The sequence below is a fragment of the Dunckerocampus dactyliophorus genome, chromosome 1 (genome assembly GCF_027744805.1).
Source record: "Dunckerocampus dactyliophorus isolate RoL2022-P2 chromosome 1, RoL_Ddac_1.1, whole genome shotgun sequence".
Taxonomy (NCBI): domain Eukaryota; kingdom Metazoa; phylum Chordata; class Actinopteri; order Syngnathiformes; family Syngnathidae; genus Dunckerocampus; species Dunckerocampus dactyliophorus.
In genome coordinates, this window is record NC_072819.1 from 6,332,860 (window position 1) to 6,404,948 (window position 72,089).

The following is a 72,089-nucleotide window of genomic DNA, read 5'->3' on the forward strand; positions in this document are numbered from 1 at the left end:
CCAGCGCTATTTATGCTGACTCAGCAGTTTGCCCCTATTCTTAGCACTATTACAACATTGGTTGTGTTGCTGCTGTGTTGTACAATACACTTGCCCATAAATGGCCATGTGGTTCAACAGAGCCACTTTCTCGTGCACGCCAAATTATTATTAAAGTTTTAAAAAATTAACTTGATAACACCCCAGCTATAACTAGAGCTTTAGCTAGCTCTACATGCACTTTAAAATGTTGCGACTCAGCCGTCGGTGTGGAAATCATGCATGTCACGCTCACTAACTCGAACTGTTGTTTATCATCAACTCATCGGCGCTGTTAATGCTGACTCAGCAGTTTGCTGCTATTATCGGCGCTATTACAACATTGGTTATGTTACCGCTGTGTTGTACAATACTTTTGGACATAAACAGAGCTAATTTTATCCCACTTTCTCATGCACTACAAAATCATTATTCAAGTAAAAAATTAACTTCATAACACCCCAGCTATAACTAGAGCTGTATGTAGCTCTGCATGCGCTTTAAAATGTTGCAACACAGCCGCCGGTGTGGCAGTCGTGTGTGTTACACTTACTAACTCGTACTGTGGTTTACTATCAACTCATCAGTGCTATTCATGCTGACTCAGCAGTTTGCTCTTATTATTGGCGCTATTACAACATTGGTTGTGTTGCTGCTGTGTTGTACAATACAATTGTGGCCACTTTCTTATGCACTCCAAATCATTATTAAAGTTTAAAAAATGAACTTGTTAACACCCCAGCTATAACTAGAGCTTTATCTAGCACTGCATGCGCTTTAAAATGTTGCAACTCAGCCATCGATGTGGAGGTTGTGCGTCTTCCACTTACTACCTTGTACTGTTGTCAATTCAGCAACGCTATTAATGCTGACTCAGCAGTTTGCTCCTATTATTGGCGCTATTACAACATTGGCTGTGTTTCTGCTGACTTGTACAGCACTGCATGCGCTGTACACTGCTGCTGCCATGCATGCCGGTTGAGCGGGTTAGGGCGAGAGCTCAGGCGTCTGAATCCCCAGCGAAGCGTCATGCACACGACCAGCGCAGACGCCGGCGCTCTTATCGAATCACAACTTTATTGCTCGGCGCCGACGACCACGACGGGACGGCCGTGTCCTGCCGTGAGCTGGCTTCACAGGATCGTCGCATTAAAAATAAGCAAACCCCGGCGGACTCTGAAGCGGGGGAGAGAGTCGGCGGACGGATGTCAGAAGTTGTTGTGGGCCCGCACTGCGCAAGTGGGGAAGGGGGGCGGGGTTACATGAGACTGATGCTAAGTGAAATGCTCATTTTGCGTTGGTGATTACTGAGGCCCATGGGCAATATGCACTAATGTGAGATAATGCAATAGATTACACAGTGCTGGCCCAGGGGAGCAGACAGCAAACAGATGTGCTCCACTACTGCAAGCAAGGGGAGGTGGGGGCGGAGGGAGTGCATGAGGGAGGGGGTCGAAAGGAAAAAGGCCCAAAGTTGTTCCGTGTGCTCAAGATCGTCCACAGTCTGATGTTGTTTTAGCAGCTCAACGTATTTCACATCACTCGGCTCCATGTTCAGAATAGCATGAAAATATGTCAAATAAAGTAAGTCACACTGTATGCAAGTCATCAGCAATGTTGTCTGTACAATGGACACGTCATTGTGTGTGTTCATGCTTCCAACAAACGACAGGCCGCTTGGAAAAACAAACACGTTTGCTTGGTTTGACTTGGAGAAAAGAATGAAAAATATTTAAAAAAATAAATAAATAAATGAAGAACAAATAAATAAATAAATATAACAAATAAAAATGACGTAAATAAGTGTCATAAAATAAAAATGAGAACCAAAAGAAAGAAAACTAATGTTTTTAAATGAAGGAATAAATAAATATAAAAATAAAAATGACTTGAATGAAAGTGTAAAAAAAAATAACAAAAATACATAACAATTAAAATGATTTCAACATGTAAAAAAACATACATCTATAAAATAAAAATGAATTAAATAAAAGTGTAAAAAGGAAAAATACATTAAAATGAAAAATGACTTAAATAAAAGTAAGAAAATAGTATCAATTAAACAAAATATAAATATAAAAATGAAATATAACAAAAGGGTAAAAAAAAATAAAAGTAAACATAAATTAAAATGACAAAAGTGTAAAAAGAAAAATCAATTAAAATAAAAATGACTTTAACATGTAAAAAATAATAAAAACTAAACAAAAATGTAAAAAAAATAAATTGAAATAAAAAAATAACATAAATAAAAGTGTAAAAATACATTAAAATAAGAATGACTTCAACATGTAAAAAAAAAAGATTAAAGTAGTGTAAAAATAAATAAAAACGAGAAATAACTAAAATAAAAATGTAAAAATTAATTAAAATATAAATGACTTCAACATGTAAAAAAATAAAAATAATCAAAATGAGTTAAATAAAAGCGTAAAAAATTTATTTCAATGAAAAATGACATTGACAAAATAATATACATTTGTAAAACATTTCAAATGACACAATTACTAAAAAAAAAAAAGAAAAACTTAAGTAAAAGTGAGTCTCGCCTTAATGACGACTGGAAAATGTAGGTCCCAGGTTGAGACCATTTGAGAACCCCTGCTCTACTGTATTTCATATTTCATATTCTGCCTGTACGCGGCTTGCATAAACAGATGGAGAAAATCAACTTTGGACCAATGAAGTCATGTGTCACAGCAAGGGACGCCTTAATCGAGGGGAATTCATTCGTCAATTATGTCTTATGTTGGATTCATCACCATACATATTATATTGCACATATGAATATATTTGACACAGCAAACATCAGTTGCATACAAGTATGGCTTATACTAATATTGCATTTCCTCTTTCTTTTTGGGATGTTTATGTGGATTTATTACCACATTTGCTCTTATTGTCATATATATATATATATACATATATATATATATATATATATATATATTGATTTAAACATTTTATGTATTTAATTTTACTCTTTTGTTTATGTGTGTATATTTGGTAATGTCACTCTTTAAAAATTTGACGCAGGAAACATCAAGTTGGGTTTATAGTATTTTTTTATTTTATTTATATTTGCTTTCTGTAGATTTATAACAAATGTATTTGTTTTTTTAAAAATTGCTTAAAAACATCTTAGTGTGGTATATATTCATATTTTATATTTTCTAATTTACATCACATTAAAGGGGACATTTATGTGTATTTTATCATTTGATTTCTTAAACATTGTATGTTGTTTGTTTGTATTTATTAAATTATTAAATATTACATTTATTAAATATTTACATAATTATATTTTATCTGACTGTGTTTTTATTTCATTGTACTACTATATATATATATATATATATATATATATATATATATATATATAATTTATATACAAGATGATGGTAAATGTATGTTTTTTTAAATTAATCTTTATGTTTTAATCATCAAATCATATTTTAATACTAAAGATAAAAAATGTATATTCATAACATTTTTATATAAAAAAATATGTATACATAAATAAAAAAAATTATTAATTGATAATTAAAAAAATATTATTATTGGAATTATTTTATTTTACTAATTTTTAAAAATATATATTTTTTTTTTACACCTTTTGCCTTTTGGTCAATATGCTCTAAAGGACTAAAATGAGAGTTGTCTGTATGTACGATATTGTAGATATACAGTATATAGACATGGTCATTTACTACAACATTTAAATGCATTTTACTTACATTCCTCTAAGCTGAAAGTGTGAAGTTTCCCACTTCCCAGGAGCCTTGAATGCAGCATTAGGTTGAACGTCATATCGAGTCAAGTACAGTAATGTAACGGACAGGGGAGGCGGCTGCACACTTTTTAGTGGAGCAAAGAGACACTTTTTTAACACTCCGGGCAAGTGTATTAATGAATTGACACAAAAAGAAGATATAAATACGAGTGACATTTGGCTTAGTTTCAAGCTAGCAAGCACAATTAGCCCTGCACGGACGACTCAACTCTTTTAGACTTTGGCAATCTTGCCCTCTAATGGCCGATCTCAGTTATTACACCTGCAAACTACAACGAAGACGCTAATTAGGAAATAGGGGTAAAATGGGGGTAAAATGATAATAGATTTAAATGTAAACTCTCATATTCGTCGGCAGAGCTACGGCCACGGCCACCTGTGGTCACTCTCCGGCCACCCCACTGGCCATCCAGACCTTTCAGGGATCAATTTATGCGAGTAATGGCCTCACCTTGGCCACCCCAATGAAACATTTCTGGCTCCGCCACTGCTCAGAAAATGACTTTTTAAAACAAGCACATTTTTTCTTTAATACTTCAACTGAATGCTACTAAAATGACATTATTTCTCCTCATAATATGTGTTTCTTGTCAAATTGCAACATTTTAAGTCTCATAAAATGACAGCAGTTTCCTTCCAGTGTTTTTTTCCAACTATTTCTGCTTGTAAATTTTCTTCTCGTAATAATGACCTTTTTCCCATATTTTGATTTTATTCTCATAATATTACTTCTAGTATTATATTATCAACTTTATTATTTTTCTCCAAACTAATTTCCCAAAAATGACAACTTTATTTTGTGTTGTTTCTCATATTCCTACTTTAGTTACTTTTTTCTTTTAATTTTTTTCTTCAAAATTTCAACTCTAAACTACACTTCAGTAGCTTGGAGTTGAAATTTTGAAGAAAGGAAATATTTTTCCTCAAAATATTGCAGGTTTATTCTCATTAAATTGTGACTTTTTTCTCATTAGAATACAAAATACAATATTTTCACTTTGTTGTCGTAAAATTACTTTTTTCCATTTCTACCGGGGGGTTTTTTTGTGTGTAATTTTCCAAAAATGTCTACTTTTTTCTTGTAATTATGACCTTATGTCCTTATTTTCACTTTATTTTTGACAATTTACAGGACCTAATTTTCTAAAAAAATTACAACTTTATTTGTTGTGTGTTGTTTTTCATATTATGGCTTTAAAAAAAAAATAAACTTCATACAACTAAAATAACATTTTTCTTCATGTTACTCTTGTAAAATTAAAACTTTTTGTGAGATTAAAACTTTTTTCTCTTTATATTTAGACTTTAATTTCATTTTTTTTATCATTTCTGATGGGTTTTTTTTTTACATTTCCCAATTATTTCAGCTGTATTCTTGTCAATTTTCTTCTAATATTATTACTTTATTCCCTTGATATAAGTTTTTCAACCTAATTTTGGTTAGAGTACAACTTTTTTCTCTTAATATTTTGACCTGAATAATAAAATGGTAGGTGTTTGTTTTTTTTATACTTCCTAATTATTTCAAATGGATTCTCTTCTTGTAATTTTCTGACTTTATTCCCAAAATATTTTGACTTTTTAACCTTTTTGTGAAAAAAAAAGTGTTTTTTCTTTAATAGTTCAACTTAAATGATATTTTTCCTTATATTCTCGGAAATTAACAACTTTTTCTTGTTAGATTACAACTTCTGACTTTTTTTCCTTGTAAAATGAATGCCCTTTTTTCAATTGCTGCTGTTGCTGGTTCTTATAATTGTATTTTTCGAATGTCCCAAGGGCCAATAAAAAAACAGCCACGTGCTGCAAACGGCCCCCAGGCTGCACTTTGGGCACTGCTGATTTATCTTAAACGATAAATATCATTTTCATAACAATCATCGCACACCTCTTTGCCTCTCTTTATTGAAATGTGTCATATACAAATCTCAAACCATATTTTCCATTTTACATAAGTGAAAGAATGAAAACACTAAAAAAAAACAAAAAAAAAACAATAACTTAATCCAAACTCTTCAAAAGGTGGCACAACATCTTGGAAACAGCCTGAGACGTTTTCTTCACAGTGTACAATCACGTCCTGAACAAGTCACCTTGAAAGATGAGCAAAATTCACTGAAAAGTCAGCAATGCGATGTGCCGTGGGCAGAAAAACGCTCCAAATATAAGATAGCAGCGTTCGAAACACAACTTCACAGTTTGAGATGATGATGAGAAAAAACAAAAAGAGTCCCTTTTTAGGTGGCGCTGTCAGAGGTGGCGTGTTGTTGCTTGGAGGCGGGGTCCGGGGCCTCCCTCCTCTGCGGGTTGGGTCGAGGTTGGGTCAAGTGTTGGAAGAGGACGCTCCTGCCGCCTGAGGAAGACACGGGCCATGTTTAATCTGAGATGCGCCACACACTAGCACGCTTTTACCTGGTGTCAACAAGATATCGCTCCATTTCGTAACCACCGGGTCTCCTATAGTCGCCAAGCATGAGGTCTAGAAAGGCAGGTACCCTCCAGTTAGCGCCCGGTCAAAAAACATTGGCATTTAACACTATGATTTCTTTTTTTAACTCCACAAGATGGCAGTGGCTGCATTTAAAGTATCACTAGCTCTGCATGCACTTGAAAAACAATTACGTTTTATATAGCCTGCAATATATTTGGGTACTTTTGGAATTGGACAAATGGGCATCCATACACATATCTAGCGCTGCATGCGCTTTAAAGCAGCGGTTCCCGTAGGTCATTTGGTACCGGGCCGCACAGAAAGAAAAAATAATTTCCATTATTTCATTTTTTTCATTTTATTTTGAAAAGTGGCCGCACAGATAGACTACTACTGTATTTTTACCATTTTTCTTTCACCTCCTATTCGGTCTCAAATGCTGATACTATGTGGGAATGCATAAAGGTGAGTTTTGATGACTTATTGAGTGCTAATGTGCGCATTTGTCTCAAGTTAATTCATGCTAGCACACTGCCTTGTACCACACACGTCAAGCAGCCATGTAATCATCTCTCTGGTAAAACTTCAACTGGTGGATGGTGGGTCAGCATTCATTTTGTGCTTTTAATTTGATCTTATTCATGTCTTAGCTTTACACAATTCATCATAAATAAGATCAATTAGATCGCTATAATGCACGAACACCCCCCCCCCCCCCCCCCCCCCCCCCGGTCCGCGGGAGATTTGTGGGAACAAATTGTGGGTCCGTGGGTCAAAAAAGGTTGGGGTCCACCGCTTTAAAGTATTTAATTGATTATTTAATCAACAAGTCTCCTGTTTTTTTTTTTTTAAACTAATTTAATTCTACTACATTTTTTGCATCTTTAAAATAATAATAATAATAATTAATCTATCGCTCCCATTAAGGCCAACTAATTAACTGTTTTTAAAACGAATTAATTTAACTTGTTAATTTAATTTTTTGCATCTTTAAGCAAAAATAAAAGAAATCTACCACTACAACTCAGGTCAAATAACAAGTCTGTTTGTTTGTTTTTTTTAAACTAATTTAATGGATTTTAATGGAAATTAACAACTCTCTAATAATAATAATAATTATAATAATAATCTACTGCCCCAATTAATAAGTCTCCAATAGTTTTTTTTTTTAAACTAATACTTAATTTTTGCATATTTAAAAAAAAAAAGTCCAGGACTCCAATTCATGCCAATTAACAGCTCCTTTATAGTTTTTAATTTTAATTAACCACAAATTTAAATAAAAGTCATTTAATTAAATAAATAATAACATTCTTTAAATAAATAATCTACTGCTCCAATTAACACGTGTTAGTATTTTAAATCTAATTTAAGTTCAAATTCTTACATATTTCAAAATAATAATAATTAATCGACTGATCCAATTAACACCATTAACAAGTCTCCTTTAGTCTTTTGTAACTAAATATCATTTAATTTTCAATACAAAATAATAATAACCGCTGCAATTAACAAGTCTTCTGTAGTTTTTTTCAACTAATGTAATGTAACATCTTTAAACATTAATAATGATAATTAATTTACTGCTCTAATTAACTGCAAGTAAGTTTTTTTTAACTAATTTAATTCACATCACTTCATCTTTAAATAAATAATCTACTGCTCCACTAAACACCAATTAATAGTAATTGTTTTTTAACAAATTTAATTTTTTTTTAAGTCTTTAAAAATAAATCTCCCATCCAATTAACACAATTAACAAGTCTCCTACATTTTAAAAAAACTGATTTAATTAATTTTAAAAAAATTTTTTTGGTTCATCTCCCAATCCAATTAACGCCAACTAACAAGTCTCTTTTTGTATTGAAGTATTTTAATAAAAATGTTTAAATATTTGAAAATATAAAAATATCTTAAATTTAACAAGTCTCCTAAAGTCTTTTTAACACTAATATAAATTTAACAAGTCTCCTATAGTCTTTTTAACACTAATGTAAATTTAACAAGTCTCCTAGTCTTTTTAACACTAATGTAATACAATTTTAAAAAACAAACTACACATGTCTTTATCAAGCCCCATAGTTTAATCTAGTTCTATTTTTTTTTATTTAATACAATTTTAAAAAGCAATTACATTTTTTAAAATGTAATCTAGCTATAGTTTGAATCTAGTCCTATTGTTAAATCTAGTTCTAAAGTTGTTGTTTTTTTATTTATTAAAATGTAAAAAATAAATTACATACCTTTAAATTAATGTATCGCTGTAGTTTGAATATAGTCTATAGTGGCCGTTTTATTTTAGTCAATTTAATAAAATACATCATTTTGAATTTAACCAAGAGCTCCAATTAAAACAAACTACTAAGGTTGGTTCACTTGGATTTTCTTAGTGTGTGAAAAGGAACTGAACCAGAAGCAAAAACCACCTAGTTTGCAAACCATCAACTGATTCCAAGCAGACAAAGACACGGGGGTGTGACAGCACCCCCTGGTGGGTAACCGACATACCTGCTCTCGTGTTAGCCAGCCTCCCATGGCTGGGATTCCCCGGGACGGCGTGATAGAGAGACGCCAGGTTGTTGGGCGCGCAAGAGCGCAGGAGGTTCATCATGTCCCAGTCGGTGCCCAAACCGCCTTCGATGGTGGTGATGGACGGACTCTTGATTGGAGCCCTCCCTTGAGGTGGCCTGATGACTCCCTCGCCCGGGGGCGTTCCCCGGAAGCCGGGCCTGGCGTCCCCAGCAGGCAGGGTAAGCTTTAGCCGCTTGCCGGACGGCTCGCTAATCTGCGTGAGGCTCCCGAACGGGTCAGACAGGAAGAGGCGAGCGGCGTCCGACTGCCACGCGGCGCCGCCGCTTCGCCCGGGGAAACTCCTCTCGGCGGCCGCCACCCTGGCCAAGATGGGTGGTTGCTCCGTCTGGTACTTGCCGCCACTGGACGGGTTGTTGAAGCGGGTCGGCTCTGGAACGCGACTCCGGGGAACATCGCAAAGACGTCCGTCGTGGGTCTGCTTGGGTGTGGGTTCTTTGGGTCTTGCAGTTTGAGGGGGCGGGGACTTGGTTCGGCGAGGGTGGCGCCTGTCAAGGGTGGCTAGCGGGGGGACGTCTTGACCTTGAAGGGCGGGTGGGCATCCCGTGAGGCGTCTCTGCTTGCTGTAAAGATTCTTTCTGCAAACGTCCGACTTCTCCTTGTGGGTCAGCCGCTTGTGCATAATCAGAACCTCCGGGTAGATGGTTTTATACGTGCAGAAGGAACACGCAGACGGAATTAACGCATTCCTGGGAGGGACTGAGAGAGAGACTTTTAAGGACAGGTTTAACGGCACGTCGCAGTCCTCGTCTTCCTCCTTTTCCACCTTCAGATGCGCAGCCACGGGGAACGTGACGGGCGCATTTTCAGCCATCACTTTCTCAGGGTCCGCTTTGTCCCGCTCGCTCTCGCAGCTTTCCCTCGGCGCTCCGTCCTCGGAAAGCCACGGTTGGGGTCTCTTGGCGGCCTCGTTTGCGAGTTTCCCGTCGCTTGGGGAGGGCACAGGTTTGCTGGGGATCTCCACGCATGGTTTGTCCTTGTGCCGGCGCTCCAGGTGGTATTTCAGGGACGTCCTCTGGGCGGCGGCGTAGTCGCAGTAGACGCACTTGTAGGGTTTCTCACCTGGGACGCAGCAAAGGGTACAAAAGCGTGAGCACCGAGCCAATGTTTGACTTTTTTTCATTTTCCACATTTTTCAACTTTCTTCAAAAATAATGGTCAAATTCTTATTCCCGCCCTGCGAGTGGCTGGCGACCAGTCCAGGGTGTACCCCGCCGGTCACCCGAAGTCAGCTGGGATAGGCTCCAGCATGCCCCCGCGACCCTCAAGAGGAGAAGCGGTATAGAAAATGGATGGATGGAAATTCTTATTCCTATAATATTCTAACTTATTCCACAACCTCATTTTCCAAAAACTGGATTTTGTTTAGTTTCTCCTAATATTCTGACTTTAACGACTAAGTAACTTTTTTCTTTTTCTCTAATATTTCAACTCTGCTACTAAAATGACATTTTTCCCCCCCATAATTTGTCATGAAATTGAAACTTTTTTCTGGTTAGAATCTTTCATATTTTGGACTTCATTCTCATTTTAAAAAATTACGTTTTTTTCCATTTCTGCTGTTTTCTTCTTCGAAATTTATTTTGACTTTATTCCATAATATTATGATTTTTTTTTCCTGCAATCAAATTTTCCAAAAATTACAACTTCATTCATTGTTTTGTTTAAAAAACGCCATAATTTTTTTCTTGAATATTCGAACTTTATGCTCCTAAAACCTTATTTTTCCTCATACTACATTCTCATAAAATTGTGCCTTTTTCTCATTAGAGTACAATTTTTTCTCGTAAAATTTTGACTTTATTCATGTAAAATTTCTGCTGTTTTTTTATATTTCATATTTCAACTTTATTTTTGTACATTCCTTCTTGTAATTTTAACTTTATTCCCTTAATATTTTGACTTTATTCTTGTAACGGTATAGCTTTTTCCAAAAACCTAATTTTCCAAAAGCTGGGCTCTCCCTTAGAGATAAGGTGAGAAGCACTGCCATCCGAGTGAAACTCTGAGGAGAACCGCTGCTCCTCCGCATTGACAGGAGCCAGATGAGGTGGCTTTAGGGCATCTGGTCAGGATGCCTTCTGGACGCCTCCCTTTCAGGGCACGTCTGACCGATAGGAGGCCTCGGGGAACACCCAAGACACGTTGGAGAGACTATGTCTCTCAACTGGCCTGGGAACACCTCGGGATCCGCCGGGAAGAGTGGAGGAGTAGCTGAGGAGAGGGAAGTCCAGGCTTCCTTGCTTAGGCTGCTGCCCCCATGACCCGACCTCAGATAAGCAGTAGAGGATGGGTGGATGTTTCTCATGATATAATGAAAATTATGCCTTTTTCTCATTAGATGACAACTTTTTCTCTTAATATTTTGTCTTTTTATTACATTTTTTGGAAGATATTAATTAATAAATCACATCGTTTTGTGGTTGAATATTATTAGTCACTATGATTATTGTTAGTCAAGAAATATGCAGATTTAAGCAAATTTTGTGCAAAGTGGGGTACGCGTACCCCCAGGGCTACGCCAATTTTCATTGGGGGTGCCTGAATAAAAATGACAATTAGCGCCTAACACTCACAATTACGGGCGCACCTCAACGCCTCATAGCACAGAGCGCATGGCCATAGCAGAAAGAAGGAAGTTGACACGGCATGAACTCTGTGTGAGTTATATGAGTGAAAACCTTCAAGTACCTTGGCACACACATCAGCGAGGACCTCACCTGGTCTCACAACACCCAACAAATTATCAAGAAGTCCCAAAGGAGACTGTACTTCCTGAGAAGACTGAGGAAATTTGGCATGTCCACCACAATCCTGAGTTGCTTCTACAGATGCACTATGGAAAGTGTCCTTACCGCCTCCATCACTGTTTGGTACGGTAACTGTACAACACGTGATAGGAAGGCACTCCAGCGGGTGATCAAGACCTCACAGAACATTGTTGGGGCAGCCCTCCCCTCACTGCAAGACATTTATAAAACTAGAGTCCTACGCAGAACACACAACCTCATCAAGGACAGCACACATCCACAACACTCATTATTCACACTCCTACCGTCAGGCAGACGCTACAGGAGTTTGAAGTCCAGGACCACAAGGCTGGCAAACAGCTTTTACCCACAGGCCATCAGGCTTCTCAACGAAGCACTCACACACGCAACACACGCACACACTCATAGCACTTTATTTATTTATTTGTATTATTTATCTGTATTAATGTCTCTTCTGTTGTTGTTACTTAATTTATTGGTATTTATGTTTCTTATGTTCTTATTCTTTTTCTTGTGTTTTTTTTCTTTTCTTGGGAGAATGAACAGAATAAGAATTTCATTGCATAGTATAACTGCTGTTTTACTATGCATATGACAATAAAACTCTTGAATCTATATGAATAAGTATGCAAGTAAGTACGTACGTTAGTGATGATTATGTTGTGTATTAAGAGTGTTTAACCTTGAAGGTTTAACATATTGGTTGGTGTTCCAATCCCTGCACTGTGAAAACCGCTCAATGTACAGTCATGGAAAAAAAGTATTAGACCACCCTTTTTTCTTCAGTTTATTGATTCATTTTAATGCCTGGTACATTGTTATATTTGTCCAAACAAATAGGTACCTTTAGTTGTATCAGGCATTAAAATGAACAAGAAACTGAAGAAACAAGGGTGGTCTAAACCGGTTTTTCAACCTTTTTTGAGCGAAGGCACATTTTTTTTTATTGAAAAAACTACAAGGCACACTTTTGTACTTTGGATACTGCTTTATCATGTTTGTTCAACTTTCCCTTTCAATTTGGTATCAAATTAATATGAAGATTTAAATCACAGCGATTGCAAGTGGACGAAAGTGAAGCTCAAGTTCAACCAATTCAAAAAGGTAAGGATTCCAACATCTGGCTGAAATAAAAGATATGTTTTAATTGTAGATATGTATTTATCACAGCTCAAGTAAAACTTTAATCAAAATTTCACCATGTACAGTACACATTTTTCTACCAGAATAACTCACTATAAAATTATTTAACCAATTAATCATGTTTAATATTCCAATTTTATGAAATGTAAAAATGGTTTCTGTTTTTTTAAGTGTGCAGCAGTAGGGGGCTCATGGCTTCATGAAAAATGTCTAAAGGGGTACGCGCCTGTAAACAGTTTGGGAATCACTGTCCTAAATGAAGCATTTGCAAGCATAAAGATGGCTAAATGACATAAAACACAAATACAGAGGCATTCAGAAGACACGTTCAATGTGATATGTAGTATTCTACAGTGGTCAGTAGGTGTCAGCAATGTTACATTAATGAGACAATAGCCACCACAGGTGCAGTAATCTCACCTTTATGGCAGTTAATTGGTTCCAGACCCGACCGCGATAAGTGAATTTTGGATGCACTTATTACTTGGAGCATAGAAAACCCTTTTACGACCTTCTACTGAACATGAAATGACACCCATATAGTCACTTTTACACACCTATTACCCAATATAGTAGACATAAGAGAAAATAAGACGACCTTCTAAATATAGTTTAACATTATTAAAGCCCTCCAAAGCAGACATAACACCCCTACAGTCACCTTTACACTCCTTTTACCCAATACAGTAGAAATAATAAGAGAAAATAGGACAGAGAAAACCTGTTTACCAGCTTCTAAATGTGTTTTTTAACATTATTAGAGCCCTCTAGACAATAAATAACACTGCTATAGTCACCTTTACACTTCTATTACCTAATATAGTAGAATCAAAAACTCTCTTAATGCTAATACAGGTGAGTCTATATCAGGGTGCCCGTAGGCCGGTTTTTGGCCCTCGGCACGTTCGAAAAATATAAAATTAATCTTTAAAAAAAAAGCAGCAAAAATGGGGGGAAAAAACGCAATCACTTTCATCAAATAAATATGAAATATTAAGTCATACCAGTAATAGAAAAAATTGCATAAACTTAAATTAAAAAGGGAGAAGAGTCAATATGAGAAACAAAACAAACAGAAAATTCATTTGGTAAAAATGTGTAATATTATGATAATAATGTAAAAATATAATAATAAAAGTCAGAATTTTACAAGAAAAAAAATGCACAAGAAGAAAGTTGAAATAATTGTAAAAAAATGTAAAAAAGCAAGTTCATACTGGTGACTCTAAATTGTCCATAGGTATGAATGTGAGTGTGAATTGTTGTTTGTCTACTGTATATGTGCCCTGCGACTGGCTGGCGACCAGTCCAGAGTGTACCCCGCCTGTCACCCGAAGTCAGCTGGGATAGGCTCCAGTATGCCCCCGCGACCCTAATGAGGAGAAGCGGTATAGAAGATGGATGGATAGCAATGACATACTTTGTTATTGATAACGCAAAGCTGAGATGCAGGTTGTTGCTATAAAAAAATGTCTCAGCATATTTACATGGGTTGGTTTAGAAAATAGCCATAATTTTAAAGTGGCCCCCGCATCCTTTGATGGTGGTTGGTGCCATAGTAAACATTGCGGGTGAGTTTACATTAATTTACATGGACATTTTTGGAAGCTTATCTTCAATACTAGCTCCGGTATGAGCAAGACAGCCAATCAAAACCGTGGGAGACTCATACAATTCTGGATGTGAACACGTCGCTCACCCGTGTCGCTGGTCACAGCCGCTCATTGCCTCCCATGTGTATGGTTTGCTATGCATTGGCAATGAGCTTCGCCAATGGCAGTCGTTTCTCGCCTCCCGAGTGTGGCAGCCATAAGACGCTACCAAAATGACTGATCATAAACTCCGACCCGCACCCGCTGGATTTAAATAAGAGCGTGTGAAAGCACTTTGGCTTTTCACGTAGTTGAAGGTGAAAATGAGCTGGACAACGGCCAGACAATATGCAAGCTTTGTCATGCAAGCTTGAAATATTTTGGGTACACGACAAATATGAGAAACCATATAGCACGTTTCCACCCGAACCAGGAGGAAAAACAGCCAGCTCAAGTTGCTGCCAACCAGAGAACCATGGAGCAGGTGGTAACTACAGTCATTTTCCACCCAACTCAGAAAAAAGTGTTTCTGTTTGAAACACTTTTATTGCGAAGGATTTGTGGCCGTATTCGGTTGTTGAGAAGCAGGGCTTTCGTGCTGTGTTTCGTACTTTGGAACCCAGGTACAATGTCCCATCGCAACGTTATTTCACTGACACTGCAACTGTGAATAAGGGCAGCCTAGTTTTTTTGGTTATTCATAATATACTGACGTCTGCAAGCATTATTCTTGTATGAGAGCCGCTGGAACAGAAAAAAGTATTATTTTGTGAGAGATTCTATGCTCAGGATTTTTGCTTGAATTGGTAAACAGGTTTTCTATGTCTTATTTTATCTTATTATTTCTACTATATTGGTTAATATTGCTTTAACTATGAAGCTATTCCATTCGCGGAAATTTACTTAAACAGCAATAGACGAGGGATTACTGTATTCTTTTATCTGCTTACTTGCATGATTTAAGAATATTAGGTACGGTTTGACCCTGGAACTGAATAATTCAATTGCCATGACGTCAAAGTTTGATTGTACAGATTGTGTATTTGATGTGAGAGATTACCTGTGTGAGTCCTCAGGTGCACTGTGAGGTAATAGCTGGATCGGAAGGACTTGCCGCAGTAGCTGCAGTGCTTTGATCGTACTTTGGCTCTGTAGAAGCCGTCCTCTCCTTGAACAAACGGGAACAGAAACAGTCATCAAAAGATGCCTACTGCCCAAGGTCCTTGGGGTGGGAAGCACTCTTACAAATTACATGGAGCCCAATTAGCCTGTTAATAAGTACAGCTCACATTTCAGCAGGCACTTTATTTTTTATGTTGTCACAGGACAATGCTGTAGAAAGTCAACTTGGACATACTGTAGAGTAGTCAGTGTACAGCTTATATAGCTTCTTTTTTTTCTTTTTTTTCTGAAAATTTACTGAAAGCAGGTCAACACACAACCATCACTGTGTAAACATCTGGCAACACAAGTGAGTAGCAAGATAATGTCTTGTCTACAGGAAAGCATGGTGGTGGTTGCATGCACGAGTGCTGTCACCTCAGGGGAGACGTGGTTCAGTGAGGGAAAGATTAATTTCGACATACAGTACATACGACATTCTAAAGATCCGCCCCGTGATGATGGTGTCATACCAGAACTGGGGGAGCTGCGGTTCATTGAGGAAAAGATGATGTTGCTGCACTGTTACATTCTAAAGATCCACTCCCTTTGTGGCGGTTGCTTCATAATCTGCGTCTGCCCAATTGCTGCCGGCTCTGCGAGAGCTGCGGTTCATTAAGGAGAAACATGAAATCCAACATGTAAAGAAAGTTGGGTTGAGTAGGGAGTTGGGTTCACTTGTGTTGGCCCCAGTGGTGGCAGCACTCGTGCAGCCCAAAACTGTGACGTGCATCTTCAGAATGTTACAGTGCATGTCAAAATTAATCTTTCAGTCAATGATCAGCAGTGCCGTAGTGACAGAAGCACTCATGCAGCCCCAGATTGTGACACTACTAACACAAAGGGAGCGGATCATACCAGAATTCATCTTTCCCCTCAATGAACCGCAACTCCCCCAGTTCTGGCAGCAGTCACGTAGACCCAGACCATAACCACCACCGGAGTGAATCTTCAGAATGTCGCAGTACATGTTGGAATTCATCTTTCTCCTCAATGAACCGCCACTCCCCCAGGTCTGGCAGCACTCATGCACTCCCACACCATGAGATAACCACCACCAACGAAGAGGATCTTAGGAATGCAACAATATATATGTCAAAATTTATCTTTCCCTTGAGGAACCACAACTTCCCAGTACCGGCAGCACTCGTGCAGTCCAAGACTGTGCTGTCACAAAAGTGAGCGCATCATAAGAATGTCACAGTACATGTCGAAATTAATCTCTCTTTAATAAACCACAGCTTCCCAGTTCTGGCAGCACTCATGCATTCCCAGACCATGACACAGCCACGACCAACAAAGCGCATCCTTAGGACATCACAGTATGGAATTCACCTCTCTCTCTCACTCTCTCTCAATGAACCGCAACTTCCCAGTGCCGGCAGCACTCATGCAGCCTAAGACTGTTGCCACCACAAAGGGAGTGCATCTTCAGAATGTCACAGTGCATGTCAGAATACAGCTTTCCTTTAATAAACCGCAGCTCCCCAGTGACTGAAGCCCTCATGCAGCCCTAGAATGTGACGCTTCCACAAAGGGAGCGGATCTTAGGGTTGTCACTGTTCTTCCCTAACCGCAACTCTACAGTACTGGCAGCACTCGTGCAGCACCAGACCGCGACACTGCTACGACCACCAGATGATATTCAGAATGTCAAAGTACATGTTGGTATTCATCTTTGCCCTCACCAAACTGCAGCTCCCCAGTGCGGGCAGCACTCATGCACCATGCTTGACAGTAGGCAAGACAATTATTATTAGGCTATTCTTTGTGTTGCCAGATATTCAGACATTTGTGTGTTAACTCATTTTCAGCGGACAGTAAATCTATACTGCTACTGAAGTTCTACACTGACTACTCATTGGTATTGTTAGTATTTCGTTTTGGGAGCTACTGTGTAAACACTTCCACTGCAGTCCTGTAGGTGGAGCTGAGGTGCATGACAAAAGTCATGTGATTAATTTTTTTACATCATGTCGCACACAAACAAAGAAAGATGTTTAATCATTTTGAAATACCTGCAGCAAAGTGTTCCGCCATGGCTGCGTCCTCAGCGCCGTCCTCTGCGCCATCATCCCCGTGGTCCGCTGAGCCAGCCCTGGACAGCGTCCCTTCAGTGGATGAGGTGGGGCTGTCCCCCCCTGCATCCCTCTTGTGCACTCTCGAGTGCAGCACCAGCTGGTGGTAGGTCTTGAAGGTCCGCCGACATTCCTCGCACGTGGTGGGCCTCTCCGTGTCTTTGCTTTTTTGCATCAAGGACTGCCGCTGCAGCAGTCGCGGCTCCCGGCGATCCACCGCCTGCACCTGATGCTGGGACCGGAGCTCTCTGCTAGGAACATCCTTGACAGTTTTGTCTACTTGAGCGTCGGGCCAGGTGGTGTTCGTCTGCTCCTTGTCAGAGCTGCAATCCTCATTGTCTGTGCTGGCCTCCTGGCTCATGTCTTTAGTCGAGATGGGACCGACAGCGACTTTGCCCTTGGTGGCGAGCTGCCAGGCCTGAAATGTGTTGTAAGGATCCAGCTGGGGGATCCATTTGGATGTTCTTTCGGGTTGCAAAGACTTTCCTGGGGGATGAGGCTTGAGATTAAGACTGTGGAGAAAACTGTTCTGGTTCACAAATTCTTTGTCTGAGTCTTCATCTTTGCCGGGCTCCAGCTCTCGATTGTGGACTTGACTGTGTTCCACAAGGCTCTCATGGTCCGGGAAGAAAAACCCGCAAACCATGCACATCTTGTAGGCGGTGACCACGGGCTCTGACGCGGCCTCTTGGACTACGCCGTTGACCGTGACCGGGTTCTCCTGGTCCTGCAGGGCCTTGTTCTTGGTTCCGGTCTTGCCATGCATCTTCATGTGGTTCTTGAGGAACCAGGGCTCCTTGAAGCGCCGCCCGCACACATTGCAGCAGTACGTGAAGTAGTCCTTGTGTTTCCTCAGGTGGTTCTCCAGCTCACCAGCGTCCTGCCACACCTGGCCGCACACCACGCAGCTGTGCACCTCCTCTTTTTCCGGCGCTGTGCTGCCCGCTTTGGGCCGCGCCCTCTGACCCGGGATCCTAAATTCTGCTTCAATCCTGAGCACGGCCGGCTCGAAGAAGGTGGTGGGGTGCTGTGTCAGGACGTGGGGGCCCACCTCATCCTGGTGAGTGAAGGTCTTGTCGCAGAACATACAAGATGGCGGCTCGTTGGCTTTGAGGAGGTAGTTGCCGTGAGGAGTCATGCTGGAGCCGGGTCCCGGGATGTTGGCGCTGTTGCTAGTCAAGCTGTCTTGGGCCAGTCCGTCGGGACTCTCCAGGAATGGCAGAAGAGAGTCAGTCGGCATGCTGGGATGCTCGTGAAGGTGATGCCAACCTGAGAATAAAAACACAAGACAGTCTCAGGAGGCTTTTCTTAAGCTCCTAAGTGACTCCAAATTTGATACCACTTAATTGATTGACTGAGATCACTTCGATGCTTGCTTGATATCACTTCACTTGTGTCACAAAAACAGTGACCATTCAATGTAGTGAAACAGGAAATGGGACTTTTTAGCAATAGAGTGTAGACTCAACCGATTTCCTCTAAGCTGAGACTGCTGGTAAAACCTGCTTTTGTATTAAGACATTAGTCAAAGATCCTCTATGTGACAGGAGTGTTCTACAGTTAAAAAAACTAGACAAGATCCTCTTATATGACAGGACCACTCTGCTGTTTTTAAGCACCTACTGCAAAAACGCAAGTCAAAGATCTTCTATATGATAGGAGCGTTCCCCTGTCTTTCAGGACCTACTGCAAAAATGCTAGTCAAAGATCCTCGCTTTGCTGTTAAAAAAAACAACAAAAAAAACGCTTGTCAAAGATCCTCTATATGACAGGAGCGATCTGCTGTTTTTCAGGACCCACAATAAAACTGCTGGTCAAAGATTGTCTAAATGGCAAGAGTGCTCTGCTGTTTTGAAGGACCTACTGCAAAAAAAAACCCTAGACAAAGATCCTCTATATGACAGGAGCGCTCTTCTGTTTTTCAGGACCCACTACAGAACTGCTAGTCAAAGATCCTCTATATGACAGGACAGCTCTGCTGTTTAAAAAAAAAAAAAAGAAAAAAGAAAAACCCTAGTCAAAGATCGTAGTCAAAGTTGAACTTTGTTCAAGTTATGAGTGCATGATGTCGGCAGGTGTGACTGTTAACCACACGGGCGTTAGCCTACGTTAGCTCGTACGCTTTCGACCGGAGTGCCATGTTTGTTTGTTTGTTTGTTTGTTAGCTAGCAGGCTACTTCCTGATGACGCGCCTGAGGACAGGCGGAGCCATTTATGATCCCATGGATGCCATCAGACTTGATACTTCCTGTATGGGCAAGTTTATCCAGACCCTCACCAAAAGGGCACCTACAAAGCTAAAAAGCTGTGTTGTGTATTTTATTGTGTAATCCTATTCGTTTTACAACTATTTAAACATGTCAAAGCGCTAATGCTAACCCCCGTGCGCTACTACATGTAATAATACAGTACTGTCGTTACTTTGATTGCAGCTCAGGTGCACTATGTTCGAGATGCGAGTGCGTGACGTCATCAATTCACGACAATACGTTGTGTTATTTGTGTTTCTTGTGCGGATCCAGGTGTGCAACAAGTGTGTGATTGTAAATCAGCCTTTCTTTGTTCACACCCAGGAAGCTGCTGGGGGAACCGTTGCACTGTTTTTTAACTCGGCGCTCGAACACCGTTCTGACTTAAGACACGTCCTATTGCTCCTCTTTTAGCATGGGGTGGGAAAAGAAAACAAAACACTACACTTACACAAACGGGAGACAAACTTTTTCACAGTACTCACTTGAAGGCGTCCTGGTGGTGCGTTCAGGGTCCAAACGACAACGACTTAACCGTTAACATGTTTTGTGTGTTGTTTGTTTTAAAGCAGAAGACTTTTTGACGTTTCCGGTTTTGTCTTTCTTGTGGGTTTTGCTAGGGTTGACGCTGCTGTCGCACGTCAGCCATGTTAGTAGTCTTGGTTAGTGGCTATCTAGTCGTGTGTGGTTAGTTAGTTTTGTTAGTTAGCGTGCTGCCGGTGCAGCTGTTGAGCAAAGAAGATGAGGAGGCGCGTTCACGGCAAGACCTCCCTCACCTCACATGAGCGCGCGTCGCGTCCTCCCCCCCCCCGACGAAAGATGAAAGAAAAACAAAGTGCAATCGTTATTCTTTTTGTAAAGAGGGGAGGGGAGGGGGAGTGCTTTTTCTACTTTCTTGTGACTAAATGCGTTGTTGTCGCCATGGTGACATCACATACTAATCAGCCGCACGTGTGCGTTTTTCATTAACTAGACTAAACACGTTGAAACAAGTCTTTGTGTTAATAAAGGTTCATTTCTGCTCTTCTTCTTCTTCTGCAGGCACCACCATGTGGAGGTGGGGGGAGGGGAGGAGGCCCCTCCAACTTTTTCACAGTTACATGAGGAGGAGGAGGAGGAGGCTTTTCTTTTTTTTTTTTTTTTTGCAGAAGCAGGTTGGTTGAGTCAGCTTCCTCCTCTTTCACGACATGCAAACGTGGAAGTAGAGAACATGATGAAAGTAAAGGGATGATGTTCAGGTTATTCACGTGATGATTGCCAAGGCACTGACTTGTGTTGATGAGATAAAGACTCTTGTCTCTACAGTCAGGCAGTCACAGCAGCAGCCCCTCCTCCACCATTGATAGCAGCTTAAAGCCACATTACTTCCATGCATGCATGGCACCAACAATGAGTGCATTCACACACGCTTTGAATGTCTCCAAAGAAAAGCTAACTATTATGTGTACAACAACAACAAAGAACATTTATGTGACTTTTATAGTGACTGTGGTGTTTTTTTCTCACAAAAACCCACTCAGTAATTATACATAAAATATTTCTTACATATCTTATTTATTCATTGGCTTGCTTTTTTGCATTTATTGACTTTTTTATGTCTAAAGGGTATATTATAATAATACAGTAATAGTAAAACTACAGGTGTATCGCATTACGTGGAGTTCTTTATTATTATCATTTTAGTCCCTAAGGAAATACAGATTGTGGTCAAATGTTTCTAAAGTATTTAATTGAACTTGAATAAAAAAATAAAAAAAAACAACACACCATGACATAGCCATCTTCCCAAAGACTAAAGAAAGAAATGATAGTGTTTACACAAAAAGTAATAATACACGAAAACAAATGTGAGCAAACATTTTGCCCAAATCGCTTATTTATTAATTTCTTGGCTTGTTTTGGGGGTTTTATTTGCATTTTTGTTTTAAAGTATATAATAATAAAAATAGATAATACTATGTGGAGAGCTTTTCACTACTATAATTATAGTCCCTCAGTAAATTACTTTTATTTTGCAATGTTTGTCTACATTTTCCAAAAAATGTATTTAATAGAATGTATATATACTATATATGTATGTATAATATGTTGTCGTCATTTTAGTCCCAGCATTTGTCTACACTTTCTTTTATTGTATTGTATTGTTTTTTTATTTTTATTGTATTTTATGGTATTTTATTGTGTTGTATTTTATTTTATTGTATATTATTTTATTGTTTTTTATTTTATTATTGTATTTTATTGTATTGTATACTATTGTATTTTTTATTTTATTATTTTATATTTTATTGTATATTGTAGATTTTATTGTTATTTTATTTTATTATTGATTTTATTGAATTTTATGGTATTTTATGGTATTGTATTTTATTGTATTTATTTTATTATTGGTTTGGATAGGCTCCAGCATACCCCCGCGACCCTAATGAGGACAAGCGGCATAGAAAATGGATGGATCGATGGCGATTCTGCAGCGGAAGTAAGCAAGCCTTTTTTTGTTTTTGTTGACATTTTTTTAATGTTTAAAGCATGAGTGTCCAAGGTGTGGCCTGGGGGCCATTTGCAGCCCGCACCTGTTTTTTTATTGGCCCGCAGCACATTCTAAAAATGTAATTAAATAACACATTTTACTTAAATTGCTTGCGTATATATTAATTGTTTGAATTGTTTTTAGTTTGTATTGATTTGATTGTTTTGTTTTATGTTTAAAAGTTATAAGTATATAGTGTACATGAAAATATATAATTTTTTTTTTTTTTTTTATTTGTCATAATAAAGTGTTCGACCACTGTAGAATTAAATATCCTAGAATTTTTTTTTTAACGGTACGTTCCCATCATCTTAGCAGGAACCAGGAAGTAGTCTGCATGGTATGGTCTTGTCATCTCACGTCAACAGGAAGTAGCCTGCTAGCTTACATCAGGACAAACACAAATGTATGTAAAATAAATACAATTTTCCGTTATGAGTTGCTACGACAGTAAACGGTACGGTCGATTATCATCCTCCATGAAACAGTAAGTAGCTAGCTAGCAACAAACAAGCATGGCCTCCGGTTGATTTGCGTTTTTTTTTTTTTTTAGCACAAAGGTGGAGAATGAGCACAGTGTGAGGCCTGATGAACACAACCATCCCGTCGACCTGTGTTGACGTCGTTTGCGTAAGTTTAGATGCTAGTATTCACCTCCTGTGACGCTAATCCAATCGCTTGTTGTTTACTTGAAGCTGATTGAATTCTTCTCAAACTCACGTGACATCTGCTTAAAAATGGAAGGTTTTGTCGCTCAAATAAGAAGTAGACGGACGCAAAGTGGGCGGGCCTTCTGTGGTGCTGACTTGTCAGGAGCAGCTGACGGCATTGTTCTCCCGGTTTCACCAGCCACCTCCGCCCCCACCCCTCCTTCCTCTTTCCTAAGCGAGTGATGGTGCCCTCACAGTCTCCATTATGCTCTGCAGCGAAGCCATCGAGGCAAATATTCCCCGAAAAGCACTCTGACAGACTTTGGCAGCACCCATGTGGGACATAATATATTTGTCGTCTTTGCTTAAGGGGGAAAAAAAACTAAGAATGACCTAACTTGTATGCTTTTTACACATGTATTAATACAAATAAAAATATTGTTTATTTAAAAGCAAATTTAATATATAAACATATATGTCAACATTTTAATAATCATTTTTATTCTAATTCAAATTAATTACATCTAATTAATTTAAGTATTTTTAATTTAATTTTTGAAAATAAGAATTCAATTTAATTTATGTACATGATTTTTACACATTACATTTTTTATTTTAATTTGAATTAAATATACAGATTTTAACTGTTTATTTTTTAATTTTATGTTTTTTCTGAAAATGAACTTAAACAATATAATTATTTTATAATATATTTTATTTAACTTAGAAATCTTTATTATTTCCTATCATTTAGAAAATTATAATTGTTGTAAAAATAATGATTTCGTAATATATATATTTTAATTGTCATTTTATACATTTAAATTTTAAAAATATACATATTAAAAATTAATACAATAAGCACTCAGACTGACTTTGGCAGCACACACGGGAGATATTTACCATCTCTGCTGAAGGGGGTAAAAGACAAAGAAAGACCGAACTTCATGCGCTCACATTTATTCCTAAAAATTCCAGTTTGATCAGTCAAAAACAGTGGACGGGAAGTCAAACAAATGCACAAATAAATTGATAATTTTTTTTTAATTGTCTGACAGCATATTGTATATGCAATTATTACAGTATTAAATAAAAAATATACTAAAATCAATGAATGTAATGCTAAATTAAAGTCATATTTATTTAAAATAATAAAATAAAATACTGTATATGGGTTTATGTTAATAAAATATAATTGCATTTATTATAGATTTTGCTTTAAACTTTGACTACTATTTGTATTTATTCATATATTTTTTTAAAGGTAAAATGTTTTTATTTATTTTTTGTTATTTCGTTAAAAGTTTTTGTTTAAAACTGAATTGATTTTAAAATTTATTTCAAATTAGTTTTTAATTAAAAGTAAAATTTCAATTGAACTCACTGAACTCCTCCCACACCCGAGATTTTGTAACTGTAGCAAATTATACACGTTTTAACTCAAATCCATTGTAAACATTTTAATAATGAGTAATTTTGTATTTGTATTACATTTAATTGATTTTAAAATACATTTAAAAAAAAAGATTTTTAAACAAATATATTAAAATTGTACTATTAATTTTACACGTTTTAATTATTTAATATTTTTTTTATTCATTTATTTTAGTCAGTCATATATTTTTATTCCAACTTTACAAATTCCAATTAATATAGAATATGCTTTAAGTAAATGCTAATTTAATATATAAACATATATGTAATTTTTTATAATTAATAATTTTATTGTAATTCAAATAATTACATTTAATTAAATAAAAATATATTATTTTAATTATTCTGAAATATAATAAGATTTCAATTTACACATTTTAATATTTTTTTTATTTTATTCATTTATTTTATTTGTACTTTTAATCAGAATTAATTTGACACATTTTATTGATATTTATTATTTGAATTCTAATTAAATACAGAGGTGTGAAAAAGTGCTTGCCCCCTTCCTGATTTCTTATTTTTTTGCATGTTTGTCACACTTAAATGTTTCAGATCATCAAATAAAACGGTGTGAAAAAGTGATTGCCCCCTAAACCTAACAACTGGTTGGGCCACCCTTAGCAGCAACAACTGCAATCAAGTGTTTGTGATAACTTGCAATGAGTTTCTTAGCTTTGTGGAGGTATTTTGGCCCACTCATTTTTGCAGAATTGTTGTCATTCAGCCACATTGGAGGGTTTTCCAGCATGAAGCGCCTTTTTAAGGTCATGCCACAGCATCTCAATAGGATTCAGGTCAGGACTTTGACTAGACCACTCCAAAGTCTTCATTTAGTTTTTTTTTCAATCATTCAGAGGTGGACTTTTTGGTGTTGTTTTGGATCATTGTCCTGCTGCAGAACCCAAGTTGGTTGCAGCTTGAGGTCACAAACAGAATGTCCGGCCATCTGTTGGTGACCTCAAGCTGAAACCAACTTTGGTTCTGGGAGCAAGACAATGATCCAAAACAGACCAGCAACATTCTCCTTCAGGATTTGTTGGTAGACAGCAGAATTCATGGTTCCATTTATCACAGCAAGTCTTCCAGGTCCTGAAGCAGCAAAACAGCCCCACACCATCACACTACCACCACCACATTTTGCTGTTGGTCTGATGTTCTTTTTCTGAAATGCGGTGTTATTTTTACACCAGATGTAATGGGACATACACCTTCCAAAATGTTCTACCTTTGTCTCGTCACACCACAGAGTATTTTCCCAAAGGTCTTGGGGCTCATCAAGGTGTTTTCTGGCAAAATTTTCACGTTTTCACACAGGGCCATGTAGGTTTGTATTTTTTTTTCTCGCTTAGTACTAAAAAGTTTCATTTAAAAACTGCATTTTGTGTTCAGTTGTGTTGTCATTGACTAATATTTACATTTGTTTGATGATCTGAAACATTTAAGTGTGACAAACATGCAAAAAAATAAGAAATCAGTAAGGGGTCAAACACTTTCACACCATTGTACATAAACATATATATATTTAATTTGCTGTTTTTTTTAAATTACACAATTTAATTATTTTATAATATATTTTAATGTAGTTGTAATCGATTTATAAATCTTATTTATTTCCTAGCATTTTAAATATAATTACTATAAAAATTGTAATTACTTCCTAATACTGTATATCTTTTTTCATGGTAATTTCATAAATGTTTTTGAATGTAATAATATTGACTTATTTGTGTACTGTTCAATTGAAGCAATGTTCTATGATGAACATTGTCTTGCAAAGAAACGGCTGTAAAGATGAGAACATGAGCTGCAGGATAAAAAGGAGTCAGCGTATAAAAGCGTACAGCACGGTTTAAAGACAGGCTTGTTTGGTGGAACATGTCAGTCGGTTTGAAAGGCACCAGAAGAGATGTGTGAAGGTGTCAACTTGACTTGTCTTTTGTCAGAACATCTACATGACAAAACCTCCCAAAAGTCAGCCTGCAGGCAACTGCGGCTGCTTGCGGAGCATCTCGCTCATCTGTGAGCATACTCCGTCTTCTTTTTGTTCCCCAGGAATCATGTCGACGCCAGCGGGCTGCTTTGATGCACATTCGTGACGACATGAAGCCTCCAGCCGGGCCTCCCTGTCCGTTGAGCCTTGTGATGAACCTCGATGGCACTGCGGTCCACGCGGTGGATGCCACGGTTTGCATGATTCATTCTTTGCACACAACCATTCCACTCAAATGTCACATGTCCACATACTGTACTACAGTAATACTACTACTACTACAGTAGTACTGTATGGATGGTTTGCACTGACTGGAAGTCGGGCAATGACACTACTGCCATCCCAAAAAGCCAAAAAGCCATGTCAACCAACACACACGCACCATCATGTGCACCATCACCTTCCCAATGGCTGAAGTAAAGTTTTACAACAAAAGCTAATAATTATACATTCATACAAATACTTCCTAAATTGCTTACTTATGTAGTAAGATTTTGTCTTATTTTTTGGGTTATATTAACATATTTTTAATATTTAAAGGTTATATAATAATATAAGTATGTAATATAATGTAATAATAATAATAATAATAGTAATAATAATAGTAATAATGTAATAATATGCTATAAAACAATGTTATATAATACTATATATAATATATCGAGGAAAAGGCTTCTTGAGACGTCATCTGTACTTCTGTGTAGAAGGTGTCGGACGTTTCGCTCCTCATCCGAAGAGCTTCGTCAGCAAACGTCACACCTTCTACACAGAAGTACAGATGACGTCTCAAGAAGCCTTTTCCTCGATGGACAACTCCTGTACGACTGAGAGCCTACACAGACATATATATAATATACATAATACATGATATTATTACCATTTTAGTCCTTCAGGAATTTGTTTTTGTATTTAAACTTTGTGAAAAATTAAATTAAATTTAAGTTAATAAAAAAAACTCTCAGCAAACACATGATACTGTTATAAATTTAATTATAATTTTAGTCCCTCTGGAAATTTTTTGTTTTTCAATAAAATAAAATAAAATAAAAATTGTCCTGTTTTTTGTTTTATTTATATTTTGTATGTTTAAAGGATATATAATAATGAGGATAAGTAATAATAATAAGTAGTAAGTATATAATAATGTACTATAATATGTTATTATAATATGATATAATACAATATTTATAGTACATATTATACGATATTATTCATTCATTAACTTTCTATGCTGCTTGTCCTCATTAAGGTCTAGGGGGTATGCTGGAGCCGAGCCCAGCCAACGACAGGTAAGAGGAGGGGTACACCATGGATTGGTCACCAGCCAATCGCAGGGCATATATAAATTAAATTAAATGTCATTTCATTTTAAATTCAATTAAATTAAATTTCATGCAGACCTGGCTACACATCATAACCCAACCAAACCCGATGACTTGTTGTGTATGAAGTGAAAAAACTCCACAAAGAGCCAGGAACATGTTTATTGGCTTCCGGACAGTTACATACAGTATATAAATATGAGTGGGCAACATTGTCATTAATTGCATTAAAAAAACGGCACAGGACAACACACATACACGTGGACGACGCCACATGAAACACGCTGACACGGCACAGTTTACTCCCACATGGATTTGTTATTGAAGCTTCCCAGTCGAGCAGATTGTGATTTAGCAGAAGAAGACGCAGTCCAAGTCTGCAAACATAAATGGAACATACAGTAGCATCTTGAAGTGCCATCCATTCCCGTAAGCGCGTGTGAAGCTCACATCCAACAAAGTCAAGCTAAGCGTAATAAGAGCTCGTTTATTAGTACATTAAACTTCTCCCACTGCTAGTTTCACCCAAACTCCTCCAATTCATCATCTTCCATTTTCACTTTCCTTTTCCACTTTCTTTCTCCTTCAAAACAATTATTGTTATTATGACCATGGCTCCGCCCGAGGGAGGGCTAGAAGGGAGTCTACACAGGAACTTCTTTGTCGGTTTTGCTCTCATTTGGACTTCTCGGCCGCCGCAGCCACGATCACCGGCTCGGTCTGGACCCCGGCGTCTGTCGAGTGACGCTTCTGACCCTGAAGAAGAACATCAGAACATCACAACACGGGTCAGATGTGTAGGACATGTGGGCAGGTTGGTTCATTAAAGTCTTTAATGAGCAATAAGAAAAAAAAGCTCACACATTTTACTCATTATTTAATTTTATCCTAACTCATTTTACACGTTTTAATTCCTTAATGCATTTATTTTTATCAGTCATATCTTTTACTTTACACGCTTACATTATTTACAGATATTTTTTTATTTGAATTTAAATGTATTTTACACATTAAAATTATTTAATATTTTTACATTTTAATTGTAATTCGTTGTACACATTTTAGCTAATATTTGTTTTAATTCTGAGTAAATTTACACATTTCACATATTTAATATTACTTTATTCATATATGTTTTATCTTCTACACATTTACAATATTTATTAAATTTAAAGTTTATTTGATGCATTTAAATATTTTTTTATTGTAATTGTAATTAATCAGTCATTTAATAATATTTTTTTGAATGATAATACATTTTACATATTTTAATTATTCCGTATTTTTCATTGGATTTGATTCATTATACACATTTGAATTAATATTTTGCTATTTTAATTTTAAATAAATTTACACATTTTAGTTATTTATTGTTTTTGTTTTAGTCATTTATTTTAGTCAGTTAAAGCTTGTACTTTACACTTTTACATTATCTACAAATATTTATTTGAATAACATTTTATTTTACACATTTAAATATGTTTGCATTTTAATTCTAATTAATGTTATACATTTCAATCATTTCATGATATTTTATTTAAATTATCATACATTTTCCACATTTTAATTATTCAGTATTTTTCATTTTAATTCTAATTTATTATACACAGTTTAATAAAAATAATAAAAAAAAATAATTAAAATAAAATAAATTCTAACTAAATTGACACATTTTAGATATTTCATTTTTTTTTGTCATTTATTTAGTCAGTCATATCTGGGTCTTTACACATATACATTAATACAAATATTTATTTGAATTCTAATTAATTTTACACCTTTTAATTAATATTTTTTTCATTTGAATTGTAATTCTAAATACTATTCTAACACTAAATACATATACATTTAAATTTTATTTGATTTATTTAATAATATTTAAATTTTGGTCAGATCTTTTACTTTACACATTTACATTAACTACAAATATGTTTTTATTTTAATTGTAATTTTTTTTACACAATTAAATAATTAATTAAATTGAGTTATTATTTAATATTTTTAAATTTTAACTCAAATTTTCCACATCTCATTTATTTAATAATATTTGTCAATTGAATTATAATACATTTTACACATTTAATTCAATATTTTTCATATGAATCCTAATTAAATTTACAGATTTTAATTATTTAATATTTTTATTTTAGTCATTTATTTTAGTCAGTCATCCTTTACACGTTTGCATTATTTACAAATATGTTTTTATTTGAATTGAAATTTATTTTACACATTAAATTTTTGTTTTTATATTTTACCATTTTAATTCTGACTAATTTTATACATTTTATAATATTTTAAAATTTGAATTATTGTTAATGTTACAAATTTTAATTATTCTGAATTTTTTATTTGAATTCTAATTAATTATACTTACACATTGTAATTAATACTTAGTTTTTACTTTGTTTCTAATTAAATTGACACATTTTAATTATTAATTGAAATATTTTATTTTAATAAATTCAGTACAACATTTGACTGGTACTGTGTGTGTGTGTTTTTAGGACGCTCTTTGGAATTATATAAATTCATTACAAATAAAAATGAAAAACGATCATATTGGAAACGAGCAATCAAAGCCAGGCTGATGAAAACAAGCGCCCTGATGCAGGTAATTGATAATCTGTTGCTGCTGCTAACTAGTGGAGACTTTGCTAACAACATTTTGCAAAGTGCAGGGCCCTTCACAATAAGGCATGTCAGTTGTTTGAAACGTGCTTTTGTTACCAGGTGTTTCAAGAACAGCTGGATGGAGTTTCTCTTCTCCGTCTTGCGGGCCTGGTTGGCGCCGCCATCCCCAGATTTGGAGGGTGCCGATGCCGCCTTGTCATCCACCACCGGCTCCGGTGACTTGGCGGCCGCCTTGGGTTCCTCTTTGGCCTTTGCTGTGGGCGGAGCTGCTGTGGCGGGGGCGGGGCTGGCCTTCTTGGGGTCACCTGCCTGGAAGCAGTGGTACGTACAGTACATACTTAAGATGCTCTCATGTGTACCGCATGCTAAACTATCTGAACAAAACATCCACATAAGAGAATAAATAAAGAAGACGTAGCACGAGGGATCAGTGTTGCCAAATTTATTTGCTTTATTTAGCAAGTACTCAGACACCAGGGGTGTTCAATGTGTGGCCCAGGAGCAACCCACGGTTGTTTTTTATTGGCCCGCAGCACAATCTAAAAATAGAATTCAACAAGCAAAATAAAAAAAACAACAGCAAACATGGAAAAATCAGCAGTAAATTTACAACAATTATGTCCAAATATATATTACAAAAATGTTGTACTCTAACGAGAAAAAGTCATGATTTACGAGAATAATGTTGTAATATTATGAGGAAAATATTAAATTTTTGTAGCATAAATTGGAAATATAAAAAACAAACTATTATGAGTAATAAAACTATGATTAAAGTTGTAAAAATGTTTTAATTAGGCTGCGGAAAAAGTTATAACGTTCCGAGAAAAAAGTCAAATTATTATGGTAATAAAGATGGAAGTTAAAATAGTTGGGGAAAAAAAACAGCAAAAATGGAAAAAACAGCTGTAATTTCATGAGAGTAAAGTCAAAATATAAACAGAAAAAAGTAGTATTCTGACAAGGAAAAATTTGCAATTTTACAAGCATAAACTCACAATATTATGAGTTGAAATATATAAAAAAAAAAATGTTTTTTTAACAAAAAAGTTAAAATATGCAAAAAAAGTTATAATTTTGGGGAAGTTAGGTTGGGGAAAAGTGATATTATGGGAATAAAGACAAAATATTCTGGCAATAAAGTCACAATTATGAGAAGAAAATCTACGAGAAAAAAGTTTAAATAGTTGGAAAAAAAACTACATCAGAAATAAAAAAAAAAAAACAGCTGTAATTTCTTGAGAATAAAGTCAAAATATTAACAGAAAAAAAGTCATATTCTAACAAAAACTCTTTATTATGAGGGAAAGCATGATGTTGATAATATTAAAGAAAAATATAATATAATATAATATAATATAATATAATATAATATAATATAATATAATATATAAAAATGTTTTTAACATTATAATATGGGAAACAAAACAAAAACAAGTCATAATATTATGGGAATAAAATCCTAATTACAAGAAGAATATTTCTAAGAAGAAAGATGAAATAGTAAATAATAAAAACAACAGCAGAAATCGAAAAAACTGCTGTAATTTTACAAGAATAAAGTCCAAATATTAAGAGATAAAAGACATATTCTAACGAGAAGAAAGTCACAATTTTACGAGAATAAAACGTTTAAAGTAAATAATGTCATTTTAGTAGCATAGAGTTGAAATATTCAAGAAAAAATACGACTTCAAAAAATAAGTTGAAAATAAAAAAAATTATTCCATTTCTGCTGTTGTTGTTTTTTTCCGCCAACTATTTAAATTTTCGTCTCATAAATTTTGTTCTTGTAATTATGACTTTATTCCCATAATATTTCGACTTTATTCCCATTATATTATGGCTTTTTCCCTAACCTAACTTCCCAAAAATGACAACTTTATTTTCTTTTGTTTCACATATTATGACTTAATTTTCCAACTATTTCAACTACATCTTCTTAAAAAAAAATATATATTGTAATTATGACCTTATTCACATAATATTTTCACTTTATTATTGTAACAATATAGCTTTTTCTGCAACCTAATTTCTCAAAAATGACAACTTTATTTGTTGTTTTGTTTCTCATAATATTATGACTTAAAAAAAATATATATTTTTCTTGTCAGATTCAAACTTTTTTCTTGTAATATTTTGACTTTATTACTGCAGATTTTTCTATTTTTGCTGTTTTGGGATTTTTTTTTCAGTGTCCTTGTTAAATTATATTTATAGAATGTGCCGCAGGCCAATAAAAAACAGCCGTGGGCCACAAATGGCCTCCGGGCTGCACTTTGGACACCCCTGGTGCACGGTATGTTCCAGACCAACCGTAAATTGTCTTTAATGTTTATGAAAACACGTACATTAGGTTTGCTGAACTGGCTAAATTGTCTTACATTTTTGCCTGTGACCGTGACGGTGATGTATGTGTGATGTTCTGTCAGTCGGTTCTTACTTTGGGCTTGAAGAATGAGAAGATGGACGACTTTGGTGGCGTTTTCTTCTCCTGGTGAACAGGTGCTGTTGCTTCCGGCTTAGCCGTGGCCTCCAGAGTGGCAGCCTTGGATGGATCCACCTTCTTTTGGGGAAGACAAAGAGAAAGGAGAACATCAGCCGCTAAATGAGGCCGATGACGAGAAAGGTGGTCAGTTGGAACAAAGGGGAGTCAAAGACAGGTAAATAAGGGGGAACATCCCAGAAAGAATGAAAGAAAAGCCCTCAAACTTCCACAGAAGAGTCCCTCAGAATCTTCCCTACAAACTTGAACCCCTCAAATGTTCCTCGGAAGCACACTTTCCCCAATAATTTGGACTTCAGAGTATTCCAAATTGTGAAGAGTTGATATTTTCAAGCACTTTCCGCCATTACCTTCTCCTCTACAAGCACCCGTGTCGCCTCTTCTGCTGTCTGCTGGCCGTCCGTCTTATTAGGAAAATGCAAAATCAAAGTTACCCTCAGTACGTACGAAAACAAGTACAATACTTTAGGTACGTGCAACACAGCAAATTGTCTTCAAGGTTTATGAAAATGTCTGTGATGCTTACATATGCACATATGTCAGGATTATAATTTCAAAAATTTTATTTTGCTTTGTTTCACATATTACAGCTAAAAAAAGAAGTTTTTTCTTTAATATTTCATTTCTATTCTAATAAAATGACTTTATTTTTTCTGATAATATTACAGGTTTATTGTCATACTTTAAAAATGACTTTTTTCACATTAGAATATGACTTCTTTCTCCGAATATTTTGACTTTATTTTTGTAAAATTACAGCTGCTTTTTTAAATTTCTGTGGATGTTGGTTTTTTTTTTTTTTTAATATCCAACTATTTAAACTTTCTTCTTATAAATTTTCTTCTTGTAATTATGACTTTATTCCCATAATATTATGACTTTTTCATCAACATAAAAATTACAACTTTATTTTGTTTTGTATGACATATTACGACTTAAAAAATAACATACTTTTCTTTAATATTTCACCTCTATGCTACTAAAATGACATTATTTTTCCTTATAATATTGCAACTTTATTCTTGTAAAAATGTGACTTTTTTTTGTTTGAATGCGACTTTTTTCTCTTAATATTTTGACTTTATTAAAATTACAGCTGTTTTTTCCATTTCTGCTAGCCATCAGTCTTGTTAGGAAAATACAAAATCAATCACAGCATTTTTGAAAACAGCTTGGAGAAGTGCGAACCGTGGCACTGACAAACTCAAGGGTTTTTACCTCGACTTCTACAACTGCTTGTGGCGCCTCCACTGCCGCTTCCTGCAGGATAAAACTTGTTTTTATGACACACTTTATACTTATTTATGGGGTGCAGCATGCATACATTTCATTAAAAGGTCCACTATTATGCAAAAGGGACTTTTTAATGAAGTACCAACAGTAATATGTGTTTTTGAGCCTCAGACGTGATCAAACTCTACATCTATCATCTCCCTCACTTGCTCTCTCCACTTTGGAGAGAAGAGGCGATTAAACTCCCGCCCACCACTTTGTATTGTATTTTGTAAAGATAAGCTGAGAAGTTATATATATTTCAAGAAAAAAAAGTGCATCTCAGGTTTGTCATATAGGTGAAAAAAACTGTTATTAATATTAACTTCACTCTTTTCTCTTTTTTCCCAAATTTTTGCTGTTTTGCTGCTTTTACTGTACTTCCAAATATTTAAACTTTCTTTTTAAATAATCTTTGTAAATTTTCTTCTCGTAATATTTTGACTTTATTCCCATAATATTAGAACTTTTCCTCCAACCATCCATCCATCCATTTTCCATGCGGCTTATCCTAATTGGGGTCGCGGGGTTATGCTGGAGCCTATCCCAGCTGACTTTGGGCGAGATTACCCAATTTGCGAGGTTTACCCTGGACTGGTCACCAGCCAATGGCAGGGCACATATAGACAAACAACCATTCACACACACATTCATACCTATGGACAATTTAGAGTCTCCAATTAACCTAACAAGCATATGTTTAGAATGTGGGAAGAAACCGGAGTACCCGGAGAAAACCCACGCACGCACGGGGAGAACATGCAAACTCCACACAGGGATGCCCAACGCGGATCTCCTCAATCACCTGATTGTGTGGCCAACACGCTAACCACTACACCACATTATTTTTCCTCATAATATTACAAGTTTATTCTCGTAAAATTGCGACTATTTTTCTCATTAGAATACAACTTTTTTCTATTAATATTTTGACTGTATTCTCGGAAAATTACTGCAATTTTTCCATCTCAGCTGTTTTTTTCCATATCTGTTGTTGTTGTTTTTTGCTTTATTTTCTAACTATTTGAACTTTCTTCTTATAAAATTTCTTCTCGTAATTATGAGTTTATTCCCATAATATTATGCCTTTTTCCCCAACCTAATTTCCCACACATTACAATTTTTTTTGGTGGTATGTTTTTTATGGGTCATCATATCATATCAGTGTGCAAGTGAGATCTCATCAGCAAACAAGCTCAGTATGTCCACAGTGTGGAATTATTTTCATGTTTGGCCGTCGGGTTGTAATTATAAAGTACAGTAGTACCTCGCATAACGTAAACCTCCTTTTAAGTAAATTCCACTGAACGTAAAGAATTTATGTTAAGTTTTTGCATCGTATTACGGAAGAAATTCCATATAACGTAAAGCGTCAAGTGACGCCTTCTGACGCTTCACGCTCTCATTGGCTGATTATCGGGGCACCGCCTACGCTCTCATCTCATTGGCTGACTCACACAGCGCATACGTGAGTTTGTGTGAGAGACAGGCTTGTCCCTTCAAACTCCTTCCTCTTCGTAGTCCTCCTGAAACTAACTTAAACAATTAAGTTAAGTTACAAATTAAAATTTTGCACACAGCATTATCTTGTAGTGCGTGTGCGTTTGTCTGTGAGACCAGCTGACTCTTAGACTCTTTGAGTCGTGTTTCGACTCAGGCTAGTCCTCCTCCTCCTTCCTGCCTCCACTTGCGCTCCTGATCAAGACATCCCGTGAACGGTAAGATTGTTTTTGTTTTTCAGTTTTATTCATTTACAGTAATCTTATTTATTACCTTATTTTATATTGGAATGTTACTCTACTATGTTTATGGTAACGTTTTCTTATATTTTCCCACCATATTTGGTGGACTTTGAATATTTTGAAGGGCCAAGGGGTGAGTTTGGGAAGATCTTGGAACGGATTAAGCTATTTACATGTATTTTACGTTTCGTATAACGTAAAATCCCTATAACATAAAGGTTCTCGGAACGGATTATGTACGTTGTAGGGGCGTCCACTGTATTAGGTTTTGATCTTTGCGTGTAACGCAGTTCCACCTAAATAGTGGCAAAACAGGAAGCCAAAATAAGAAAACAAAACAGGAAACAATGTGGAAACAAAGAAAAGACCAAACATAAAGTCCAACCTGCCATGCGGAACATGACATAAAACACTAGAGGTGTCCCCATGCGATATTGATATCGGATATGGGACCGATATCAGCAAAATAACTAATTGGATTATATCGGCCTGCATGCCAAATCCCTGATATTGGCACTCCGATACAAGCAGTCCATTCTTGACCACACTTTTTACCCTCGGGACCAATTTGGTCCCATTTGACTCCCATAATGAGCACATATATTTTTTGTATATACTGTACTGTAATCCTGACATATTCTACTGTTTTACTCAAACATCTATTAAATCTAAGCATTGATGGAGGACTTTCTAAAAAAAATAATAAATCAGGCTTCACTACACATAAAATGCAGAGCCAACTTAAAGAACATGTTTTTCTTTAATATTTTTTTATTTATATATTATTATTTTTCCTCATTTATTCTCATAAAATTGTGACTTTTTCTTGTAATATTTTGACTTGAGTCCCATAATATTATGATTTTTTCTCTCGAATATTTTGACTTTATTCTTGTAAAATTACAGCTATTTTTTCCTTCCCCTCCCTCCCAATTATTTCAACTTTCTCCCTGTGAATGTTCTTTTGAAAATTATGACTTCCCATAATTCCCATAATATTTTGACTTAATTCTCGTAACATTATAATTTTTTCTGCATCCTAATTTTCTAACAATTCCAACTTTATTCATTGTTTTGTTTGAGATTAATAATATTATGACTTTCAAAAAAATAACATCTTCGGTAAGAAAGCCAATAATAAGCACCTCTATTAATTATGTTTAAAAATCAAAAATCATGTCTGGATAGAATAGGAGATTTTAATATATGCCCACACTTTTTACTCTCAGGACCAATTTGGTCCCATTTGACTCCCATGAGAAGCACATATGTTTTTGCTAAACTGTACTGTAATCCTGACATATAATGTTTTACTCATGAACTACCTAACCTAATAAATCTAAGCCTACTACACCCAACCCTTGATGGAGGACTTAATAATCAGGCTTCACTATAAATCTTAAAATGCAGCTCAGCCAACTATCCATCAGTCAGCTACAGACGTAGGAGCTCTAAGTTTCATCAGTGAACATGCTAACCTAGCATAATGTTAAAGCGTAATGTTAGCACTTTAGCATCACATAGCTATGCTAGTGTTACATCAGTGTCCTCCTGTCCCACTGTTACTACGTTGTATGCAATGTTATATGGCATCATTTCTTGGCAAGTGCACAGTTACTGTGTGATCAAGTAGACAAATAAATAAAACGCTAAAGCGATAAAACGCTAAATATTCAGAAACAGGCGTGGACAAACACAGCTCATTAGGATCACGCAGTAGGGCTTGCTAAAAGCACTTTTAAAGTGTTTAAGTTCCAGCATTACACATACACTATTGTGGAAAGAATATGTAGAAAATATAACATGGGACGTTTAAGAGCTGGACACATTTACTTGGCAAAAATTTTTCATAAACTTGCAGCATTTTCTCATAAAATCACGAGTTCCATCTTGTAAAATTGCAATAAATTCTTGTAGAATTGTGGTAACATTTATTTGTAATATTCCAACTTTTTTCTTGTAAACTTGAAACATTTTCTCATAAAATTGCGGCTTGCATCTTGTAAAGTTGCAATAAATTCTTGTTGTATTGGAGTAAGACTTTCTTGTAATATTGCAACTTTATTCTTGTAAAATTGCAGCATTTTCTCCTAAGATTGCCACTTTCATCTTGTAAAGTTGCAATAGATTCTTGTAGAATTATAGTAAAATATTTTCGGAATATTCAAACTTTTTTTTTGTAAAATTGCCACATTGTCTCATAAAATTGCAGCATTTCTCATAAAATCGCGGGTTTCATCTTGTAAAATTGCAATAAATTCTTCTTCTAGATTTTTGTTGTAATATTCCGACTTTTTTATTGTAAAATTTCAGCATTCTCTCATGAAAACTGTGACTTTCACAGAGCATTAAACTTCCAATATTTTGGACAGAGTATATGACAGACACTATAATGGAGCTGGACACATTTACCTGTATTTCTACAACTGTCTCTACTTCACCGTCTTGCAGTGGTGTCTCCATGTTAGTCTGCAGCACATTGAAGCAGTAGTTAATAATGAGCGTTAGAAGCCGATGTGACATAAAAGTAAACACTGCTAATGCTGTAGTAGGCATGCCAGGCCAGCAGTTGGCAGTGTAATTGTATATGAAAGAGGTCTTGTAAAATTTTAATAAATTCTTGTAGAATTGTAGTAGGAGTTATCTGCAATATTTAAACTTTTTTCTTGTAAAGTTGCAGCATTTTCTCATAAAAGTGTGACTTTTGTCTTGTAAAATAGCAATAAATTCTTATAGTATTGTAGTAAGATTTTTTATAATATTCCAACTTTTTTCGTTTTCAAATTGTGAGTGTCATCTTGTACAATTGTTATAAATTGAGTTGTAGTAAGATATTTTTGTAATATGACAACTTTTTTCTTGTAAAATGGCATCATTTTATCATAAAATTGCGACTTTCATCTTGTAAAATTGCAATAAAATTTTGAAGAATTGTAGCAAGATTAATTGTAATATTCCAACTTTTTTCTTCTAAAATTGCAGTATTTTCTCATAAAAATTGCAAATTTCATCTTGTAAAATTACAATAAATTCATGTAAAATTGGACTAAGTTTTTTATCCTTAATATTTTGACTTTTTTTCTTGTAAAATTGTAGTATTTTTTTCATAAAAATTGTAACTTTCAACTAAATCCTAGCATTACACTTCCACTACTGTGGACAGAATATATGACGACTATAATGGAGCTGGACACATTTACCTGTATTTCTACAACTGTCTCTACTTCAACATCTTGCAGTGGTGTCTCCTTGTTAGTCTGCAGCACATTGAAGCAGTAGTTAATAATGAGCGTTAAAAGCCAATGTGACATAAAAACCAAAAGAAAACACTGCTGCTGCTGTAGTACGCATGCCAGGCCAGCAGTTGGCAGTATTACTGTAATGAAAGAAGTCTTGTCAATGGACAAAAGCCTTCTTATGTTTCCGAAGGCAGCTATAAAAAGACATGATTGAGTGTAGATGGATGATGAAGTGAGAATTCCGTAACAGCGGCAATGCAGCAAAGCTGCCAAAATAGTTTTGAATTTTTCTTGCCCCTCATTTCAAACACAATTCAGTAATATCATATGTTGTGTAGTAATAATAAGTACAGTCTGCAGGTGTGCTTATGTACCTTCGTACGGAAGAACTTGCCCAGAACGTCTTTGCTGGACTTCCCGTCTTTTGCCGTGGCTGCTTTGGGCTTTTCTTTGGAGGTACTGGCTTTTGCAGGTTTGCCGCTCAGCTCCGCTTTCACGTCCGGTTTCGGAGGCTCGGGAGGAGGAGGCGGTGGGATCAACATTCCCTTGGCGGCTGCGGGAGGGTCCGACACTTGGACGACCTTACGGGAAGAGAGAGAGTTGGCATGAGTGTGCGTAGCGAGCCAACCAGGTGCAATTGAAAGAAAAAGCATCTTTTTCAGGAAGTACTTGTGCCAAATCAACATGTGGCTTTAAAGGAAAGAGGCTCACAGTGGTGCTTGGCGCCGGCTGGTTCTCCTTCTGCCGCTGTTTGGCAACAAAAGAGGCAGCAGCAGTCATTAGTGTCCATACAAAAGGCTTGTCCAAGACTAAGACACCGACTTATGTACATATGTGATAATAAGGGTAAAATGTACAGCATACCACTGTTTTTACATGTTTATGTTTTTATGCTTCACTGATCATGTTTTTTCATCAAGAGATTTCGTGCATTGCTCAGTGGCCCTTGAACAGAGACAAAAGTTTGGCTACGTTGGCTCTAGCTTCCACCGTTAATCCGGCCAGGATAAAGGCTACACCGTGACTTTCATTTTATACACAGTACAGTACGGTACGTGTTTTTGGACACTTTGAAGACAATTTAGAGCACGAGTGCCCAAACACTTTCCAACGCGGGCCACATAGTGAAAAATGGAAATGATGTGACTTTTTCCACTTTTATATTTTCTTCATGTAGATATGCTAAGAAGTAAGAGCAATAAATTCCTGTAGAAATTTAGGAAGATTTTTTCATAACATTTAGACTTTTTTACATAAAATTGCAGCATTTCCTCATAAAATTGCGACTTTCATCTTGTGAAGTTGAAAATTTTAATTCTTGTAGAATTGTGGTAAGATTTTTTCACAATATTGTGACTTCATTCTTGTAAAATGGCAGCATTTTCTTATAAAAGTACAGCATTTTCTCCTGAAATTGTGACTTTCATCTTGTAAAGTTGCAATAAATTCTTGTAGAATTGTCGAAAGATTTTTTCATAATATTGTGACTTCTTTCTTGTAAAATGGCAGCATTTTCAATCTATTTTCTCATAAAATTGCAGTATTTTCTCATAACATTGCGACATTCTCCTTCTAAAACTGCAGTAAGTTCTTGTAGAATTGTAGTAACATTTTTCGTAATATTCGGACTTTTTTCTTCTAAAATTTCAGCGTTTTCTTATAAAATTGCAACATTTTCTTGTAAAATTATGAGTTTTATTTAGTAAAATATTAATAAATTCTTGTGGAATTGCAGTGAAATTTTTGATCATATTCCCACTTTTGTCTTGTAAAATTACACCTTTCATTGTGTAAAATTGCAAAAAAAAAACCCAAAACCCTTTAATTTTGTAAATTTGCAATAAATTATTGTGAAATTGTAAGTCATATTAAAATTTTAAAAATTGTGTAAAATTGCAGCATTTTCTCATAAAATTATGGAATTTTCTTATAAAATTTTGACTTTCATCTTGTGAAATTGCTGCTGTTTTTTTTCATTTCTGTTGTTTTTATTTTTTTCCCCAACTATTTCAACTTTCTACTTTTCAATTTTCTTCTCGTATTTATGACTTCATTTCCATAATATTTTGACTTTATTCTCATAACTTTATGACTTTATGATTTTCCAAAAGTGTTTGTTTCTCACAATATTACTACTATGACTACTACTACTAGCATTTCCTCATAAAACTGCAACAAATTCTTGTAGAACTGTAGTAAGATTTTTTTGTCATACTGCGACTTTTTTCTTGTAAAATTGGCAGCATTTTGTCATTAAATTGTGACTTTCAACTTGTAACATTGCAATAATAACAAATTCCTAGTCTCATGGCGAATTCTCCTTCGTGATTACCAAGCAGATCATGCATTTGTACTTTCCGTGCATCATGTTCACCTGATCCTTCGGGACTTCAGCAGTTTCCTTTTTGGACGTTTTACTGGGACTCATCTGCCGAACAAGGGAAGGGACAGTCACCGTTAAATTCTGCCGTAAAAGAAAAAACACAAAAACGGAATAACAACGTGCCAAAGCCAGGCGTCATGAAACATGGCAGTTATTTGAGATGCTGAATATGCAAAAGGCACATGAAGAGCAGTAAACGAGGCCTTTCATGAGTGCAGACACAGGCCTTTAGAATAAACCAACAGCGTGCCCACGGCCTGTGGAGCGCCGTCAGACTGGCAGCCATTGTGCCGTGGAGATGGCGTAGGCCTGCCCTCGCTCTATCGTCGCCAATCTCCACTTCCAGGCGCACAGGCCTTCCTTGTGAGCGCGCATGGAGGGCCCCCAACAATGGGCCACCACATCCCCGCATGTTTCAAGGCTGGAGCGGCGCGGCGTCAGGGCACTGTAACTCTTTAAAACGCGAGGAGACACAATGGCCGCCTGTTTTGCATCATGGCCATCATTTGTTATGGATACCTTAGGTGCTTGAGTCCTTCATGTTATTCAGGATAACAAATAGCTTCAGCAAGAATGATTAGCTTTTTCTGAGTGATTTTTCAACAACTCTAGAAAAGAAGAAACACAAACCATCCCTGTGTTGTGTACTTACTAAATTTTTGAAGAAGTTCATAACTGGACTTTCTTCGGGGTTAGTCTCCTCTGTTTGCGCTGCTGGACCGTTAGCCTTGTCAGTTTGCTCCGAAGCGACTTGTTGAGTCGGCAGTTCCGTCAGTGTCTCTGGCTGGAGGTTAGCGGGCTCCTAAGCGGCATCACACACACAGTTAGCTGTCTGAGGGTTACGCCGTAGCAGAGCAGGGAGTGCAGCGTCGTGCAGTCCGGCGTCTTAATCACAGCATTGAGATGGCAGCACAATTCCAACCATGCCTCTGCCTACTACTACTGCACATCCTCAACAATAACTCTTTTATCAACTTGCACGGCCCAGCCTCCCCTCACTCATTGATATTCAACTATGTTGGACAGTCATGTCGCAGGAATTATATCCCAAAATCCAAATACCTTTCTGTGTCCCATTGCTAAACGTCTGAAGTTGCTTGCCTTGAACAAAGTGACCGTACAGACGTGATTTTGGGCACATTGAAGACAATTTAGAGCAGCAAGGGCCACATAGTGAAAACCGGAAAGGAGCTCAGCATTTTCATATAGGTGAAAAAGCCTATTATTAATATCAACTTCACTCTTTGCTTATATTTTCCTGTTTTTGCTGTTGTTTTTTTTACATTTTCCAAATATTTTAAGTCCCTTCTAAACATAATTTTTTTAATAATTGACTTTTACCGCTGCCCAATTTTCCAAAAATGACTTTGTTTTTGTTTTTCATAATATTATGACTTTAAAAAATAACATCTTTCTTTAATATTTCAACTTTATGCTATTAAAATGACCTGATTTTTTCTCATAATATTACAAGCTTATTCTTGTAAAATTGCTACTTTTTTCTCGTTGGAATTTTTTTTTTTTTTTGATATTTTGACTTAATTCTTGTAAAATTACTGCTGTTTTTTTTCATTTCTGTTGTTTTTATTTTTTTCCCCAACTATTTCAACTTTCTACTTTTCAATTTTCTTCTCGTATTTATGACTTCATTTCCATAATATTTTGACTTTATTCTCATAACTTTATGACTTTATGATTTTCCAAAAGTGTTTGTTTCTCACAATATTACTACTATGAAAAAAATAGTTTTTTCTTTAATGTTTCAATTTCATGCAACTAAAATGACATAATATTTCCTCATATTAAAAGTTCATTATTGTAAAATTGCAACTTTTTTTCTCATTATAATATTACTTTTTTCGCTTTAATGTTTTGATTTTATTTTTTTGTAAAATTACAGCTTTTATGCAACTAAAAGTACATTATTTTTTCTCAGAAAATTATGACGTTATTCTAGGAAAATTACAACTTTTCCTTGTTAGATTACAAATTTAATCTCTTCTTATTTTCACTTTATTATTGTAAAATGACTGCTGTTTCCATTTTTGCTGTTGTTTAGTGATTTTTTTGTTTTGTTTTCTTGTTGAATTCTACAGCTGTATGTATTATATGTATATGTCATCAATGAACCTTACATGTGGAACTGAATTCAATCGATGACATCATGTGTTTTCATCCATCCATCTTCTAGCACTTATCCAAGTTTGGGTTGCTGGGGCAGCAGCCTGAGCAGGAAAGCCCACACTTCCTTCTGCTCGGCCCCTTCATACAGCTCCTCCCGGCAAATCCCGATGCGTTCCCAGGCCAGTTGAGAGACATACTGTATGCTCTCCAGCGTGTCCTGGGTCTTCCCCAAGGGCTCCTACCGGTCGGACGTGCCCTAAACACCTACCTAGGGAGATTTCTGGAGAGACATCTTGACCAGATGACTGAGCCACATCATTTGGCTCCTCTCAATGTGGAAAAGCAACGGTTTTACGCCGAGTTTCTCCCAGAAAACATCTCTAAGGGAGAGCCCAGCCACTCTCCGGCGAAATCTCTTTTTGGCTGCTTATAACCACAATGTTGTCCTTTTGGTCACTACCCAAAGCTCATGACCATAGTTCAGGGTGGGAATGTAGACTGTTAATTTGAGACCTTTGCCTTTCAGGTCAGCTCCCTTTTCACCACAACAGACCGACGCAGGGTCCGCATCACTGCAACCCCACAAGTAGAGCACCAATCCGCCTGTCCATCACGTGCTCCACCCTTCCCTCACTTGTGAACAAAATCCCAAAATACTTAAACTCCTCCACTTGGGGCAGGATCTCACCCCTGACCCGGAATGACACGCCACCCTTTTCCAGGAGAGAACCATGGACTCGGACATGGAGGCGCTGATTCTCTTCCCACCCACTTCACACTCCGCTGCGAACCGATCCAGTGAAAGATCACGGCACCATGAAGCCAGCAGGATCACATCATCTGTAAAAAGCAGAGGCCCAATCATGCAGCCACCAAACCGGATCCCCGCAACGCCCTGGCTGCGCCTAGAAATTCTGTCCATAGCAATAATGAACAGAATCTATGACAAAGGGCAGCCCTCACTGGAAACGTGTCCGACTTATTGCCAGCAATGGAGACCGAGCTCTGACTCCGCTCACACAGGGAGCGAACCGCCTGAATTAGATGGTCTGGTACCCCATACACCTGGAGTACTCCCCACAGGATTCCTCAAGGTGATGAAAATTCAAAGGGGGAAAAAGAAACGGTCAGACTTGCCAAGTTTTAATTTTATTGTAAAGCATCAGTAAGTGACAAGGTGAACTTGATATTTACAAACACAACGATACAATCTGAAAACTTTATGAGGAGGTAAATAGCAAAAACATATCAATTTTCATATTTCATTGCTGCTCTTCTAATGGAGACACTTGGAGGACGATGGTGATCTTGCAACCTGATGAAGATATCTCCAAACCGTCAAGTCTGTAGGAAGATTCTTCAATGATCGATGTACACGAAGACTGCAACCCCACAAGTATAGCATCAATATGCTCCTGATGTTCTGGATTCAGGTCTGAGGAATCGTCAGTCGGTCTCACCTCACCACCAGCTTCAGAGGTGTCCGCTGGATTAATTTTTCCAAAAACCCCCTCAATGACAGTCCTGAGACACTCTGAAGCAGCTAAACAATTATCACAGTTGTTGGGTTCTTCAAGAACTGTATTTTCTGTACGGGTTGGTTGGTCCATGTTCTCTTCCACTGGTTCCTCCTGCTCTAAACTGCAGGAAACTAGCTCCTCTTCTGTTGGAGATTCTGCTTGCAAGACACAACACTCGGTATTCATGATTTCACAAAGTGCAAGGTTCTCTGAGATAGCTTCAACAACAGGCTCTACTGCGGCCACACCCTCATCACGAGGACTTGCCTGATCCTCTTCAGGGGCGTCTGATGTTGCAGGGTTGTCTTTTGAAATTTGAGCTTTATATGATTCAGAAATTTGGTGTTCAGTAGAATCTTCACCAGCAGATTCCTCACAGTGGATCTCGCCTTTGGCAGGGATGACAATTTCCACATATGGCTCTGAGCTGAGTGTTGCAGAACATTCTACATCTTCAGACAGTTTTGCAACTGATATTCGGATCGTGTGATCCAATTCTTTCTCTTTACAATCCTCATAGTGGGACTCATCTTCAGCAGGTGGCTCTAGGATTGTTGGGCTCTCAGCGACCTGTTCAGAACATTCAGTTTCTGCCACAATACCTTCAGATCTTTCTGTGAATTCACATTCTGCAGATGATTTTTGGTTAGGTGTATCTTCATTCGCACTTCCTTGGACTTTTTTTTGTGTAGATTCCTCATCTTCAGCAGAGATGATGTTCTGCTCAGTGGGAATTGCAGGGATTTTGTGATGTGATTCAGAACAAGGAACATCAACCACAGCTTCACATTCAGAAGACAATTCCTGGGCAGGTGTATCTTCAGCAACACTTTCTAGGACTGCCTCAGTTTTTTTCTGTGTAGATTCCTCACAGTGGACTTTGCCTTTGGCAGGGGTGAAGATCTCAATACGTGGCTCTGAGTTGTCTGGGATTCCGTTGAGTCTTGCAGAACATTCAGCATCTTCAGAAACTTCTGCAACTGATACTCTGATTGTGTAATCCGATTCTTTTTGTTTACAATCCTCATAGTGGGCCTCATTTTCAGCAGGTGGCTCTAAGATTGTTGGGATCTCAGTGAGCTGTTCAGAACATTCAGCTTCTGCCACGATACCTTCAGATCTTTCTGTGAATTCACATTCTGCAGATAATTTATGGTTAGGTGTATCTTCATTCGCACTTCCTTGGACTTTCTTTTGTGTTGATTCCTCATCTTCATCAGGGATGATGGTCTGCTCAGTGGGAATTGCAGGTATTTTGTGATGTGATTCAGAACAAGGAACATCAACCACAGCTTCACATTCAGAAGACAATTCCTGGGCAGGTGTGTCTTCATCAACACTTTCTAGGACTGCCTCAGTTTTTTTCTGTGTAGATTCCTCACAGTGGACTTTGCCTTTGGCAGGGGTGAAGATTTCAATACGTGGCTCTGAGTTGTCTGGGATTCCGTTGAGTGTTGCGGAACATTCAGTATCTTCAGATCCTTCTGCAACTGATACTCTGATTGTGTGATCCGATTCTTTCTGTTTACAATCCTCATAGTGGGTCTCATCTTCAGCATGTGGCTCTAGGATTGTTGGGATCTCAGCAAGTAGTTTGGAACATTCAGCTTCTGCTACAATACCTTCAGATCTTTCTGTGAATTCACATTCTGCAGATGATTTTTGGTTATGTGTATCTTCATCCGCACTTCCTTGAACTTTTTTTTGTGTAGATTCCTCATCTTGAGGAGGATTGATGGTCTCCTCAGTGGAGGTGGCAGGGACTTTGTGACAAGATTCGGAACAAGGGACATTTACCACAGCTTCACTTTCAGAAGACGATTCCTGCGCAGGTGTATCTTCAGTAACACTTTCTAGAACTGACTCGGTTTCCTTCTGTGTTGAATCCTCACAGTGGATCTCACCTTTGGCAGGGATGAAGATCTCAACATGTGGCTCTGAGTTGTCTGGGATTGCATTGAGTGTTGCGGAACATTCAGCATCTTCAGATCCGTCTGCAACTGATACTTGGATTGTGCGATCTGATTCTTTGTATTTACAATCCTCATAGCGGGTCTCATCTTCAGCAGGGATGGTGATCTCTTCCACAGGTGACTCTCGGATTGGTGGGATCTCAGCAAATGTGAATTCACATTCTACAGAGGATTTTTGGTTATGTGTATATTCATCCGCACTTCCTTGGACTTTCTTTTGTATAGATTCCTCATCTTGAGCAAGAATGATGGTCTCCTCAGTGGGGATTGGAGGGATTTTGTGACGTGATTCAGAACAAGGGACATCTACCACAGCTTCACATTCAGAAGAGAATTCCTGGGCAGGTGTATCTTCAGTAACACTTTCTAGGACTGACTCATTTTCCTTCTGTGTAGATTTCTCACAGTGGATCTCGCCTTTGGCAGGGATAAAGATATCTACATGTGGCTCTGAGTTGTCTGGGATTCCGTTGAGTGTTTTGGAACATTCAGCACCTTCAGATCCTTCTGCAACTGATACTTGGATTGTAGGCGTATCTTCATCCGCACTTCCTTGGACTTCCTTTTGTGTCGATTCCTTATCTTGAGCTAGCATGATGTTCTGCTCAGAGGGGATTGCAGGGATTTTGTGATGTGATTCAGAAGGCGATTCCTGGACAGGTGTATCTTCAGCAACACTTTCTAGGACTGTCTCAGTTTCCTTCTGTCTAGATTCCTCAGAGTGGATGACTTCCAGGTGGCTATCAGTGCTGGGTTCCTGAGATTCAGGGTTCTGAGAGAGGGTATCAACTGCCTCCACTTGTATCTCCTTTGCAGTTTTGTTTCCATCTGCAGTACTGTCTGTGCTGGTAAGTTGAGACACAAATTCATCAAAATGGTCCTCAGGAACTTCATCAATGGTTGACAGTTCTTTACAAGCATCGCATCTCTCTAAAGGTTGTTCACGCACAAGATCACCTACAGCAATATCGCTAACGTCCTCATGGACTGTTGACTCTGTTGTCTCCAGGATGAAATGTTCCTCCTCCTCTGAGATTGTCTCCATCACTGTGATCACATTTCCTTCCCTGATGTCACGCATGACAACATCATGCTCAGTCTCAGTCAGCAGCGTTTCACTGGGTGGTTCTCCGTCTTCCACTTTGACCTCCTGGGCTACTTCTGTGATGGATTCTGCATCAGTTTTCTCAGGATTCCGGACATCACCATCGTTTGTCACCACCACCTTCTCTGCTCTGAAGACAATGTTCTCATAAATGACGTTCTCCAATGTAATTTCTTCGATGATGATTCCCGCTGCCTGGTTGCCCAGCGACTCCTCCTGTGAGCTCTCTTCAACCGCCTCCTCTGCAATGACGATATCGTAGTCACTCGGTTCTCTGCTTGGTTCTGACGCATCTACCATGTTAGTCAACGCTGCGTCCTCTTCATCTCCCGTTTGCGTCCAAATATCCGCGTCGTTTAGTCTGTCTGTCTGTGTGGATGTTTCTGCTTTGTGATGAGGACAGTCCGACTCCTCTTTGGGCTCAAATGTGGCGACGGCTTCTTCTCCGCTCAAATTGGACTCCTTTATCGTGAAAACCAAGATTGACATTTAGATTCATGCTTTGGTGTTTGGTTCCGGGACAAACAAACGTGAAAGACCATGAGAGAAAACTCAAAGTAGAAGTTGAGTTGTGGTTGACTTAGTGCTACTATGCGATTTTATTAACGCTAAAGCATGGTTACTTGCTTTTTGAAGACAACAACGGACTAACGGACTGAGTCTTTGCTGGGTTTGATTGGTTGCAAAGTCCCCCACTAAAGAACAAGTTATTTGTTAATTCCTAGGAGCTGACCTCTCACCCAACTAACCCGGTGCCTGACTCCCAATCCTAACACAAATTATAAGAACACTATATCGTAAAAAAAAAACAAACTCACCAGCTCTGTATGAGCATCCGGATGACTTATATCGATCTCATCATTTTGTCTTTCTTCTTCATCAACATTCTCGGCGTTGACTGTTGCCTCCGGTTCTGCTTTCTTTTTGAATAGTTTATCAAAAAGATGCACTTTTTCGTCTTTCGGTTGCTCAGCCTCAGGAGAAGCGGGCAGAGCTTCGACTGGTTGACCTTCCGACGAGACCATCACCAAGTCATGCTCCTGCAGGGGTTCGGCAGCCGCAGCCTTGCCGTTGGGTTGGACTGTGGTGTCCCTGTTAACTACAAATAATAAGAATGAGCAAAATCACCTATATATTTGCGATGCATCCGTTGGTGGTTTTCATCTCAGACAACTTAATCTTCAATGAACATGCATGTTTTTTTAAACTCATGATGATTTACAGCCAGATTTGGATTTTATGACAAAAAAATTTGTTTTTTTTACACTTTGAAGACAGTTAACCCAGCGTACATTTTTTGGGAAAATATTGATGACAATTTTGAGTCTAAAATAAACCAACACACATTTATAACCAGTAAAGACGATTAGTGTTCAATTAATCTATCATACGTGGGGGTTTTTAACAGCGATGCCAATTTTGAGCCTCCAATGAATCAAACGTGTTTTTGTAAACAGTAGAGACGATTAGTGTTCGATTATATGTGGGGGGGATTATTATTATTATTATTCGGATTATTTGACAAACCAAACGCGTTTTTTTACACACTGAAGACAATTTACGCATCAGCTAGCCCCACGTATGTGTTTGTTTTTGGAAAACATTGATGACAATTTGGAGTGTCTGACGAAAAGTTATAATATTATGGGAACAAAGTCAAAATATTATAGGAATAAAGTCATAATGTTACAAAAAGAACATTTAAGAAGGGTATTTAAGAGGAAAGTTGAAATATTTGAAAAAAAAACATGAAGTTGAAATGTTAAAGAAGAAGACATTATTCAAAATATTCAAATAATTATAAGAAACAAACACAACAACATGTTGTAATTTTTGGGAAATTAGGTTGTGGAAAAAGTTGTAATATTGTGAGAATTAAGTCAAAATATTATGGGAATAAAGTTGAAATTACAGTAAAAAAGCAGAAAAAAACAGCTGTAATTTCACGATAATAAAGTAAAAAAATATATATATGAAGAGAGTGACTTTGTATTCCAAGGAGAAAAACGTGGCAATTTTATGAGAATAAACTCATAATATTGCGAGAAAAAATAATTCATTTAATTAATTAATTCATAAGTCATTTGAGTAGGATAGAGCTGAAATATTAAAGAAAAAAATAGTTTTTAAGGCCTAATATTATGAGAACAAAACAAAACAAAATGAAGTTGTCATTTATGGAAAATTGGGTTGTGGAAAAATCTATAATATCATGGGAATAAAGTCAAAATATTAAGGGAATAAACTTGAAATTAGGAGAACAAAATTTACAAGAAGAAAGTTGAAATCGTTGGAAAATTAAATTAAAAAAACAATAGCAGAAAGCGAAAAAAAAGCTGTAATTTTATAAGAATAATGTCAAAACATTAAGAGAAACAAGCCAAATTCTAACAAAGAAAAAATTTAAATTTTACGACAATAAACTCGTAATATTATGAGGAATTTTAGTAGCATAGAGTTTAAATATTTTTTTAAAATACTACTTTTTAAAGTGATAATATGAGAAACAAACAAAACAAAATAAGGTTGTCATTTGGAAAATTAGGGAAGTTGGGGGAAAAGTTATAATATTATGGGAAGTCATAAGATTAAGAGAAGTAAATTTACAAAGATTATTTAAGAAGAAAGATTAAATATTTAGAAAAAAACCCAGCAAAAATAGGCGGGAAAAAGCAGAGCGAAGTTGATATTAATAATAGGCTTTTCCCCTGTATCACAAGGGATGCAGCCTCTTCTTGAAATACAGTATATATAATTTCTTAGCATATTGCTTTACAAACTATCCATGATGTAAACATGGGCTGGTCAAGCCTCACAAACATGTGACCAGCTTGATCGCCCATGTGTCAACATCCTCTGTCAGCGTGAGGACGCTAACTGCACCGTGACAGATATTCAATCGTCTGTTTCAGGGACGACGCCTAAAGTTCACATTGGCCGTGTTTACAGAGCATTAAAGAGTCCAAAGGAGCGACCCAGCGTGGATGTGGGAACATGACTTTTGTCTGCCAATCAATGATCGATCGTCACTTCTCTGATGTTTATGGATTTTCTGCTAGTGGAGACACTTTTGGCGACTCTGACATGAAAGCTCCTCTCAATGAGCAGCGGGTGCTGCCGCGGCCTCCACGAGACGCATTCAAAGACGTTGTGATGATATTTGGTATTCAACAATGATCACTAGATGTCAGTAATGTTAATGTAATATTAACACTTTGGACACCTCTGTGCTAACTTCACCAGCCTGAGGAACATCAGTTCATTCACTTTCTATCTACAAACGTCCCTCGCCACATCACCCTTTGAATTTTGCGGCGTCACTCTATCACCGTTTTTCAAAAATATATGAATCAATAAATAATTGCTGTTTCATGGTTGACTACAGCCTATTTTTTTTTTTTTAAAGCATATTTAAGCAACTTTTATATGTTTTTGCCTAAATTAAGTATTTTCAAGCATCAAAATGGTTAAATACTATAGGGATGTTATTTCATGTCTATAGGGCTCTAATAATGTTACAAAACTGCATGTAGCAGGTTTTCTATATCTTATTTTATCTTATTATGTCTACTGTATTGAGTAAAAGCAGTGTAAAGGTAATTTAGGGGTGTTATTTCATTTCTAGAGGGCTCTAATAATGTTGAAAAAACATATTAAGAAGATCTTAAACAGGTTTTCTACGTCTAATATGTCATATTTTCTCATATTATGTCTACTATATTGGGTAATAAGAAGTGTAAGGTGACTATAGGGATGTTATTTCATGTCCAGAGGGCTCTAATAATGTTAAAAACTGTATTTAGAAGGTGGTAAACAGGTTTTCTATGTCGTCGTTGTCTTATTTTCTGTTGTTATGTCTACTATATTGGGTAATAGGAGTATAAAATTGACTATAGGGGTGTTATTTCATGTCTAGAGGGCTCTAATCATGTTAAAAGCGTATTTAGAAGGTGGTAAACTGGTTTTCTGTGCTCTAACTATGAAAATATTCCATTAAGGCAGGGGTCACCAACGTCGTGCCCACGGGCACCAGGTAGCCCCCCACGACCACATGAGGTGCCCGCAAGCCTGCTTTTCATTCAGGTTTTTAGTTAATAATGAAAGAACAGTAGAAAGAAATGCATTCTGAATGCAAAATGTGAGTTGTGGACACCAGCATTTTGTTAATGTTCTGGTAAAACAAGCATATTTGCTTTGTTTGGGTTTAAAACAAGCTCTGAAAATAAATGTTACAAAAATGAGTAGCTCTTGGCTATTTTCATTTTGTAAAAGTAGCTCTCACAAGGAAAAACGTTGGTGACCCCTGCAATAAGGAATCCTATTTTGCGGAAATCCACTTGTCACAGTCAGCTATGGAAACAACCGTGATAAATGAGGGATTACTGTATGGTGGCCATAATTTGACACTGGAAGAGATGTGTTTTTTTGGAATAAAATGTGAAAACAATTTTTTTTAAACTTACTATCAATGTCCAATTCATTTGAGGTGATGTTGACTGTCAGGCCATTGACTCCTCCATTTTCATGACTAGGGTGATTTTTTTCATCCTATGAAAAACAACACGGAAAGAGATAATTCACTGAAACAAACAATGAATAGAACGTGTAGTATTATATTTTACCTTGCTCGGATCCTTGCTCTTGGAGTGCTCATTCCCCATCCTGGACAGTTAAAGATGTTGCAGAAGCAATGAAAAGCGTGAAAAGAGATTGTCACCCTGACCTCGCTGCTTCAGCCCAACTGTGCTTAAGACGACTGCTGCCAAGCCGTTATATGTGTGCTCAGCCATGGGTGGGACTCTTTTTATGTCATCAATGGGATTTCCTCCCAGGTGAAAAAGGAGGAGAAGCACATGATTAGCTCAAGCTAATCTGTGTGTGTGATTGTCATCAAGATGTGTACTGAGGATGTTTACACGATACCACACAACAAAACAACTTCTTCACTGTGCTTTCAGCCTGATTGTTTGCAGCCCAGGGCCATTTATGTCCTCTATTTGATGTTAAGAGTCATGATGGAATCCCCCAGAATGCAAATGAGATTGCCCCATACGTCTATTCCCAACGTCTGTTCATGAACAAGGACGTACATAGCCTGCTAGTGTAACACCAAATGTAAATTATGGCGCACCATGATGTTTGCCACTTTTGTTACAGGAATTTATTTTCCATTTTTGCTTCCGGGTCTGGTAGGATCGTGCCCATTGAGGCAGACGGCAGTAAAAAGGTACCTTCCTGTTGTCTTACGTCAGAGGTGTCCACAGTGCGGCCCAGGGGCCACATTGTCAAAATATATTTTAGCAAGAAAACTTAAAAAAAAAAAACCCAGCAAACAAGGAAAAATCAGCAGTAATTTTTGCAAGAATAAAGTCAAAATATTAACAGAAAAAAGTTGTAATCTAACAACAAATGGTTGTAATTTTAAAGTAGCATGCTAGCTAAAAAACAACAAACAATATTGATATTTTTCATATTTGGATGGAAGCAGCGTTCCCTTGCCCCAGAATGTTTTTTTTTAATGATACAGTCCTGTGGTCTGCTGTGGCGTCGTCCCTCCATAAACCAGGAAGTAGCTTGGTATCTAACAAAGCATCAGACAAACTAATGCTAATATGGCGCTCCATCATATTTTTTTTACTTGTTTTACAGGAATTTATTTTCTTTTCAAATTTAAGCAGTGTTACCTTTGCCTTAGAATCAAAAAGGGTACAATCTTGTTGTTTCACGTCATCCTCTGCAAAGCAGGAAGTAGCCTGAAAGCTGACAAACCAATACAAATATTTACTTTTATTAAAGGAACTGATTTTCCCGCTTCACTTTTTCAGTCACAGTGAGAAAAGCAGGAAGTGGCTTGCTAACAAATTATTGGACAAACAAACGAGGCAAGCGAGCCGGCCTGCATTCTAGGCTAAAAGCTAGAGCGACTAGGCCACCGCTACCAAGCTTGCTGCTAGCCAACGTCCGCTCTCTTGAAAACAAGATGGACGAACTACGAGCAAGGATTACAGCTCAACGTGAGATCAGGGAATGCTGTGTCCTCACCTTCACAGAAACCTGGCTGACGGAGGATATACCGGACTCGGCGATCCAGTTGGAATCATTTGCTGCTTACCGGGGAGATCGGACTTTAGCGTCTGGTAAACACAGAGGTGGCGGCGTCTGTGTTTACGTAAACAAACGGTGGTGCACAGACGTACAGACGATGGAAAAGCACTGCTCGCAGGACATTGAGCTGCTGATGGTGAAATGCAGACCTTTTTATTTACCTCGTGAGTTTAGCGCTGTGTATTTAACTGCTGTTTACATCCCACCACGAGCTAACACTGCTAATGCACTAGGCCTCCTGCATGACATCATCGATAAACACGAGACCAAACACCCAGACGCTGTATTCATTATATCTGGCGATTTCAACCACTGTAACCTCAGGACTGTCCTCCCCAAATATTACCAGTATGTGAGCTTTCCCACAAGGGAAAATAACATCCTGGACCAAGTCTACTGCAACATGAAAGGTGCTTTGAAGGCTGTTCCAAGACCCCACTTTGGAAAGGCTGACCACATCTCTATATTCCTTTATCCAACGTACAGACAACTTCTCAAAAAAGCTCCCCCTGTAAGTACAGCAGTTAAAGTATGGAATGAAGAAACTGATCAAGTACTTCAGGACTGCTTTGGCTGCACAAACTGGGATGTGTTTAAAACTGCAGCGGGGAGGGAAGATTGTACTGTTGATTTGGATGAATATGCTTCTGCTGTTACTGGCTACATTAGCACATGTATAGAGACTGTTACCACCACCAAGTATTACAGAAAATACCCTAACCAAAAACAGTGGATGAACTGTGATGTAAGGGCTAAGCTACGTGCTCGTTCGACTGCATTTGTCATGGGCACCGCTGATGACTACAAAAAGGCCAGATATGACCTGAGGAGGTCCATACGGGAGGCCAAAAGACAGTACAGACAGAAGCTGGAGGGCTACTATTCCACCTCAGACCCTCGGCGCATGTGGGCGGGGCTCCAGCACATCACAGACTATCGACAGCAGAGTAGCGTAGCCACGTCCAGCCAAACCACACTTCCAGATGAGCTGAACGAGTTCTATGCCCGCTTTGACACCCAAACTTCTGATGAGCAGAGAGGGTGGCTGAACCTGGGGAGCACACAGGACGCACCTCTCATGGTGACATCAGCTGATGTGCGCAGGGTTCTAAACAAAACAAACCCACGAAAAGCAGCAGGCCCAGACAACATCTCAGGACGTGCACTTCGGGTTTGCTCATCAGAGCTAGCTGATGTGCTTGCTGACATATTTAACCTGTCGCTTGCACAAGCATCTGTACCGACCTGCTTTAAGTCCACCACCATAGTGCCCGTACCCAAGAAGAGCAACGTGACCTGCTTGAATGACTATCGCCCTATAGCACTCACTCCTATTGTTATGAAGTGCTTTGAAAGAATAGTCATGACCCACATCAAAAAGAGCATCCCGGCGGCAACTGTGGACCCTCTACAGTTTGCATATCGCCAGAACCGGTCCACGGATGATGCAGTCAACACTGCCATCCACACAGCCCTTTCTCACCTACAGGGCCAGGACACATACGTCAGAATGCTATTTATAGACTATAGCTCCGCTTTTAATACAGTCAGCCCCCACAAACTCACAAATAAGCTCCTCACACTTGGCCTGTCTCCCTCCCTCTGTAACTGGGTGTTTAACTTTCTCACAGGCAGACCCCAGTCAGTCAGAGTCCACAACCGCACATCCAGCTCAAGAATTGTGAGCACTGGGACCCCACAGGGGTGTGTGCTGAGTCCACTCCTCTACACGCTCTTCACCTACGATTGCGTGGCCTCCCAGAACAACACCAGCATCATTAAATTTGCGGATGACACTACAGTCATCGGACTGATCACTGGTGGTGTTGAAACATCATACAGAAGAGAGGTGGCGGACCTCATAGCTTGGTGTCGTGATAACAATCTCCTTCTCAATACAGATAAGACTAAAGAGATGATCATCGACCCAAGAACAAGGGAAAAGGAGCCACATAGACCCCTGTTTATTGGTGAGACTGAGGTGGAGAGGGTGAAAACCTTCAAGTTCCTTGGCACACACATCAGCGAGGACCTCACCTGGTCTCACAACACCCAACAAATTCTGAAGAAGTCCCAAAGGAGACTGTACTTCCTGAGAAGACTGAGGAAATTTGGCATGTCCACCACAATCCTGAGTTGCTTCTACAGATGCACCATCGAAAGTGTCCTTACCGCCTCCATCACTGTTTGGTACGGTAACTGTACAACACGTGATAGGAAGGCACTCCAGCGGGTGATCAAGACCTCACAGAACATTGTTGGGGCAGCCCTCCCCTCACTGCAAGACATTTATACATCTAGAGTCCTACGCAGAACACACAACCTCATCAAGGACAGCACACATCCACAACACTCATTATTCACACTCCTACCATCAGGCAGACGCTACAGGAGTTTGAAGTCCAGGACCACAAGGCTGGCAAACAGCTTTTACCCACAGGCCATCAGGCTTCTCAATGAAGCACTCAGACACGCCACACGCAACACACACTCATAGCACTTTATTTATTTATTTATTTATTTGTATTATTTACTTGCATTAATGTCTCTTCTGTTGTTGTTGCTTAATTTCTTGGTATTTATGTATATGTGTTTATGTTTCTTATGTTCTTATTCTTTCTTGTGTTTTTCTTTCTTTTCCTTGGGAGAATGAACAGAATAAGATTTTCATTGCATGGTATAACTGCTGTTTTACCATGCACATGACAATAAAACTCTCTTGAATCTTGAATCTTGAAATATGGCATGCACTGTTCTTAATTTACTGTCTTTACTTACCCCCGCAGTCAAAAATGGTATGGTCTTACCATACCACGTTTGTTACATGTTTCTCCTGTGGTAACCACTCTGAACTCTATACTACTGGAAGGGGCGTCCCTGCTGACCGCATGAAGCCATTGGTCGGCCATCTTGCTTCACCCAAAAAAGCACACACGCATACACACATCTATCTTCATTCACTACATTTATTATGTTTCGGTATAAAAATTAACACGAATTAACAAAAATTCAATTGAAACAGAGTAGATTTACTAGACCCAAATCTCAAAATTTCCATCCAGTCTAAGTTTTTTTCCCTACCTCTATTGTGTGAAATTACAATGCATAACACTCAATTTCAGTGTTCACAAGGTATTTGTTATGATAAGGATCTACGTAGTATGAAAGTTAAATGCAAGGCATACCTTTAGAAGATGATCAGGAAAGTCAAATATTGTTGGAACTGCATTTTGTTGTAATCTAACAGTCTGGCCGGTCCTGTCGAAGTTCTTCTCGGTGAAATGACTACAACAGAGTTGCGATCTGGCTGCAGGAATCCACCTGTCTCTCCGCATATTTACTACCCATTGCTTTAGAAGTTGAGCATTGCAGTTGCGAAAATCTAAAGGAGAATAAGGGGTCTTTTACAACTACTTAGATGAAAAGATGCTTACAGATTTAAAGTATCTATTTTTAAAACTATTTTTATTATTTATATGCATTTACCTACCTGTGAAATGTAAGTCCCTTGTCGCGATTTTCACGAGTATCACGATTTGTGCAATTAACAGCCGCATAAGACGGCATCTCGAACTCCTCTTAGTTGTTTTGGGTGAAACAACATGGCGACTTCTATACTTCCGGTGGCTTCAAGCCTCCAATGCGCAGCAAGCGATCGGGGCCATTCCAGTTATAGAGTTCAGTAGTGTTAACCAGGAATTAGCCTGCTAACATACGGCCCAAACAAATGCAAATGCTGTCCTCTGTGATTGTTTTCCCGGGATATTTTCTTTCTTGCTGTTTGACTCATAATCAAAGTGTTCCCCTACTCCAGTATCAAAAATGGCACAGTCTTGTTGTCTCACACCAGGAGCACATAGTGAAAAATGAAAAGATGCAACTTTGGCACTTTTATAGTTTCTGATATGCTAAGAAGTTATAAGATATTTCAAGAGAAAAACTGCTTCTCTGCTCTGTCATACAGGCGAAATGCTACTAAAATTACATTATTTTTCCCCATAATATTACGAGTTTATTCTCAGTCAATTACGACTTTTTTCTCTCAATATTTTGATTTTATTCCCATAGAATTACATCTGTTTTTTAAATTTTCCAACTATTTTAAAATTCAATTTTCTTATCACAGTATTCCGACTTTATTCCAATAATAGCTTGATGTTATTCCCATGATATTGAAACTTTTTCCCCAACCTAATTTTCCAAAAATTACAACTATTCATTGTTTTGTTTCTCACATTACGTCTTTTAAAAACATAACTTCTTTTTGTTATATATATTTCAACAATTTGCTACTAAAATTACATTATTTTTTGCCATAATATTACAGTATCAGTTTATTTTTTACAAAATTGCAACTTTTTTTCTTGTTAAAAAACTACTTTTTCTCTGAACATTTCTGCTGTTTTTTAATTTTTCCTTTTTTTCTATAATTCTTCTGCTTTTTAAATTTTATTCCTGTAATCTTCTCCTCACCACTTTTCTTACCACTTTTTTAAGAACTTTTTAAAAAAATATTTCAGCTTTATGCTATTAAAATGACATTATTTTTGCTCATAATATTATGAGTTTATTCTTGTAAAATATGGAGTTTTTTTCTTGTTAAAAAAACAACTTTCTTGTAAGATTTCTGCTCCTTTTCTGCTAATGCCTTTTTTTCTATGTTTCAAGTATTTCAACTTTCTTCTTGTAAATTTTCTTCTAATAATTATGACTTTATTCCCATAATATTTGCTCTTTATCCCAGTAATATTATAATTTTTCCTCAAACCTTAGTTTCCCAAAATTACAACTTCATTATTTTTTATGTTTCTTATAATATTACCATTTTTTTTAAAGTCTTTTTTAAAGTATTTCAACTTTCTTCTTCAAAATTTTCTTCTCATAACAATTGTGACATTATCCTTGTAATATTATCTCCAGCATAATGTTCCCAAAACTTTTTGTTTCTTGTTATTTGAAATTGAAATTACAACTTTTTCTTGTTAGATTTTAACATTTTTCTGTTAATATTTTGGCTACATTTTTTTCCTGTGTTTGCTGTTGTTTTTGGGGTTTTGTTTTAGCTTTCTTGTTAAATTATATTACAGAGAATGTGCCGTGGGCCAATAAAAAAAACAGCCGTGGTGCCGCAAATGGCCCCGGGCCAAACTTAAGACAGGACACCCCTGTCTTACACCATCCTCCGCAAACCAGGAAGTAGTTTGCTAACATGCAAACGGATGGGTTTTTTTTTCTCACTATTACTTGAGTATTTTTCTGTTTTTGCTAGACCACATATTGAAAAATGTTATTGTCCTGTCGTCTTGTTCATGCTGCATGAAACAGGAAGTAGCGTAGCTAACAAAGCGGCGGACAAGCTGACACAAATATTATTCTCCATGTTTTTTTTCCACCACTTTACTAGTTTTTCTTCTCCCCCGCCTCAAAATTTAAAAAATGGCACGATATGGTTGTCTTACACCGTCCCCAACAAACAGGGACGTACAGCGCTAGCATACAAGCCGTCGGACGAGCTAAAAAGGACTTGTCATGAAAAATGACTCCTGTTCCTTTTAATGAAAAGTGACACGTGGCTTAAAATATCTACTTTGACATCATGGAAGGGGGAAAAAAGTTGTTTCCAGACTGTCAAGAGCGACTATCTGCTCTTTTTTTTTATCAGGGCTCACTCATCAAAACAGACAGAGAGCTGAGTGTGATGACATCATGCGTCACATCTGCATCAATACATCAATGCAATCAACTCCTTTCCTGCTTTTATCCTCTTTGCAGCCGCTTAAAGTTTGTTTTGTTCTTCTTGGAAGAAAACACGCACGTCTGTCACTGCGGAGGAAAAAAGGTTTGTATTTTTAACCAAATGAGCAGCATGATGGCGAGTGTGCGGAATGCTCCAGCACAATGTTGCGATTGTGGCCTGCGATGTGCACGCGAATGTGGGCGATGGATTCCCTACTGTTTGTGCTGTGCATCTTAGAGCAACATATCGCAACATACCGCTTTTATGACTGCCACAATCGTGGCAAAGTGGCTGGTTAGTTCATGAACCAGAAGGAGTTCCGTAATAATAGTGTGTCATCGTACGTTCACACAATGTAGCTTGGATTTATGCTTCACAGATGTGTTTGGTAAATATTTGAGCTTGGGTGCAGTACTGTTTGCAGGAGAAATATTGACAGAGCACTCGCTCAGTGACACCTCTGACATCTTCCCACATGTTCAATTTAACCCCCCAAAATAAAGCTGCAATAATTTTCTTGTATTACAAGTCATTTTTTTAAATATGTAAAGTTTCTACTTTTTTTTAATTAATAGTAATAAATAAATAAATAAAAATTGCGTTGGCTCAACGCGTCGCTGGGGGCGCTGTTAGCGCCACTGTGACGATCGCGAGGAAGTAAAGATGGCTGCCACCATGAAGGGAGCTGTTGTGAGTACATTTAAACAAATCATTAATTGCCCTGTTTAAAATTCGTGAGTCGTAATAATCAGAAGTATTTTTAATATTCTTTAAAAACATGACTTTGGACATGAGCGAGCTTTTTGGTATATTTTAAATCGCGGTCACATGTCTGACGTTCCATCACTAGTTTTGCTAGCTAAGTGCTAATGATATCAGCCATAATTTTCATGGTTTTGCTCAGTTTGGATATTTTAATTGATGTCATTTGGTATTTCAAGTCGTTTTTGTATTATAGAAAGTTTCTACTTAAATTGTTTTTATTAATATTTAAAAAAGCGGTTGTCCACCACGCCGCTTAGGGGCGCTGTTAATGCTGCTGTGGCGTTCGCTGTCTGTCGAGGAAGTAAATATGGCTGCTACCATGAAGGGACCTGTCGTGAGTACATTTAAACAAGTCATTAATTGTCCTGTTTAAATTTGGTGAGTTGTAATAAGAATAATTCGAGTGCATTTTTTTATATTCTTCAGAGAGCTGACTTTGGACACGAGTGAGCTTTTTGGTATATTAAAAATCGCGGACGCGCCCTCATGTCTATCACGTTCTATCACTAGCTTTGCTAGCTAAGTGCAAATGATATTAGCCATATTTTTCATCGTTTTGCTCAGTTTGGAGATCTTATTTGAGATCATTCGGTCGTATGGCGATGTTGCTCATCAAACCATCTATCTCCTGTGTATGCTACACATGGATGAGTGAAAAGAGGCTGTTTTTTGCGACCCAGTTTCAGTCAATACATCAAAAATCGATAATTCTTCCTTTTACGATGACTATTATGTGCGGTTTTACTTTAATATAATTCAGAATTGCTTTGGTGACTAAATTGCGAGGTTGTGCAGGTAAGAATGCTTTAAAATACGGTTGATATCTCCTGTATGTATGAATAACGTAACTTTGCAGTACATCTTTAAGCAATGCCACAAATAACAGAAAAACACAGTCTCAAGAAATGCACAAATGCGAACAGCTGTTGTGTTATACTGCAAGAGTTTTATTTGATTTACGTTTCGACTTGCAGGGTGTGGAAGACGTGAACGTGACTTTCGAGGACCAGCAGAAGATCAACAAGTTTGCCAGGAACACCAATCGCATGACGGAGCTGAAAAATGAGATAGAATCCAAGAAGGTAAATGGCAACGGCATCATCATGCAGGTGACACATGACTTTTCTGAGGCTATTCCAACAGAATCAAGTCGTCAGCAGTCGACTACAACACTGCAATGACCGCATAGATTGGGACACTGTTATTTTAGCAGGTGAAAAGGCATATTAGTGTCAACTTTGCTATTTGCTTTTCCCCCAATTTTTGCATTAAAAAAAAAAAGTCCAAATATTTGAAATCTCTTCATAAATATTCTTCTTGTAGTATTATTATTTTATTTCCATAATATTTTGACTTCTTTTTCTCTAACCTAATTTTCCAAAACTGATTTCTCGTTATATTAAGACATATAAAAATCCTTTAAAAAAACAAAAAAACAAAAAACCCTCTATACTATTAAAATGACATTAATGTTCCTCATAATTTTACAAGTGTATTCTTGTAAAATTACGACTTTTTTCTCGCTAGAATACAACTTTTTTCTTGTAGTATTGACTTTATTCTCATAAAATTACAGCTGTTTTTTCATTTCTGCTGTTTTTTTCCCCCCCCCAACTATTTCAACTTTCTTCTTGTAAATTTTCTTCTCGTAATGTTATGACTTTATTACCCTAATATTATGTTCCCCCACCCCACATAATTTTCCTAAAATGACAACTTTATTTTGTTTTGTTTCTCATAATATTTTGACTTAAAAAAATAACATAATTTGTCTTGAATTAAACTTTATGCCACTAAAATGACATTATTTTCCTGATGCGTGTTTATTCACGCAAAATTGCAACATATTTAGTTGTTAGAATGACTTTTTTTGCCTTAATATTTGACTTTATTCTCAAATTACAGCTGTTTTTTTCTCAACTATTTCAACTTTCTTCTAATAATATTATGACTTTATTCCCATATTCCCAACTTTTTCCCCAACCTAATTTTCCAAAAATATCGACTTAATTTTGTTTTGTTTCTCATAATATTCGGACTTTGAAAAAATAACATCTTTTGTCTTAACATTTAAACTTTATGCTATTAAATTCTTTTTCCTCATATTATGAGTTTATTGTCATGAAAGTACAGCTGTTTTTTCTTTTCTGATGTTTTTTTCCAACTGTTTCAACTTGTTTGTTTTAATTTCCCTACTATTTCAACTGTCTTCTTGTACATTTTCTTCTCGTAATATTATGACTATATTCCCATAATATTGTCACTTTATTCTCATAATAGTATAACTTCTTCCCCAACTAGATTTTCCGGAAATTACAACTTTTTTTTGTTTTGATGGTTTGTCATATTATTCCAACTTTCGAGAAACAACGTCTTTTTTCTTTAATTGTTAAACTTTATGCTACTAAAATGAGATATTTCATCTTATGAGTTTATTCTTGTAAAATTACAGCTGTTTTTTTCTATTACTGCTGGGTTTTTTTTGTTTTTTCTTTATTTTCCAACTATTTAAACTTTCTTACTGTCAATATCTTCTTGTAATTATGGCTTTATACCTACTTTATTTTTACTTATTCCCATAATATAATTTTTCCCCAACCTGACTTTTATAAAATTGCAACTTTATTTTCTTTTTTTTCTCATATTGTAACTTAAAAAATATTGTATTTTTTTCTTTAATATTTCATATTTTCGCTACTAAAATGTTATTTTTTCCTCATAGTATTACGTTATTCTCATAAAATTACAACTTTTTACCATTAGATTACAACCTTTTCTTTTCATATTTTGACTTTATTCATGTAAAATAACTGTCTGAGGGTTTTGAGATGGGAGAGGGACCAGCAGGAGCACCAAACATCTACAAAGCGTTCTTGTGTTATTTTATCCTGCCAGAAATCGCTGCAGAATCTGCAGGACGCCAGCGATGACCTGATGATGTTTGACGACGACACGCTATTGATTCCGTATCAGATCGGCGACGTCTTCATCAGCCACACGCAGGAGGAGACGCAAGAAATGCTGGAGGCTGCCAAGGTAGGCTGACTCCACTACGACTACTGTATACAGTAAAGGAAACATTTCATCTGCAAATAAGTCATATTTCATGCAGAATGATTAGCAGTGGCATTCAGGTCACTCAGTAAGTGTGTTGATTTTATTTGCTACTTCCCGACACACGAGACACTGCAACAGCTCTAAGCAGTCATGTATTTTTCTCGTCATATACTGCCCATAACTATAAGGTAGTCAAACTATGTGACTTCTCCCAGCCAATCAGCAAAGAAAGGTTGTGATTAAAAAAAAAAAAAAAAAAAAAGTAATGAAATATCTTATACAGTAGTACCTCGCATAACGTAAACCTCCTTTTACGTAAATTCCACTGAACGTAAAGAATTTATGTAAAGTTTTTACATCGTATTACGTAAGAAATTCCATATCACGTAAAGCATCAAGTCAGTGCAAGTTCAGAAATTCGATTTGAATAGCTCCCGTGACAGAGAGAGGGAAACATTTTCCATGACTAACAGAGTACACTTGGTGACGCCTTCTGACGCTTCACGCTATCATTGGCTGATTATCGGTGCACCGCCTACGCTCTCATCTCATTGGCTGATTATTGGGGCACCGCCTACGCTCTCATCTCATTGGCTGATTATCGGGGCGCCGCCTACGCTCTCATCTCATTGGCTGAGTTATACAGCACTTACGTGAGTTTGTGTGAGAGACAGGCTTCTCCCTTCAACCTCCTTCCTCATCGTAGTCGCCCTTAAACTAGTTGATTGTTTTTGTTCTTCAGTTTTATTCATTTATAGTAACCTTATTTATTACCTTATTTTATATTGGAATGTTACTGTAGTATGTTTATGCTAACGTTTTCTTATATTTTCCCACCATATTTGGTGGATTTTGAATATTTTGAAGGGCCAAAGGGGTGAGTTTGGGAAGATATTGGAACGGATTAGGCTATTTACATGTATTTTACGCTTCGTATAGCGTAAAAACCCTATAACGTAAACATTCTCAGAACGGATTATTTACATTGTAGGGGCGTCTACTGTACTGATATATAATATTTATGTTGTATGTATTTAGAATGTAAAAATGCTGACATGTTTTTGAATAAGAAAGGTTATGTAATAAATACAGTAAATCTAATAAAAACATTTGGGAATAAAGTGCATTTAAGTGCTGTATTCCATCAGCAGTTAATAGTTAATGTTACAGTAATCCCTTGTTTATCACAATTAATTGGTTCCAGACCCCACCATGATAAGTGAAGTTTTGCGAAGTAGGATTCCTTATTTTATAAATGCAATATTTTGGTAAGTAGAGTATAGAAAACCTGTTGACCACCTTCTAAATATGCTTTTTAATGTTATTCGAGCCCTCTAGACATGAAATAAAAACCCTACAGTCACCTTTACACTCCTATTGGCCAATATAGTAGACATAATAAGAGAAAGTAAGACATTAATATGACATAAGGCATAAATAAGACATAAAACACTTGTATTACCCAATATAGTAGACATAAGAGAAAATCGGCCATATCAGCCATAAATAAGACATAAAACACTTGTTTTACCCAATATAGTAGACATAAGAGAATATAAGACATAAATGACATAAGACATAAAACACTTGTATTACCCAATATAGTAGACATAAGAGAAAATACGACATATCAGGCATGAATAAGACATAAAACACTTTTTACCCAATATAGTAGCCATAATGAGAGAAAATAATATGTACAAGGCATAAATAAGACATAATATAAACTGACACATGTTAGAATTGGGAGACTTCCTTCTTGTTTTTTCTTTTTTTACTTTCTGTACAGTACTTCCTGCAGTGGCGATTGTCTCATCAGTGTAACTGTACATCTTTCAATGCGTCTTCCGAATTCCTTATTTGTATTTTACTTCATTTAGGCCATTTTTATGCTGGAAAAGGCTTCATTTTGGCCCCCCAAAAATTACATTTGCTTAAATATGCATATTTTGGGCTAATAATAGGCCATGATCAACCATGAAACAGACATTTATTAATAATAGGCGATGCATTACTGTATATTAAAATATATATAATAAAATGCTTCCTTTAATTTCATAAGATTATTTTGCTGTTTTATGGCGTAATAAGCACGAATAGAAAAGTTTCTAGAGGATGGTGCATGGACCAAGAGAGAAGACATGAGATGTTGGTGAGAGTCTGGATAAAGTTGCAGCTAAAGGAGTTTGGAATCCTCCATCCTTGCCAGCACCCTCCATGAAGTAGGAAGTAGCATGTAGCTAACAAAGCCAAAGAGTAACCCCACGTGCGCTGGTGCTGTGTGAGCAGGAAGCCTTGGAGCAGGAGGTCAAAGGTCTGGAGGATCGTGTGTCGGCCATCCAGCAGTTGCTGTCGGACCTGAAGGTGCAGCTTTACGCCAAGTTTGGTAACAACATCAACTTGGAGGCGGACGAAAGCTGAGGTGGGCCTGGGGCCTGGGCCCAACAAGGACTTGGACTGAACGTTTGACAAACCGGATTTACAACTCAATGTTCCCACAAAAACAAATAAACACACAAAAGTATTTCATTTCCGCCTGTCTTTGGTGTGTGTGTGTGTGTGTGTGTGTGTGTGTGTGTGTGTGTGTGTTTGTGTGTTTGTGTGTGTGTGTGTGTGTCTAGTTCAAAAACGACTCCAATCATTCTTCATTAGCGCGAGGACAAAAAGCACCAGGACACATGGAGAGAAGATAAGATTATTTTTTAATGAGGCGCCCCCTGCTGGTGATGAACTGCAGTGCTATGAGAGCCACTCGGGCTCCATGCTGGAGAATGTCCCCAGACATGTCACCATGACGTGTCAGCTTGTTAAAGCAGCAAGACTCATGGAAAAGACTCTGCTCTATTCCCCCACGCGGCCTCGTTGACTCTCACGTCCTCATGTTGATCGACGCACAAGCAGAATTTGACAGGGAAAGCTGCCGCAGTGCTCCTACTTGTGATTGGTTGGGATTTCAAAACAACTTTCACTCATAGTAGGGGTGTCCAAAATTTTTGCACCTAGTGTCACATACTGACAAATGAAGGGATGCAAGGGCCACTTGGATGCTAAGAAATTATATACTATATATATTTTTCAAGAAAAAACATACGTAGATGAAAAAGCCTATTAATACAACCCCTGGCAAAAATTATGGAATCACCAGTCTCGGAGGATGTTCATTCAGTTGTTTAATTTTGTAGAAAAAAAGCAGATCACAGACATGACACAAAACTAAAGTCATTTCAAATGGCAACTTTCTGGCTTTAAGAAACACTAAAAGAAATGAAGAAAAAAAGATGTGGTAGTCAGTAACAGTTACTTTTTTAGACCAATCAGAGGGAAAAAAATTATGGAATCATGAAAAAAACAACAACAAAAGAATACTTCAAACACACCACTAGTACTTTGTTGCACCACCTCTGGCTTTTATAACAGCTCGCAGTCTCGGAGGCATGGACTTAATGAGTGGCAAACAGTACTCTTCATCAATCTGGCTCCAACTTTCTCTGATTGCTTTTGCCAGATCAGCTTTGCAGGTTGGACCATTTTCTTCAACTTCCACCACAGATTTTCAATTGGATTGAGATCCGGACTATTTGCAGGCCATGACATTGACCTTATGTGTCTTTCTTCAAGGAATGTTTTCACAGTTTTTGCTCTATGGCAAGATGTATTATCATCCTGAAAAATGATTTCATCATCCCCAAACGCCCTTTCAATTGATGGGATAAGAAAAGTGTCCAAAATGTCAACGTAAACTTGTGCATTTATTGAAGATGTAATGACAGCCATCTCCCCAGTACCTTTACCTGACATGCAGCCCCATATCATCATTGACTGTGGAAATTTGCATGTTTTCTTCAGGCAGTCGTCTTCATAAATCTCATTGGAACGGCACCAAACAAAAGTTCCAGCATCATCACCTTGCCCAATGCAGATTCGCGATTCATCACTGAATATGACTTTCATCCAGTCATCCACAGTCCACGATTGCTTTTCCTTAGCCCATTGTAACCTTGTTTTTTTCTGTTTAGGTGTTAATGATGGCTTTCGTTTAGCTTTCCTGTATGTAAATCCCATTTCCTTTAGGCGGTTTCTTACAGTTCGGTCACAGACGTTGACTCCAGTTTCCTCCCATTTGTTCCTCATTTGTTTTGCTGTGCATTTTCTGTTTTCAAGACATATTGCTTTAAGTTTTCTGTCTTGATGCTTTGATGTCTTCTTTGGTCTACCAGTATGCTTGCCTTTAACAACCTTCCCATGTTGTTTGTACTTGGTCCAAATTTTAGACACAGCTGACTGTGAACAACCAACAACTTTTGCAACATTGCGTGATGATTTACCTTCTTTAAGAAGTTTGATAATCCTCTCCTTTGTTTCAATTGACATCTCTTGTGTTGGAGCCATGATTCATGTCAGTCTACTTGGTGCAACAGCTCTCCAAGGTGTGATCACTCCTGTTTAACTGCAGACTAACGAGCAGATCTAATCTGATGCAGATATTAGTTTTGGGAATGGAAATTTACAGGGTGATTCCATAATTTTTTCCTCAGAATTGAGTGATTCCATAATTTTTTCCCTCTGATTGGTCTAAAAAAGTAACTGTTACTGACTACCACATCTTTTTTTCTTGATTTCTTTTAGTGTTTCTTAAAGCCAGAAAGTTGCAATTTGAAATGACTTTAGTTTTGTGTCATGTCTGTGATCAGCTTTTTTTCTACAAATTTAAACAACTGAATGAACATCCTCCAAGACTGGTGATTCCATAATTTTTGCCAGGGGTTGTAGTATCAACTTCACGCTGTGCTTTTTTTCCCCCATTTTTTTTTTGTAGTTTTCCAAGTATTTCAGCTTTCTTCTAAAATAATCTTCGTAAATTTTTTTCTTGTAATGTTATGACTTTATTCCCATAATATAACTTTTACCCAAACTTAATTTTCCAACAATGACAACTGACATCTCATCACATTCCAACTTTAAAAAAATCTAATATTTTAACTCTATGCTACTAAAATCACATTTTTCCTCATACCTTTATGAGTTTATTGTAAAATTGCAATTTCTTCTCTCATTAGAATACAACTTTTTTCACATAATTTACTTGATTCTCATAAAATTACAGCTTTTACATTTGAAATTTTCCAACTAACTTTCTTCTTATAATTATGACTATTTCTATAATATGTTGACTTTATCATATAACTTTTTTTTTTGCAACTTAATTTTCCAAAAATTACGATTTTATTTATTTTGTTTGTCATAATATTGTGACTTTAAAAAAAGTCTTTCTTTAATATTTCAACTTTATGCTACTAAAAGCAAATTTTTCCTCATATGGTGTTCTCGTAAAGTTACAACTTTTTCTCGTTAGAGTACAGCTTTTTCCCCTCTTAATATTTTGATTTTTTTTCTCGTGAAATTCCAGCTGTTTTTTTTTTTTCATTTTCCAACTGTTTTAACTTTCTTCTTGTCAGTGTTATTCTGGTAATGATGACTTTCTTCCCAAAATATTTCGACTTTATTCTCGTAACATTAAAACTTTTTTCCCAACCTAATTTTCCAAAAATGAAAATTTTGTTTTGTCATAATATTACGACTTTAAAATAAGTCTTTTTTAAAAAATTTAAACTTTATGCTACTAAAAGAACATTTTTCCTCATAATATTACGATGTTGATCTCATAAAATTACGACTTTTTCTCGTTACATTTCGGGGGGTTTTCTCTTAATGTTTTGACTTTATTCTTGTAACATTAAAACTTTTTCCCCACATCCTAATGTTCCAAAAAATACAACTTTAGTTTTTGTTGTGTTTGTAATATTATGACTTTAAAAATAATGTCTTTGTTTAATATTTCAACTTTATGCTACTGATTTTCCTCAAAATATTACCATGTTATTCTGGTAGAATTTTTCTGTTTAGATAAGGCTATTTTCGCTTGATATTTTTACTTTATTCTCGTAAAATTACTGCAGATTTTTCAATTTTTGCTTTAAAAAAAAAAAAAAGCATTTCATTGTTTGTGTGCATCTCATTGTTAGATTGTGTACTTTTTTTTATTCTTTCTCGTGATTGTATTTGCAAATTTGACCACAGGGGGTCGCTGTGCCTCCAGCAGTTAAAGCAGACCAGTGACTGTAGGCAAGGAAACGTTCCAAGTGGTTTCAGAACAACAGCTGTGCAGGAAATACCCAGAAAATGGATTTTATTTCGTGTTGATGTACGTGGAGTGTGCTCTGGTGCGACAGTGGAAGAAGAATGCGTGTTTGCGTTTTGCCTGCGCACACTCCTCTAAATGTCAAGATCTGGAACTCCATGGAGACATCTGACGTCCTTTATTCGCTTTTGATTAGTCCACAACGATGAAAGAAAGTCCAAACATTATATATTTTTTGTATCGGCAGCATTCATGCATGCTTGTGGCCAACCTGTGGCCTGTCTCATATTTTAATAACTGGGATTGGATAGTTTTTTTATTCTTGTGTGCGCACATGCATGCGTGCATTAAAATTTCCCTACAACACAATGCATAACCTTCTGCACGCTACACTCCTCCATGCGCTTCCACTTACTCCTGACTGTCGAGTGTGTTTTTACATGCAAAAGATTCATGCCAAGCTCTTATCAAATGCATTTCTGCCACCTTGTGGCTGTTTTTATGGCTTCAAACTGCTCTAAAAGTGACATCTTTTAGTGTGCAGTTGCATCATTACCTCTTTTAGCTTCTCACGCAAAAAAGGTAAAAGACATATAAGTACGTCTTTGGGATAGGGTGTTCGGATTTATAAAACTGTATCAATACATCTTAGCTATTGAATGAGTTAATATATATTCATATATATGATTAATAAATGTATGTGTCAATATAAAATTTTAAATTTTGTTATTAATATAATTTAAAATGATAAATGTTAAATTAAATTAATTAAAATGAAATTAATTAAATATAAAAAATGTAATTTTCCAAAGATTTAGTTAATATATTGAAAAAATTTGTTTTTAAAACAATTACATTGTTTAAATTATTTAAAAAAAATACATTCGTAGTTTGTCATTTGTAATTAATAAATTTTTAAGAAATAATTTTAATAAATACCTTGTAAGATTAATGTTTTTTAATTTTAATTAATTATCAAATATGTTAATTAATTAAAAAAATAATGTATAATTAAAATAATTTTTAAAATTATTTTCAAAAAGATGTATTAAATTATTTTATTATATTTTTTTACAATAAATTAAGAAGTTTGTAATTTGTAATTAATACATTTTTTAAAAAAATATTTAAAAAAGTGAATAAATGTTTAGATAACTTTCAGTTATTATACTGTATACTGTATGTGTCATATAACTCACAATATATATTGTACATGTGAAATTTACAGTACACACTGTACAGAAATTTACAGTACACACTTAATATATATTAATATATAATTAATTAATAATGTAAAGATGTATCAATAGTATATAATTAGTATTTAGTTATGATTAATTATTGTGTATATACAGTATATATATATAAAATAACACAAATTTAAAAGTTATGAATAAGATTACGTTCTAATTAAATTTTACATTTTAATTAATTTTTTCCATTTTTTTCCAGTAATTTATTTTTTTATTTTGAATTAGTTATTTTAATTTTTAAAAAATAATTTAATTTGTTGTTTGTAATTAATACACTTTTTAAAATAATTTAAATAACTAAATAAATTTTTAGATTAACTTTTTTTAAAACAAATTTCTTTTAATTAATTTTTCAATAATTTATTATACTGTACATTTTTTTATTTATTAAATGATTAAAAACATTTTTTTAAATAAATTATTTGAATCCCATAGAGGCATGCTTGGATGACTTTGATGTCATGTCCAACATCAGTGACCTCATACAATATAAGTCCAAAAATGTTGTAGAAACTTTACATTTTCTTCACTTTTTACGTCCTGTGGGTGTCCCAGTACGTTAGTCCGGCATGCAATAAGGTGTGTCGTGGAAACAGTCAGTGCTGTTTCCTCTGTTATTGCACTGAGCCCACATTTGCCCGAGAGCAGGAGGGTGTTCAGCCTCGCCGGGCGAGGTGTGACGCACGAGGAGACAAAGTTCAGCTGGCAAAGTGTTTGTGTTGTGTCAAGGGACACGAAGAAACGGCGGGCCTCCCGCCACGTTCGCCGTCATTTAGTAAAG

General features: G+C 36.7%; 3 protein-coding genes across 29 annotated transcripts; 1 reads left to right on the forward strand and 2 right to left on the reverse strand.

The window, feature by feature from the left end:
* Window positions 1-5,712: 5,712 nt before the first annotated feature.
* On the reverse strand, window positions 5,713-20,587 carry znf217 (zinc finger protein 217). The gene is made up of 5 exons (XM_054782759.1): window positions 20,311-20,587; window positions 17,517-18,845; window positions 15,398-15,505; window positions 8,751-9,893; window positions 5,713-6,164 (listed from the first exon to the last, which is right to left on the reverse strand). Exons 2-5 carry the CDS (start codon window positions 18,814-18,816, stop codon window positions 6,049-6,051), a joined length of 2,667 nt encoding a protein of 888 aa, XP_054638734.1. The 5' UTR covers window positions 18,817-18,845; window positions 20,311-20,587; the 3' UTR covers window positions 5,713-6,048.
* Window positions 20,588-27,908: 7,321 nt separating this feature from the next.
* On the reverse strand, window positions 27,909-57,950 carry bcas1 (brain enriched myelin associated protein 1). 26 transcript variants are annotated; one of them, XM_054793258.1, is made up of 14 exons: window positions 52,875-53,813; window positions 52,716-52,800; window positions 49,071-49,351; window positions 42,183-42,332; window positions 41,522-41,611; window positions 39,859-39,894; window positions 39,522-39,728; window positions 39,109-39,165; window positions 38,321-38,377; window positions 34,113-34,154; window positions 33,245-33,298; window positions 32,832-32,954; window positions 30,485-30,697; window positions 27,909-28,510 (listed from the first exon to the last, which is right to left on the reverse strand). In XM_054793258.1, the coding sequence occupies exons 1-14, from the start codon at window positions 52,911-52,913 to the stop codon at window positions 28,430-28,432; spliced, it is 1,515 nt and encodes a 504-aa protein (XP_054649233.1). In that variant the 5' UTR covers window positions 52,914-53,813; the 3' UTR covers window positions 27,909-28,429. The 26 variants fall into 26 exon arrangements, with proteins under 26 accessions (XP_054649233.1, XP_054649243.1, XP_054649271.1 ...); XM_054793268.1 differs by having other exon boundaries at window positions 41,522-41,575; window positions 52,875-53,811; XM_054793296.1 differs by lacking the exon at window positions 39,109-39,165 and having other exon boundaries at window positions 52,875-53,814.
* A 2,790-nt stretch (window positions 57,951-60,740) lies between these two features.
* Window positions 60,741-66,445, forward strand: pfdn4 (prefoldin subunit 4). Of its 2 annotated transcripts, none has more exons than XM_054781105.1 (4): window positions 60,741-60,784; window positions 61,834-61,941; window positions 63,755-63,895; window positions 66,206-66,445. In XM_054781105.1, the coding sequence occupies exons 1-4, from the start codon at window positions 60,758-60,760 to the stop codon at window positions 66,335-66,337; spliced, it is 408 nt and encodes a 135-aa protein (XP_054637080.1). In that variant the 5' UTR covers window positions 60,741-60,757; the 3' UTR covers window positions 66,338-66,445. The 2 variants fall into 2 exon arrangements, with proteins under 2 accessions (XP_054637080.1, XP_054637074.1); XM_054781099.1 differs by lacking the exon at window positions 60,741-60,784 and adding an exon at window positions 61,144-61,193.
* Window positions 66,446-72,089: the final 5,644 nt, after the last annotated feature.

Excerpts from the sequence above, each read along its gene's own strand:
- znf217 (XM_054782759.1), bottom strand. The coding sequence starts at position 18,816 with ATGCCGACTGACTCTCTTCTGCCATTCCTGGAGAGTCCCGACGGACTG. Across the intron at positions 15,506-17,516 it reads GGCGGAACACTTTGCTGCAG|GAGAGGACGGCTTCTACAGA; the intron begins GTATTTCAAAAT and ends CGTTTGTTCAAG. Across the intron at positions 6,165-8,750 it reads GCTGGCTAACACGAGAGCAG|GCGGCAGGAGCGTCCTCTTC; the intron begins GTATGTCGGTTA and ends TGTCTTCCTCAG.
- bcas1 (XM_054793210.1), bottom strand. The coding sequence starts at position 52,913 with ATGGGGAATGAGCACTCCAAGAGCAAGGATCCGAGCAAG. Across the intron at positions 49,352-52,715 it reads AAATGAATTGGACATTGATA|TTAACAGGGACACCACAGTC; the intron begins GTAAGTTTAAAA and ends TATTATTTGTAG. Across the intron at positions 48,715-49,070 it reads CGGATGCTCATACAGAGCTG|GAGTCCAATTTGAGCGGAGA; the intron begins GTGAGTTTGTTT and ends TTCACGATAAAG.
- pfdn4 (XM_054781105.1), top strand. The coding sequence starts at position 60,758 with ATGGCTGCCACCATGAAGGGAGCTGTT. Across the intron at positions 60,785-61,833 it reads CCACCATGAAGGGAGCTGTT|GGTGTGGAAGACGTGAACGT; the intron begins GTGAGTACATTT and ends TTCGACTTGCAG. Across the intron at positions 61,942-63,754 it reads ATGAGATAGAATCCAAGAAG|AAATCGCTGCAGAATCTGCA; the intron begins GTAAATGGCAAC and ends TTATCCTGCCAG.